This window comes from Cibotium barometz, chromosome 6, assembly GCF_041138505.1.
Source record: "Cibotium barometz isolate CiBa-2024 chromosome 6, ASM4113850v1, whole genome shotgun sequence".
Lineage (NCBI taxonomy): Eukaryota > Viridiplantae > Streptophyta > Polypodiopsida > Cyatheales > Cibotiaceae > Cibotium > Cibotium barometz.
In genome coordinates this window covers 5,042,680-5,114,768 of record NC_141051.1, presented here as the reverse complement: position 1 = coordinate 5,114,768, position 72,089 = coordinate 5,042,680, and the positions used below count along the sequence as shown (strand labels likewise).

General features: G+C 42.0%; 1 protein-coding gene across 1 annotated transcript; it reads left to right on the top strand.

Moving 5' to 3' along the window:
* The first annotated feature begins 33,008 nt into the window (after nt 1-33,008).
* LOC147637370 (BTB/POZ domain-containing protein POB1-like) lies at nt 33,009-60,546 on the top strand. The gene is made up of 6 exons (XM_086799157.1): nt 33,009-33,534; nt 33,673-33,837; nt 58,683-58,804; nt 58,894-58,957; nt 59,043-59,322; nt 59,468-60,546. The coding sequence occupies exons 1-6, from the start codon at nt 33,327-33,329 to the stop codon at nt 60,279-60,281; spliced, it is 1,653 nt and encodes a 550-aa protein (XP_086655283.1). The 5' UTR covers nt 33,009-33,326; the 3' UTR covers nt 60,282-60,546.
* The last annotated feature ends 11,543 nt before the right edge of the window (nt 60,547-72,089 follow it).

Here is a 72,089-nt window from a genome sequence, read left to right as displayed (position 1 = left end):
GGAAAAATGAAAGTAAAAATAGAAACTGTATTGTAAACTGTTTGTAAATGCTGTTTGTAAATGACTGTTTTATGTCAAGATTGCTGGGGGAGCATTGTGACTATCTTGTGATTAAGGTCATGAGACCTAACTGATAATGTTGCAACTGCTAACGGAGAGTCAATGAAGGACGTCTCGCGTAGCAAGGTCGGCCGAGGTCTTGACCAGCCTCGGTGCGATTCAAATGGTGAGCTTCCGGTACGGTGGATGAGGGGCCAAGGAAGCGGCCTATGAGTGAAGCGCTAGGTCACCTGCGAAGGATCCTAGAGGGTGCTGACCATACGGTGCTCGGGCTCTGGGTCGCCTAGGATACCCACGCGTGCGTCGAGGAAGATATTGGAACAGAGTTGGAGTTGTTTTCTGAAATCGGGCATGGATCTGGTTGATTGACCTTGCTGGTCTTCAATGGATGAGTCCATGGCCCTTTATATGGATCTGTTGGTTGATCTTGCTGATCTTCAACGAGAGTCCATCTTGATAAGTGATTATATTGCCGAGTATTATGGGCTAGGGATTAGGAAACGGCCCCTGAGTGGACAGGTGGTGAGCGTCCTAGTTACCAATGATGCCATAGATACTCTGATGAAGGAATGATGGAAAAATTGAGAATCAACTTGATAAATTGGAAGATGGTGATCAGTGATACCATGGTTTTATTAAAGGATTGTTTTAAACTGGTTGAATCTGTGAAAAGGCAATTTCATATTGGGTGTGTGAGTGGTGTGACTAGTTTTATTTTGCATGAACATCCGGCTCTAGGGAGCCTTGGAACTCTTTTCCTTGGTACCCGGGACAAAACCTAACCAAATTCTTAATTGGATCCCATCACTACAGTGGTTGGGCGGTTGGCTAACCCATGGGATTGGATGGGGTTAGGCTAGACTGATGGATCCGTAAATCGAGACTCAAACTTTTGTTTTTACGATAGAAAAAATAAATCCCGGACAGTAACTATTCTATGGATAGGAATCAACGGCTGTGCCTCTTGAATGGGGAAAAAAGTGTTGATCCCAATGATCCAAGTGCAAGTTTCTTCCTTGAATTGACTAAGTATCTCATAGATGTAATTGGATCATCTCGATCAGAAATGATCTTGACTACGTTAGAGTAAAAAGTTATCCTGGTGGAATCGCCCGTGCTTTCCGGTTAAGGAAGTTTTTCCGGGTTCGGTTTTGGAACAACCGACGGATTAGTCTCTTATCCGGATATCCGTGGGCGAGGCCCCGAGTGTGGGACCCCTGTCCCGCGCGAGAAGCGCTACTTCCGCTACCAGTACCCCGAATCCGTTGCTCGGTGGGAACAGGGATCTTACAGTTGGTATCAGAGCATTTGGTTAATAAAGATCAACTGAGAAGACAAATATGTCAAAAATTTATCAAAAACCACAAAAAGGTTATAATTGTGTGATATAATTCATACAATTTGATATTCAAACTGAAAGTCGTAATTTAGTAATTGGGTCTTCAAATGGAAGTTTCGCTACTATATAGAACCCTAACTTACTTGAGGCCTAAACATGATGGTATTTACCTTATAATTCTAAGGGCCGTGACTACCCGTATATACCGAGAGTATACTGCAGCTCTTTACTGACAGTAGATACGAGTAAATCTAAGACTTGAAATTATAAGCGTTAATGCTATCTAGATGATGATTTCGAATGTGATTGATATGATTTTAATTTTGTTTGAGAATTGATGAATTGATTTGGATTCTGATTGAAAATGCTGATTGGAAAATGTTGATTTCTAAAAATTAGTTGAAATATAATGAAACCTCAATGAGGGGGAATGGGACGAGTCCCTGTGATGATATTCATAACTAGAATGATGATAATGAATTCAGCCAATCACTATGAGATTAGTGGGTTGTGCTGTTAGATTGCTACTGTTAATACTTGACAGGTAGATCAAGTTAAGGGATGTCAAATTGAGGACTAGCTTAACTGAAATTCTCGTGAAGGAATGTTCAGAAGGAAATTTTTCGGTCTAATGGACCATTATCATGTTAAAGATATGAATGATAAGATCTGAATGAATTGTTATTTAATTATGAGTTCTATGTAAGGGATATTTATCCCAGTATTCTGTTGGGTTGACCAGAATATAAGGAACCCCAGAATAAAATTGGATCTTAAGAAAAAGAGTTGTCCTCTACCTTGCGAGATGAGGACATCTCGCACTTTTTAAGTGGGGTAGAATGTAAGATTCCTCCCCAACCTTCGAGGTATACAGGAGTAAGAATCTCCCTTTCTGATCTTATAATTATTCCCTCTCTAAAATAAAAGAAAGTTTCTGTTTAAAAAAGGAAGACCCTTTTCCTAGAATACTTCTCAGGAGTCACGCCTGTTTTAAGGATTCAGAACAATGAGTTCAGAAGTGAAAATCGGTGTTTTGGATACCAAGGTTTTGGTTTTCATTCGAGTACGGCCCAAAAGAAGTTCTTTATCTTTTGGGGAGTATAAGAAGTTATCCCCCAGATATTGTGATCCTTATATCTGAATTCAATGAAACTAGGTGACTTAGCCTACAAGTTTCTTTTATCTCCTCATCTCAAAATTCTTAATGCCTTCTATAGAAAAATGTGTCAAACTCAAATCATGGAAAGACGGTAAAACTTCAGTGGCAAGTTACCGATGGCTTCTAGGTTACGCTAGCTCCTTCCTCTATATAAGTCGTAACTTTTACTTGTCACTCACAGTAATCTTACTCCCATCAATCTTCTTTCTTTCTTAATCTCCTTCATGGCTTGGCAACAAGAACTAGTTTTATCCATGATGATTTCTCACCTTCAAGACGCAAGAGAGTCTGTGAAGAAAGACTTTATAGAACAGTATGAGCGCTCACTTTTTCCTCACCTAGGAACTTCTGTAGCGCAGACCAAATGGCGGACCTATCAAAACATAACTAGGGTAACATCCTGGGGTCAGCAGCACTTTCGTAACAATGTCCGCTTGGCCATGGTTATCGAAGCCTTGGGTTTGGGTCCCCGATACTACTGCGTCATGAGATCAAGGCATCTTGGCTTTTCTGAGCGGGTCTTCTTACTGGCGTGTTTTCTTCCTCATGAGAAGATATGCCTTTACCCCGTTTTTGGCTTGCCTCTCAGAGGTCCTTTTGTTGGATCACCTCATACCACTGAGATAGGTGCGGCAATAACCAGCAAAATCATTCCCATAGATGAGTTACCCTATACTTGTGCAGCTTGTGAGGACTGCTTTTGTGACCATATGATGGACGGGCTTATGGAAGTGTAAAGAGTTCTTCTATCTTTACTGTATAAGTTTGGAGAATGAATAAAGTTTAAATCTTGTTCTTATCTTGCCCTCTTTAAGACTTTTCTTGGTGGTTAATCTTGATTAAAATTTTTCTCTAAGTCTCATATTCGTGCATCTTGCGAAATTATCCCAAGTTGCGAGATGAGGACATCTCGCATTTTTTAAGTGGGATAGAATGTAAGATTCCTCCCCCAACCCCTTTTTGATGTCTAGTATCTTCCCCTGTAATCAATCCCTCTTCAGAAATATAAAGACCTTGTTTCTAACTGTTTTAACCTAGAGAGAGAAAATATTCTAGAGAGAGAATATTCAGATTTTGAATATTTTTGGATAGAAAAATATCTCTTATAATTCAGATGAGTTCCCCTGAAACAGAAATTTAAAAAGAATTTTCCAATGTGCAATTGGAATTAATTGGAAATAGGTATAAAGAACCTTAGCCTAAGGGTCTAGATTTTCAGAAATCTTTAGACTATGGTCCAATTAAGGTTTCTATGGGCCAATAGCATCAATCCATGTGTAGGGAGGAGATAAATCCAAATTGTAAAAAGAAAATACCCAAAAATGAGTAAATGCTCACATGAGGTGAAGAGTTGAAAATGTACAAGGTTTATTAGTAAAAAACTATGAGCAATATTAAAAATATGAGATATTTTGGGAATAATGATTTTATTATGAAACATATGTAAGGAAGGGGAGTCCCTTAAATGCTCACATAAGATGAAGAGTTGAAAATGTACAAGGTTTATTAGTAAAAAACTATGAGCAATATTAAAAATATGAGATATTTTGGGAATAATGATTTTATTATGACACATATGTAAGGAAAGGGAGTCCCTTAAATGCTCACATAAGATGAAGAGTTGAAAATGTACAAGGTTTATTAGTTAAAAAAAAACTATGAGCAATATTAAAATGATTCCATTATGACACATATGTAAGGAAGGGGAGTTCTTTAAAGGAGGTGCATATTTCACATAAGATGAAGAGTTGAAAATGTACAAGGTTTATTAATAAAAAACTATGAGCAATATTAAAATGATTCCATTATGACACATATGTAAGGAAGGGGAGTTTTTTTAAAGGAGGTGCATATTTCACATGCTTGAATGAGTTTTAAACTCATAAAAATGGAGATATTTCATCTCTCCTCTCTCCTCATTCAAGTCTAGTTCCAAAAAGTTAGCTTAACTGACCAAAAAATGGTCAAATATTGACCAAACTGATTTAGAAAACTCTAGAATCAGTTTGTTTGGTTAGGAGCTCAATTTTTCCTATAAATAGAAGCCTCCCCCTTGTTCCAAAACATATAGTGTCTTATGCCTTGTTACTCTACTCCACCTAAGCCAAAACATATAGTGTCTTATGCCTTGTTACTCTACTCCACCTAAGCCAAAATATATAGTGTCTATGCTTTGTTACTCTACTCCACCTAAGCTAAAATATATAGTGTCTTATGCTTGTTACTCTACTCCACCTAAGCCAAAACATATAGTGTCTTATGCCTTGTTACTCTACTCCACCTAAGCCAAAACATATAGTGTCTTTTGCCTTGTTACTCTACTCCACCTAAGCAAAAACATATAGTGTCTTATGCCTTGTTACTCTACTCCACCTAAGCCAAAACATATAGTGTCTATGCTTTGTTACTCTACTCCACCTAAGCCAAAATATATAGTGTCTTATGCTTGTTACTCTACTCCACCTAAGCCAAAACATATAGTGTCTTATGCCTTGTTACTCTACTCCACCTAAGCCAAAATATATAGTGTCTATGCTTTGTTACTCTACTCCACCTAAGCCAAAATATATAGTGTCTTATGCTTGTTACTCTACTCCACCTAAGCCAAAATATAGAGTGTCTTATGCATTGTTACTCTACTCTACCTAAGCCAAGAGCTGTGAATTCTTTAATAATTCACTAGTTTTTGATACTTCTCTCTTTCTTCAATCCCCATTGGTGGCTCCATCAACATACTAAACCGATTGATTGGTTGGGGGCCTCTACCGTGGATAAAGAATCAAGCAAATTATAAGGTAAGTATATTGAATTTTGATCTTTTCTATAATTTCTCAATGATTCTCTCTTCCCAACCCTCTCAAGCTTGAGAAGTTTAATTGGTATGGTTTTTTAAATGCTATTGAAGTTAATTGGTGAATAGTAGTGAAGAGTTACATACTTTAATAAATGCTATTGAAGTTAATTTCTATTTATGTTTAAATTCTAATGGTTTTTATGTAATTTCTCTCTCTCACTCAAGAAATGGTCATACTCATGACCCATTCTCAATCCAAATGAAGCTTTTCATAAAGCTTTTCCTTAATCCAAGATTAAGCTATGCTTGAGGCCAAATTAATGGTTTTTTTTCTATACTTTTAGTTTATGCACATTGATGATTCAATCCCTTATGGATTGATGACCCAATTAGAGACCATTCTAATTATATCCTTAATGATAAGCTTTATCCCTTAGAAAAAAAAATTGAGATTTATCAGTCATAGTAGCGGAGCTATGGCAAAATTTTTATAGAAATTACGCATAAAATAAATTCATTCAAAGCATAAAAAGAGGACTTCCTACCATATTCTAGGAACTATCATCCTAGATTAATTAAAAGAATTTTATTATGCATGGAGATGTGGATGTTGCATGTAGATGTAGATGTATGGATGTGAGTGTGAATGTGGAGGTGGATGTATGCATGGAGATGTGGATGTATGCATGTAGAAGTAGATGTATAGATGAGGATGTAAATAGAGATGTGGATGGATGCATGTAGATGTAGATGTATAGATGTGGATGTGAATGGAGATGTAGATGTATGCATGTAGATGTAGATGTATAGATGTGGATGTGAATGTGGAGGTGGATGTATGCATGTAGATGTAGATGTATGAGGAGAATGTGAATGTGGATGTGGATGTGGATGTATGCATAGAGATGTGGATGTATGCATGTAGATGAGAATGTACGCATATAGATGTGGATGTATGGATGTGAATGTGCATGTAGATGTGGATGTATGGATGTGGATGCATGAATGTGCATGTAGATGTGGATGTGAAATTAGATGTATGGATGTAGATGTGGATGTGTGGATGTGAATGTGGATGTGGATATATGTATGGATGTGAATATACGATATGTGATGTGAAGGAATATGAAGTGTTGAGATGGAAAATGATGTGATGGGATGAGTATACATATAAATGGAATATGCAATAAGTAATGTGGATTGATGAGGGATAATGTGGAAAAATGAAAGTAAAAATAGAAACTGTATTGTAAACTGTTTGTAAATGCTGTTTGTAAATGACTGTTTTATGTCAACATTGCTGGGGGAGCATTGTGACTATCTTGTAATTAAGGTCGTGAGACGTAACTGATAATGTTGCAATTGCTGACGGAGAGTCAATGAAGGACGTCTCGCGTAGCAAGGTCGGCCGAGGTCTTGACCAGCCTCGGTGCGATTAAAATGGTGAGCTTCCGGTACGGTGGATGAGGGGCCAAGGAAGCGGCCTATGAGTGAAGCGCTAGGTCACCTGCGAAGGATCCTAGAGGGTGCTGACCATACGGTGCTCGGGCTCTGGGTCGCCTAGGATACCCACGCGTGCGTCGAGGAAGATATTGGAACAGAGTTGGAGTTGTTTTCTGAAATCGGGCATGGATCTGGTTGATTGACCTTGCTGGTCTTCAATGGATGAGTCCATGGCCCTTTATATGGATCTGTTGGTTGATCTTGCTGATCTTCAACGAGAGTCCATCTTGATAAGTGATTATATTGCCGAGTATTATGGGCTAGGGATTAGGAAACGGCCCCTGAGTGGACAGGTGGTGAGCGTCCTAGTTACCAATGATGCCATAGATACTCTGATGAAGGAATGATGGGAAAATTGAGAATCAACTGGATAAATTGGAAGATGGTGATCAGTGATACCATGGTTTTATTAAAGAATTGTTTTAAACTGGTTGAATCTGTGAAAAGGCAATTTCATATTGGGTGTGTGAGTGGTGTGACTAGTTTTATTTTGCATGAACATCCGGCTAGGGGGCCTTGGAACTCTTTTCCTTGGTACCCGGGACAAAACCTAACCAAATTCTTAATTGGATCCCATCACTACAGTGGTTGGGCGGTTGGCTAACCCATGGGATTGGATGGGATTAGGCTGGACTGATGGATCCGTAAATCGAGACTCAAACTTTTGTTTTTATGATAGAAAAAATAAATCCCGGACAGTAACTGTTCTATGGATAGGAATCAACGGCTGTGCCTCTTGAATGGGGAAAAAAGCGTTGATCCCAATGATCCAAGTGCAAGTTTCTTCCTTGAATTGACTAAGTATCTTATAGATGTAATTGGATCATCTCGATCAGAAATGATCTTGACTACGTTAGAGTAAAAAGTTATCCTGGTGGAATCGCCCGTGCTTTTTGGTTAAGGAAGTTTTTCCGGGTTCGGTTTTGGAACAACCGACGGATTAGTCTCTTATCCGAATATCCGTGGGCGAGGCCCCGAGTGTGGGACCCCTGTCCCGCGCAAGAAGCGCTACTTCCGCTACCAGTACCCCAAATCCGTTGCTCGGTGGGAACAGGGATCTTACAACAAGGGTGTGGTTGATCATCCTACATCTCATATGGGAGAAGCTCACCATGAAAGCTTGGGCAAGCATGAGCACCAAGAAGACATAGATGTCTATAAAGTGAATTTGATTAAAAAGGTACAATGCCTATGAGCCCAATGCCTAAAATAGCCCATGGCTCCCCAAAATTACACATGTAAATGACCCTAAGCCCAAGTGATGAGGCCCCATTCCCCATGTGCATGTGCAACCAAATCTACTTCGTTACATGACCTTTGCTATTGTCATCATGGATGCCTTAGGATTGTTTTCAGGAGGGGTTGTTAATGAACGAAGTTTTTGTGATGGAAACCGTTGACTCCTTTGGAAAGGCTGGTCAAAGAGGGGCTCTCATAGTAGAGGCATTTCATCATAGGGTAATATCAATATAGAGGGTAGGTCTTTATTATCAATGGCAGCAGTCTTGGTGGAGATGCCATTTACTCGAGCAAAGGGTTTATTAATATTGAAGGTTGTGGAGGGTTACCCTTTCTAGAGTAAGGTTCAATTTGGTCCTCACATTGTGAGCCCAAGGTTTTCATGTGTAAGATGGAGTCTCATATAGTTTTCTCAAGTCTCTACTCTATCCTATAGAGTTCTATTATAGGGCCTTTGTCTCGAGAATACATAGAGAAAGGCAATCTTTAGAGTTGTGAAATTTATGATGAACCATCTACTGCTAGCCTTGCCCACTAAGCATAGATTCAATGCACATACCTTGGAAGGGCAATCCCGATTTCCAAATACTTCACATCGCTGCTCAAACATTTGCATGAATTAAATAGGATCAATAGATCCATCGTATTTACCCATGAGCTTGGAACATGGACAACGAATCTAGATGATTCCTTTGGGTCATGTGCCATTAGTGGTTAAAGCATCATGTAATTCCTGTAAAAAGCCCCTTCCTAAATTGTTCAACATAGCTAGAGTTTGGTCATCTAGGGGTTACGAGGCTGGTGGGTTACCAACTTTGAGCATTTGCAATAAAGTAGGACCAGTTGTTGTATCGTATAAGACCAATCAATCACCGTGGGAATTGCCATCACTAAGGGTTTAAAACCTAGTGGTACAAGATTAGTCCAATACATGATAGATGTGATCAGGGGTGTTCTTAAGACATGGGCCTCAAGGGCGTACAAGAAAGGGGCTACTCTAGGCGCATGGAGTAGGCATGGATGTAGGTCACCATCCTAAGGTAATACGTTAAGGCATGGAGTAGGCATAGGTGTAGGTAATCTTTAGAGTTGTGAAATTTACCTTAATTGTAGATTCAAAAATTTACCTTGTAAAGTGGATTAGGGTTCTAAAAATAGTGATTAATACAAATTCAAAAATGATTAACATAAGTTTCATTACTAATCTTGTCAAAACAAGAAATTATCAAATCTTAAAATTGTGTAAAAATCAATTCTGAAAATTATTAGCACTAATCTTGATCAAGATAATACATTTCAGAAAATCGAGTTAACAATAATCCGAAAATGATTAATCTCCTAATCAAAGCATTAAGATCTAAGCCTAGAGCTCTAATACCAATGTAAGAAAGAGGCCCACTCATTACATGGAGTAGACAACAAGGGTGTGGTTCATCATCCTACATCTCATATGGGAGAAGCTCACCATGAAAGCTTGGGCATGAGCACCAAGAAGACATAGATGTCTATAAAGTGAATTTGATTAAAAAGGTTAAATGCCTATGAGACCAATGCCTAATATAGCCCATGGCTCCCCAAAATTACACATGTAAATGACCCTAAGCCCAAGTGCTTAGGGCCCATTCCCCATGTGCATGTGCAACCAAATCTACTTCGCTACATGACCTTTGCTGTTGTCATCATGGATGCCTTAGGATTGTTTTTAGGAGGGGTTGTTAATGAACGAAGTTTTTGTGATGGAAACCGTTGACTCCTTTGGAAAGGCTAGTCAAAGAGGGGCTCTCATAGTAGAGGCATTTCATCATAGGGTAATGTCAATATAGAGGGTAGGTCTTTATTATCAATGGCAGCAGTCTTGGTGGAGATGCCATTTACTCGAGCAAAGGGTTTATTAATATTGAAGGTTGTGGAGGGTTACCCTTTCTAGAGTAAGGTTCAATTTGGTCCTCACATTGTGAGCCCAAGGTTTTCATGTGTAAGATGGAGTCTCATATAGTTTTCTCAAGTCTCTACTCTATCCTATAGAGTTCTATTATAGCACTCCACTTTAGGGCGTTTGTCTCGAGAAAACATAGAGAAGGCAATCTTTAGAGTTGTGAAATTTATGATGAACCATCTACTGCTAGCCTTGCCCACTAAGCATAGATTCAATGCACATACCTTGGAAGGGCAATCCCGATTTCCAAATACTTCACATCGCTGCTCAAACATTTGCATGAATTAAATAGGATCAATAGATCCATCGTATTTACCCATGAGCTTGGAACATGGACACGAATCTAGATGATTCCTTTGGGTCATGTGCCATTAGTGGTTAAAGCATCATGTAATTCGTTTGAAAATCCCCTTCCTAAATTGTTTAACATAGCTAGAGTTTGGGCATCTAGGGGTTACGAGGCTGGTGGGTTACCAACTTTGAGCATTTGCAATAAAGTAGGACCAGTTGTTGTATTGTATAAGACCAGTCAATCACCATGGGAATTGCCATCACTAAGGGTTTAAAACCTAGTGGTACAAGATTAGTCCAATACGTGGTACATGTGATCAGGGGTTGTTCTTAAGACATGAGCCTCAAGGGCATGCAAGAAAGGGGCTACTCAAGGCATGGAGTAGGCATGGATGTAGGTCACCATCCTAAGGTAATACTTTAAGGCATGGAGTAGGCATAGGTGTAGGTAATCTTTAGAGTTGTGAAATTTACCTTAATTGTAGATTCAGAAATTTACCTTGTAAAGTGAATAGGGTTCTAAAAATAGTGATTAATACAAATTCGAAAATGATTAACATAAGTTTCATTACTAATCTTGTCAAAACAAGAAATTATCAAATCTTAAAATTGTGTAAAAATCAATTCTGAAAACTATTAGCACTAATCCTGATCAAGATAATACATTTCAAAAAATTGAGTTTACAATAATTTGAAAATGATTAATCTCTTAATCAAAGCATTAAGATCTAAGCCTAGAGCTCTAATACCAATGTAAGAAAGAGGCCCACTCATTACATGGAGTAGACAACAAGGGTGTGGTTCATCATCCTACATCTCATATGGGAGAAGCTCACCATGAAAGCTTGGGCATGAGCACCAAGAAGACATAGATGTCTATAAAGTGAATTTGATGAAAAAGGTACAATGCCTATGAGCCCAATGTCTAATATAGGCCATGGCTCCCCAAAATTACACATGTAAATGACCCTAAGCCCAAGTGCTTAGGCCCCATTCCCCATGTGCATGTGCAACCAAATCTACTTCGTTACATGACCTTTGGTGTTGTCATCATGGATGCCTTAGGATTGTTTTCAGGAGGGGCTGTTAATGAACGAAGTTTTTGTGATGGAAACCGTTGACTCCTTTGGAAAGGCTGGTCAAAGATGGGCTCTCATAGTAGAGGCATTTCATCATAGGGTAATGTCAATATAGAGGGTAGGTCTTTATTATCAATGGCAGCAGTCTTGGTGGAGATGCCATTTACTCGAGCAAAGGGTTTATTAATATTGAAGGTTGTGGAGGGTTACCCTTTCTAGAGTAAGGTTCAATTTGGGCCTTACATTGTGAGCCCAAGGTTTTCATGTGTAAGATGAAGTCTCATATAGTTTTCTCAAGTCTCTACTCTATCCTATAGAGTTCTATTAGCACTCCATTTTAGGGCCTTTGTCTCGAGAATACATAGAGAAGGCAATCTTTAGAGTTGTGAAATTTATGATGAACCATCTACTGCTAGCCTTGCCCACTAAGCATAGATTCAATGCACATACCTTGGAAGGGCGATCCCGATTTCCAAATACTTCACATCGCTGCTCAAACATTTGCATGAATTAAATAGGATCAATAGATCCATCGTATTTACCCATGAGCTTGGAACATGGACACGAATCTAGATGATTCCTTTGGGTCATGTACCGTTAGTGGTTAAAGCATCATGTAATTCGTTTGAAAATCCCCTTCCTAAATTGTTTAACATAGCTAGAGTTTGGGCATCTAGGGGTTACGAGGCTGGTGGGTTACCAACTTTGAGCATTTGCAATAAAGTAGGACCAGTTGTTATATTGTATAAGACCAGTCAATCACCATGGGAATTGCCATCACTAAGGGTTTAAAACCTAGTGGTACAAGATTAGTCCAATACGTGATACATGTGATCAGGGGTTGTTCTTAAGACATGGGCCTCAAGGGCATGCAAGAAAGGGGCTACTCAAGGCATGGAGTAGGCATGGATGTAGGTCACCATCCTAAGGTAATACTTTAAGGCATGGAGTAGGCATAGGTGTAGGTAATCTTTAGAGTTGTAAAATTTACCTTAATTGTAGATTCAAAAATTTACCTTGTAAAGTGGATTAGGGTTCTAAAAATAGTGATTAATACAAATTCAAAATGATTAACATAAGTTTCATTACTAATCTTGTCAAAACAAGAAATTATCAAATCTTAAATTTGTGTAAAAATCAATTCTGAAAATTATTAGCACTAATCCTGATCAAGATAATACATTTCAGAAAATCGAGCTAACAATAATCTGAAAATGATTAATCTCCTAATCAAAGCATTAAGATCTAAGCCTAGAGCTCTAATACCAATGTAAGAAAGAGGCCCACTCATTACATGGAGTAGACAACAAGGGTGTGGTTGATCATCCTACATCTCATATGGGAGAAGCTCACCGTGAAAGCTTGGGCATAAGCACCAAGAAGGCATAGATGTCTATAAAGTGAATTTGATGAAAAAGGTACAATGCCTATGAGCCCAATGTCTAATATAGCCCATGGCTTCCCAAACTTACACATGTAAATGACCCTAAGCCCAAGTGCTTAGGCCCCATTCCCCATGTGCATGTGCAACCAAATCTACTTCGTTACATGACCTTTGGTGTTGTCGTCAAATGGATGCGTTAGGATTGTTTTCAGGAGGGGCTGTTAATGAACGAAGTTTTTGTGATGGAAACCGTTGACTCCTTTGGAAAGGCTGGTCAAAGAGGGGCTCTCATAGTAGAGGCATTTCATCATAGGGTAATGTCAATATACTTGGTGGAGATGCCATTTGCTCGAGCAAAGGGTTTATTAATATTGAAGGTTGTGGAGGGTTACCCTTTCTAGAGTAAGGTTCAATTTGGTCCTCACATTGTGAGCCCAAGGTTTTCATGTGTAAGATGGAGTCTCATTTAGTTTTCTCAAGTCTCTACTCTATCCTATAGAGTTGAATTATAGCAGTCCACTTTAGGGCCTTTGTCTCGAGAATACATAGAGAAAGGCAATCTTTAGAGTTGTGAAATTTATGATGAACCATCTACTGCTAGCCTTGCCCACTAAGCATGGATTCAATGCACATACCTTGGAAGGGCGATCCCGATTTCCAAATACTTCACATCGCTGCTCAAACATTTGCATGAATTAAATAGGATCAATAGATCCATCGTATTTACCCATGAGCTTGGAACATGGACACGAATCTAGATGATTCCTTTGGGTCATGTACCATTAGTGGTTAAAGCATCATGTAATTCGTTTGAAAATCCCCTTCCTAACTTGTTTAACATAGCTAGAGTTTGGGCATCTAGGGGTTACGAGGCTGGTGGGTTACCAACTTTGAGCATTTGCAATAAAGTAGGACCAGTTGTTGTATTGTATAAGACCAGTCAATCACCATGGGAATTGCCATCACTAAGGGTTTAAAACCTAGTGGTACAAGATTAGTCCAATACGTGATACATGTGATCAGGGGTTGTTCTTAAGACATGGGCCTCAAGGGCATGCAAGAAAGGGGCTACTCAAGGCATGGAGTAGGCATGGATGTAGGTCACCATCCTAAGGTAATACGTTAAGGCATGGAGTAGGCATAGGTGTAGGTAATCTTTAGAGTTGTGAAATTTACCTTAATTGTAGATTCAAAAATTTACCTTGTAAAGTGGATTAGGGTTCTAAAAATAGTGATTAATACAAATTCAAAAATGATTAACATAAGTTTCATTACTAATCTTGTCAAAACAAGAAATTATCAAATCTTAAAATTGTGTAAAAATTAATTTTAAAAATTATTAACATCCTGATCAAGATAATACATTTCAGAAAATTGAGTTAACAATAATCTGAAAATGATTAATCTCCTAATCAAAGCATTAAGATCTAAGCCTAGAGCTCTAATACCAATGTAAGAAAGAGGCCCACTCATTACATGGAGTAGACAACAAGGGTGTGGTTGATCATCCTACATCTCATATGGGAGAAGCTCACCATGAAAGCTTGGGCAAGCATGAGCACCAAGAAGACATAGATGTCTATAAAGTGAATTTGATTAAAAAGGTACAATGCCTATGAGCCCAATGCCTAAAATAGCCCATGGCTCCCCAAAATTACACATGTAAATGACCCTAAGCCCAAGTGATGAGGCCCCATTCCCCATGTGCATGTGCAACCAAATCTACTTCGTTACATGACCTTTGCTGTTGTCATCATGGATGCCTTAGGATTGTTTTCAGGAGGGGTTGTTAATGAACGAAGTTTTTGTGATGGAAATCGTTGACTCCTTTGGAAAGGCTGGTCAAAGAGGGGCTCTCATAGTAGAGGCATTTCATCATAGGGTAATATCAATATAGAGGGTAGGTCTTTATTATCAATGGCAGCAGTCTTGTTGGTGGAGATGCCATTTACTCGAGCAAAGGGTTTATTAATATTTAAGGTTGTGGAGGGTTACCCTTTCTAGAGTACAGTTCAATTTGGTCCTCACATTGTGAGCCCAAGGTTTTCATGTGTAAGATGGAGTCTCATATAGTTTTCTCAAGTCTCTACTCTATCCTATAGAGTTCTATTATAGGGCCTTTGTCTCGAGAATACATAGAGAAAGGCAATCTTTAGAGTTGTGAAATTTATGATGAACCATCTACTGCTAGCCTTGCCCACTAAGCATAGATTCAATGCACATACCTTGGAAGGGCAATCCCGATTTCCAAATACTTCACATCACTGCTCAAACATTTGCATGAATTAAATAGGATCAATAGATCCATCGTATTTACCCATGAGCTTGGAACATGGACAACGAATCTAGATGATTCCTTTGGGTCATGTGCCATTAGTGGTTAAAGCATCATGTAATTCCTGTAAAAAGCCCCTTCCTAAATTGTTCAACATAGCTAGAGTTTGGGCATCTAGGGGTTACGAGGCTTGTGGGTTACCAACTTTGAGCATTTGCAATAAAGTAGGACCAGTTGTTGTATTGTATAAGACCAATCAATCACCGTGGGAATTGCCATCACTAAGGGTTTAAAACCTAGTGGTACAAGATTAGTCCAATACGTGATAGATGTGATCAGGGGTGTTCTTAAGACATGGGCCTCAAGGGCATACAAGAAAGGGGCTACTCTAGGCGCATGGAGTAGGCATGGATGTAGGTCACCATCCTAAGGTAATACGTTAAGGCATGGAGTAGGCATAGGTGTAGGTAATCTTTAGAGTTGTGAAATTTACCTTAATTGTAGATTCAAAAATTTACCTTGTAAAGTGGATTAGGGTTCTAAAAATAGTGATTAATACAAATTCAAAAATGATTAACATAAGTTTCATTACTAATCTTGTCAAAACAAGAAATTATCAAATCTTAAATTTGTGTAAAAATCAATTCTGAAAATTATTAGCACTAATCTTGATCAAGATAATACATTTCAGAAAATCGAGTTAACAATAATCCGAAAATGATTAATCTCCTAATCAAAGCATTAAGATCTAAGCCTAGAGCTCTAATACCAATGTAAGAAAGAGGCCCACTCATTACATGGAGTAGACAACAAGGGTGTGGTTCATCATCCTACATCTCATATGGGAGAAGCTCACCATGAAAGCTTGGGCATGAGCACCAAGAAGACATAGATGTCTATAAAGTGAATTTGATTAAAAAGGTTCAATGCCTATGAGACCAATGCCTAATATAGCCCATGGCTCCCCAAAATTACACATGTAAATGACCCTAAGCCCAAGTGCTTAGGGCCCATTCCCCATGTGCATGTGCAACCAAATCTACTTCGTTACATGACCTTTGCTGTTGTCATCATGGATGCCTTAGGATTGTTTTTAGGAGGGGCTGTTAATGAACGAAGTTTTTGTGATGGAAACCGTTGACTCCTTTGGAAAGGCTGGTCAAAGAGGGGCTCTCATAGTAGAGGCATTTCATCATAGGGTAATGTCAATATAGAGGGTAGGTCTTTATTATCAATGGCAGCAGTCTTGGTGGAGATGCCATTTACTCGAGAAAAGGGTTTATTAATATTGAAGGTTGTGGAGGGTTACCCTTTCTAGAGTAAGGTTCAATTTGGTCCTCACATTGTGAGCCCAAGGTTTTCATGTGTAAGATGGAGTCTCATATAGTTTTCTCAAGTCTCTACTCTATCCTATAGAGTTCTATTAGGGCGTTTGTCTCGAGAATACATAGAGAACGCAATCTTTAGAGTTGTGAAATTTATGATGAACCATCTACTGCTAGCCTTGCCCACTAAGCATAGATTCAATGCACATACCTTGGAAGGGAAATCCCGATTTCCAAATACTTCACATCGCTGCTCAAACATTTGCATGAATTAAATAGGATCAATAGATCCATCGTATTTACCCATGAGCTTGGAACATGGACACGAATCTAGATGATTCCTTTGGGTCATGTGCCGTTAGTGGTTAAAGCATCATGTAATTCGTTTGAAAATCCCCTTCCTAAATTGTTTAACATAGCTAGAGTTTGGGCATCTAGGGGTTACGAGGCTGGTGGGTTACCAACTTTGAGCATTTGCAATAAAGTAGGACCAGTTGTTGTATTGTATAAGACCAGTCAATCACCATGGGAATTGCCATCACTAAGGGTTTAAAACCTAGTGGTACAAGATTAGTCCAATACGTGATACATGTGATCAGGGGTTGTTCTTAAGACATGGGCCTCAAGGGCATGCAAGAAAGGGGCTACTCAAGGCATGGAGTAGGCATGGATGTAGGTCACCATCCTAAGGTAATACGTTAAGGCATGGAGTAGGCATAGGTGTAGGTAATCTTTAGAGTTGTGAAATTTACCTTAATTGTAGATTCAAAAATTTACCTTGTAAAGTGGATTAGGGTTCTAAAAATAGTGATTAATACAAATTCAAAAATGATTAACATAAGTTTCATTACTAATCTTGTCAAAACAAGAAATTATCAAATCTTAAAATTGTGTAAAAATCAATTCTAAAAATTATTAGCACTAATCCTGATCAAGATAATACATTTTAGAAAATTGAGTTTACAATAATCTGAAAATGATTAATCTTCTAATCAAAGCATTAAGATCTAAGCCTAGAGCTCTAATACCAATGTAAGAAAGAGGCCCACTCATTACATGCAGTAGACAACAAGGGTGTGGTTCATCATCCTACATCTCATATGGGAGAAGCTCACCATGAAAGCTTGGGCATAAGCACCAAGAAGACATAGATGTCTATAAAGTGAATTTGATGAAAAAGGTACAATGCCTATGAGCCCAATGTCTAATATAGCCCATGGCTCCCCAAAATTACACATGTAAATGACCCTAAGCCCAAGTGCTTAGGCCCCATTCCCCATGTGCATGTGCAACCAAATCTACTTCGTTACATGACCTTTGGTGTTGTCGTCATGGATGCGTTAGGATTGTTTTCAGGAGGGGCTGTTAATGAACGAAGTTTTTGTGATGGAAACCGTTGACTCCTTTGGAAAGGCTGGTCAAAGAGGGGCTCTCATAGTAGAGGCATTTCATCATAGGGTAATGTCAATATACTTGGTGGAGATGCCATTTGCTCGAGCAAAGGGTTTATTAATATTGAAGGTTGTGGAGGGTTACCCTTTCTAGAGTAAGGTTCAATTTGGTCCTCACATTGTGAGCCCAAGGTTTTCATGTGTAAGATGGAGTCTCATATAGTTTTCTCAAGTCTCTACTCTATCCTATAGAGTTCTATTATAGCACTCCACTTTAGGGCCTTTGTCTCGAGAATACATAGAGAAAGGCAATCTTTAGAGTTGTGAAATTAATGATGAACCATCTACTGCTAGCCTTGCCCACTATAAGCATAGATTCAATGCACATACCTTGGAAGAGCGATCCCGATTTCCAAATACTTCACATCGCTGCTCAAACATTTGCATGAATTAAATAGGATCAATAGATCCATCGTATTTACCCATGAGCTTGGAAATTTACATGGACACGAATCTAGATGATTCCTTTGGGTCATGTGCCGTTAGTGGTTAAAGCATCATGTAATTCGTTTGAAAATCCCCTTCCTAAATTGTTTAACATAGCTAGAGTTTGGGCATCTAGGGGTTACGAGGCTGGTGGGTTACCAACTTTGAGCATTTGCAATAAAGTAGGACCAGTTGTTGTATTGTATAAGACCAGTCAATCACCATGGGAATTGCCATCACTAAGGGTTTAAAACCTAGTGGTACAAGATTAGTCCAATACGTGATACATGTGATCAGGGGTTGTTCTTAAGACATGGGCCTCAAGGGCATGCAAGAAAGGGGCTACTCAAGGCATGGAGTAGGCATGGATGTAGGTCACCATCCTAAGGTAATACGTTAAGGCATGGAGTAGGCATAGGTGTAGGTAATCTTTAGAGTTGTGAAATTTACCTTAATTATTGTAGATTCAAAAATTTACCTTGTAAAGTGGATTAGGGTTCTAAAAATAGTGATTAATACAAATTCAAAAATGATTAACATAAGTTTCATTACTAATCTTGTCAAAACAAGAAATTATCAAATCTTAAATTTGTGTAAAAATCAATTCTGAAAATTATTAGCACTAATCCTGATCAAGATAATACATTTCAAAAAATCGAGTTAACAATAATCCGAAAATGATTAATCTCCTAATCAAAGCATTAAGATCTAAGCCTAGAGCTCTAATACCAATGTAAGAAAGAGGCCCACTCATTACATGGAGTAGACAACAAGGGTGTGGTTGATCATCCTACATCTCATATGGGAGAAGCTCACCATGAAAGTTTGGGCATGAGCACCAAGAAGACATAGATGTCTCTAAAGGGAATTTGATTAAAAAGGTACAATGCCTATGAGCCCAATGCCTAATATAGCCCATGGCTCCCCAAAATTACACATGTAAATGACCCTAAGCCCAAGTGCTTAGGCCCCATTCCCCATGTGCATGTGCAACCAAATCTACTTCGTTATATGACCTTTCGTGTTGTCATCATGGATGCCTTAGGATTGTTTTCAGGAGGGGTTGTTAATGAACGAAGTTTTTGTGATGGAAACCGTTGACTCCTTTGGAAAGGCTGGTCAAAGAGGGGCTCTCATAGTAGAGGCATTTCATCATAGGGTAATGTCAATATAGAGGGTAGGTCTTTATTATCAATGGCAGCAGTCTTGGTGGAGATGCTATTTACTCGAGCAAAGGGTTTATTAATATTGAAGGTTGTGGAGGGTTACCCCTTCTAGAGTAAGGTACAATTTGGTCCTCACATTGTGAGCCCAAGGTTTTCATGTGTAAGATGGAGTCTTATATAGTTTTCTCAAGTCTCTACTCTATCCTATAGAGTTCTATTATAGCACTCCACTTTAGGGCCTTTGTCTCTTAAGAATACATAGAGAAAGGCAATCTTTAAAGTTGTGAAATTTATGATGAACCATCTACTATTGGCCTTGCCCACTAAGCATAGATTCAATGCACATACCTTGGAAGGGCAATCCCGATTTCCAAATACTTCACATCGTTGCTCAAACATTTGCATGAATTAAATAGGATCAATAGATCCATCGTATTTACCCATGAGCTTGGAAATTTACATGGACACGAATCTAGATGATTCCTTTGGGTCATGTGCCGTTAGTGGTTAAAGCATCATGTAATTCGTTTGAAAATCCCCTTCCTAAATTGTTTAACATAGCTAGAGTTTGGGCATCTAGGGGTTACGAGGCTGGTGGGTTACCAACTTTGAGCATTTGGGATTATCACCGGGCCCAATCGCAACAAGTAGGTTGATGGGAGAAATAGTAAGAGGAACTCTTATGTTCCATGTTCCCAATGTCATTGGGCAACAATAAGACAGTGCACTATAAGCGGTGTCCACAAACTATAATAAATGAGGATGGAAATAGCTCCCATAGACTAGAATATGTTTTAGAGAATCAACCCCAGAATGCTTAAGGAAAAAAATTTGATTTTTTCCCAAAACAGTCAAACAAACAGAGGTGTGCAAAGAGAGGAGGTGGCGAGAATGCGAAGAGTGTGGGAAATAGTGTTAGAATTAGGGTTGCAGGAAAGCACACAAAGCTTGGAGAAGAAGAAGCAAGAATGCACACAACACCAAGTGTATTAGATTGTGTCAATGTACAAAGATAAGTTAGCCCTAGAATGATGGGCGTATATACAAGCCGGGGGAAAAAAACCTCCTAAAGAGGGAAAAAGTGCCCCGACGGTCCTAAGTGTGTTCACACACATCACTACCTATATATATGGCAACAAATCCCCCTTGGGAGTGATGGTGTGAACGAGAGCTGGCACTCATGTATAGGGGAGTGCCATGCCCGAAGTAGATCAATCCACAAAGGGGAGCAAGCCCAAAGCTTTGCGGAAAGCTTCGAACTTCTCACGAGGAAGCGCCTTTGTGAAAAGATCGGCGAGGTTGTCCTGTGTTGGCACATAGGCCAAGCTGATCTCTCCTGCTGAGAGTCTCTCCCTGACATAGTGATAATGCACCTCAATGTGCTTTGTGCGAGCATGAAAAACTGGGTTTCTTGCAACTACCAATGCGCTCTGACTATCAGTGAAGATAGAGGTGGCAGACTCCTGTCTAACACCCAAGTCAGCCACCATAAGCCGTCTGAGCCACACACACTCAACCGTAGCTGTGAAAGCTGCCCTGTACTCAGCTTCACAACTCGAAGTGGCCACAGTAGGTTGCTTCTTGCTCAACCAAGATATGCATGAGCTACCGAGCATGAAACAAAAACCACTTGTGGACACTCTTGTGTCATAGCAACCAGCCCAATTTGAGTCCGAAAAAGCATGCAAATCTGGTGGCAACGATCCCCCCTTGGGGTAAAACAACCCAAGATGTATGGTGCCACTCAAGTAGCGAAAGATGCATTTAACTGCCTTCCAATGCTGAGACCCTGGGCTATGCATAAACCTACTCACCTGTGAGACTGCAAACTGAATGTCCGGCCTTGTAATGCATACATAAATGAGGCAACCAACAGCTGTCTGATAGAGTGTGACATCAAAGTAATCTCCAGCATCATGAAGACTCAACTTCAAACCTGTCTCCATTGGAGTAGCAATAGGCTTGCAGTCTTCAAGGCCAAATCTCCGCAACAATGTCTCAATATACTTTGTCTGACACAAAGCGATACCTCCATCACATTGCTTAAATTGTATCCCTAAATAATGATGCAAAAGCCCCAAATCTGACATCTCAAAAGAGGCATTCAAATCAGCCTTAAAATCAGCAATATGACTCTCATTTGGTCCTGTGAGCAGCATGTCATCGACATAGAGAGCAATGATTAGATGTACATCATCCACACGTTTAACATACAAAGTGCTTTCTGTTGGACTATTCTGAAAACCATGTGCAGTCAAATATGCATGTATATTTTCATACCAAGCCCGTGGAGCTTGCTTTAAACTATATAAAGCCTTTTTTAACCTGCACACTTTGTTTTCCTGCCCTCTTTGAACAAAACCACGAGGCTGCGATACATATACCTCCTCATGCAAATCTCCATTCAAGAACGCAGTCTTTATGTCCAACTGATATACATTTCAACCATTATGAGCTGCCAATGCACAAATGCTACGAATGGTAGTCATACGACAAGTGGGAGCAAAGGTCTCATCAAAATCAATGCCCTTTTCTTGAGCATAACCCTTTGCAACAAGTCTAGCCTTATAGCGATCAACACTACCATCTGGCTTTCGTTTCAATTTAAAAACCCACTTACATCCAATGGCCTTTTTACCAATAGGCAAATCACACAAAGACCATGTACCGTTCTTCATTATAGCATCATATTCACTTTGCATTGCAGCCAACCAATTTTCTGAATTTTGTGCCTCATCAAATGAAAGAGGTTCTTCCTCTTCACACATACTAGACACAGCCAAAGCATAACAATCTGATACATAAGAGGCATGCTGAAAACCTGAACGAGTACGACTAGTCATAGGTGCATCAATCTTACTGTCACGCAAGGTTTGCACCAGCCATTTAGGCATACCTCTAGCCTGCTCATTTTCAGCCCTATCCTCATGAATTACATCCTGTAAATCTGCATCAGAAATAGGCTGATCTATGATGTCGTTTGAAATCTGCATAGGCTGAATATTTACCTCATTAGGACTTACATTTGAATTCCCACCTATAAAGAGAGGCAACAACGTATCAAATACATCCCGTGAGCTCACACCTGTCTCTTTGGTACATGATAACAAGGGCTGCACAGCATCTTCCATAAAAACAACATCTCGACTAATCAAGATACGCTTTGACTGCGGATGATACAATCTGTAACCCTTGCTTTCAGCACTGTAACCAACAAAGATGCATTTGACAGCCTTATCATCCAATTTTCTGCGTTGTTACACAGGCACTAAAGCATAGGCCAAGCAACCAAAGACACACAAGTGACCAATTGAAGGCTTCCTGCCATGCCAAGCTTCATATGGAGTAATAGACTGCAAGGCCTTAGTGGGACACCTGTTGAGTACATATGAAGCACACATGACAGCCTCAAGCCAAAACGCATGTGGCAAAGCTTGGCTCTTGACCATACATCGTGCCATCTCCATAAGTGACCTGTTCTTCCTCTCAGCAACGCCATTTTGCTGAGGGGTATACGGCACTGTACATTGGTGTTTTATCCCACGACTAGCCAGAAATGCATCAAACTCTTTAGACAAGTACTCCCCCCCTCGATCAGAACAGAGGGTGCCCACAGTACAATTGGATACATTTTCAACCATAAGAAAAAATTGTTTGAAGCACAAAAACACTTCGGACTTTGCCTTCAGTGGATATACCCATGCATGCCTTGAGTAATCATCAATGAAAGTCACGAAGTACAAGTGTTTACCAAATGACGGAGTTTGCATAGGCCCACATACATCACTATGTACAAGCTGCAATTTGCGAGTGGCCCGCACAGAACCATCCTTTGGAAACGCAGAACGCTGCATTTTGCCCAAAATACAGCCTTCACAAACATGTTTCAATGGTGCCTCAAGAGGGGGCAATGAAGCAACCATATCAAATTTCTGCAAACGCAGCAAACTAGCAAAGTTCAGATGACCAAAACGAGCATGCCATAGTTTTGCATCTGAAACTGCCTTTTCATCAGAAACTGCATTTGCTGAATCTTAATTGAGCCTATACAGCCCACGAAACAAGGTGCGAGATACAATAATCATATCACCAAAAGTCAAATCATGAATAGTACATCTGTCATCCACAAATTTGACTACAAGTCCAAGTCTAGCAAGCGCAGAAACAGACAATAGATTTTTCTTTATCCCTGGCACATACAAAGCATCTGAAAGTGTGAAAGCACTGCCATTTGCAGCAGTAAGCATAATTTTACCAATGCCCTTCATTGGGTAAGAAGCATTGTTGGCACATGTGACAGTATTCCCATTAGGGACAGCCTCAAGAGAAGTGAACATATCACGATGCGAGGTAATGTGCTTTGTAGCACCACTGTCAAAATACCAAACATGAGAGTCAACCGAAACTGCCAAACATGCATCATGTACAGATGGGTCATACTGGCAATACACGCTAAACGCCCATTCTGTATCCTGCACAACATTTGCAGAATCTGCATTTGTAGAAGCATCCGCTATTGTGGCTGCATTTGACTCTTTCTTCTTTGCCTCTTTAGCCTTTAGCTTAGGGAAATTCTTAATGACATGATCATTTGCCTTACAATAGTTGCACCTGGTCTTTTTCTTGCCTTTATCAAGAGCCTTCTCAGACTTATTGTTGTTACTTGTGGAAGGAGAAGAAGTTGCAGACCTACTAATAGGAGAAGAAACAATGGAAGGGGCTGCCTTACCACTTCTTCTCTGCTCTGCTGGGCAGCAATAAATGCTTGATCAACTGCACGCTGCCTGGCCCTGTTTTGCCTGGACTGCGCTTCTTGCAAGAGCTTGTTGACTAAAGTATCATACTTGACAGCATCAGGTCTGTCCTCATTAAGAAGTCTCCACGTGGAAGCAAAAGTCTGATATGTCTCAGGTAAAGCATCAAGAAGAGTCTGCACAAGAGAATGATCAGGAATAATCTCACCTGCAGAAATCAACTGTTCTTTGAGATCTTTAATCTCAGCAAGAAAAACATTCATGTCATCATCTTCTTGCATAATCTTCAATTCTAGCTCTTTACGCAGGTAAGCAATTTTTACCTCGTTACGACCTGCATACAAACCAGCTAGAATATCCCAAGCCTGTTTTGCTGTTTTAGCTGAACGAATATGTGGGGTGATGTTACGTTTGACAGAAAGTGCAATCAAGGCATGAGCCTGTGCATCTTTACCATCCCAACGAGCTTGTTCAGCAGTGGGTAAAACAGCAGCAACAGTAGAGCTGCTAGAACCTGCAACATCCTCAACAGATCCTACATCCACAGAACCTGGACGTACATCCATACCCTGCACAATGTTCCACACTCCTTTTGCAACCAAAACATGCTGCATCATGTATGCCCAAAGTGGGTAGTTACTGTCTCCATCCAATTTGTCATCAAAAGATAACATGTGAAATACATCATTACTGTTATCAGCCATGGCCACTGACTGAAACTGATGCAAAAGCTACCTGTAATGAAGCAAAGACTGAACAGAAAACAACTCGTGCTATGTACCACGGTCCACAATAGAGTACGTATGCCTGTTTTGCAGAAAACTGCATGGTCGAAATTTCTGCAGAAAATGACGAAAACACCTGTGCAGAACTTGAAATGCAAAAACGGAGCCCGAAACGACCTCAGATGCGATTTCTGAGAACGCAAAGCCCTACGGGCAAATTTGCAAAGTATAGGGACCTAGAAGCTCTCGTGAAAACTCACCTCAATTGGAGAACGTGAGTCGGAGGGTGCTGGCGGCGTAGCCCTGGGAGCCGATGCCTGCTCTGATACCAATTGTTGGAATTAGGGTTGCAGGAAAGCACACAAAGCTTGGAGAAGAAGAAGCAAGAATGCACACAACACAAAGTGTATTAGATTGTGTCAATGTACAAAGATAAGTTAGCCCTAGAATGATGGGCGTATATACAAGCCGGGGGAAAAAAACCTCCTAAAGAGGGAAAAAGTGCCCCGGCGGTCCTAAGTGTGTTCACACACATCACTGCCTATATATATGGCAACAAATAGATATTCATGATACAATATGGGAAATTCATCACACAAAAATAAATAGCAAAGTCATTTGTCAAGCGTGACTAGTTGGCCAAGCAAGGAAATGTAGAAAACAAATCAAATAGTCACGAAAAGGGGTCCCGACATCGAGCTTTTAGGGAATGCACGAGTGGACAGGTCGGCAATGCAGATAGTTCATGTGGTTCTACAATACAAGCGTGGACCACACATAGTCCATATGCTCAACAATCATAAACGCACATGTGCGGCCTCCAAGTGTTTGGCCAATTTAGAAGGGATCAAACCTTACGAGTGACGAGGTGCAAGCTTTAGAAGGAGCTAGATTTATTATGCAGAATGAGAGTTTACAAGAAGAGAACACAATAAGAAGCACAACCTAGAGGTACACAGGACATGAGTATCATAGATAGCAACCAAGAGGATGGATAATGAGTATCATAGATAGCAACCAAGAGGATAGATAATGCTCTCACTTTGTCAGCTTCAATCATTGCACAAAGGGTCATGAAGAAAATGGAATATGAGGTGTTTGTAGTAGAGACTGATTCTTCAAGGATGCAAGGTGTGCTATAGGACCATGGTACATGAAGATTAAATTATTCCACAAATTCAATAATAAAAGAAATTAAACCATAACATCATAGCATAAATCAAGAGTATGAATCAAAAGCATGAAAGATCAAGAACACGAGACTGGGTGCAATCTCCCCCCCGACATGTGTGTGGCTTCACTCCCACACGTGGTATTTTAATCATATTAATAAATTTAGCCCTTGGAGCCATTAATAGCATAGCTTTTCCAAAATTGGACTTTTTACAAAATTGAGCCTTAGTCCAACGCTTTTAAAGCATCTCATCAAAAATAATCCTTGCCCAATATATGTACACTGGACCAAACCATACAAAATTAAATATTTAGCACACATGTGCTTGGCTAGATAATCTCGTCCAATGTCCACCTTGGTCGTCTCGAACTCATGATCTATACTCAACATAATCCACAATGTTAGATCATAATTACTTTGGAATCACTCACAAAAATAATTATAACAAATGAAAATCATTCATTACCATGCTTCACACATGAACCATGTATCACACATAATTAATTGGATTCACCCCCATGATAAAATATTCTGAAAAATCTCACTCCCGTTGACAGTCCTCCCGTTTGGGGAAGCAATTGTCCTCAGTTGCGTCAAATGATCAACAACCTAACAAGGTTAACTCAAATAATTAAACATAGTTTAATCACCATTTCCTAGCAATACTATATACATCAATAACACTAGATGATTAGTATTTATTGTGGAGTCACCCACGATACGCAATCACTAGTATGGTATGACTCATGAAGACCCATACGACACCTCATTCAATACCCTCATATGTTGTGACACCTTCGTCGGTGGCCCTCGCATAGTGTGATACCTCTCATTCGATGACCTTCACACTAATCCTCACCTGTGCGACACCTCATTTGGTACCCTCGCACATATCTCTCTCGTGTGACACCTCGTTTGGTACCCTCACACAATCTTTCACTGGTGCGACACCTCATTCGGTATCCTTGTACGCATCTCTCTTGTGTGTGACACCTCATTCAGTACCCTCACATAATCTTTCACTGGTGTGACACCTCATTTGGTACCCTCGCATGCATCTCTCTCGTGTGACACCTCGTTCGGTACCCTTGCATGCATCTCTCTCGTGTGACACCTCGTTTGGTACCCTCACACAATCTTTCATTGGTTTAGCAATCCGATTATAGGTTCAATTGCTCCTCCTCTTGTTGATTTCATCTGTACAGTTGGATTAGGGAAAGGATTTGAGTTGAGAAAGTTGGTTTTGGGAAAAGAAGAGTGGTTTTTCTCAAAAAGGTGGCTTTCTTCTTAGCCCTTGATCAAATTTTGATCTAATGGCTCACAAAATTCACATAAACATAGCTTCTTTTGCCCAAAGGTTTTCCATACCTTCTCTTCTTTACCTCTTGGATTTTTGGATGAATTGTGTCCTTGTCCAAAGCCTTGTACTCTTGTTGAGCAGATTCTACTCTTCCCGTGCAAGTATATTTGAATTTGTTGAAAAGCCTTCAAATTGCTCCAAGCCAATAACCTTTGAGAAAAAATCAATTTCTTGATTTTTCTTCAACTCTCCTCGTGACCCAAATTTAAATCTTGAATTTTCCGTGCTCTGATACCACTGTTATAGGACCATGGTACGTGGAGATTAAATTATTCTACAAATTCAATAATAAAAGAAATTAAACCATAACATCATAGCATAAATCAAGAGTATGAATCAAAAGCATGAAAGATCAAGAACACAAGACTGGGTGCAATCTCTCCCCCGACGTGTGTGGCTCCACTCCCACACGTGGTATTTTAATCGTATTAATAAATTTAGCCCTTGGAGCCATTAATAGCATAGCTTTTCCAAAATTGGGCTTTTTACAAAATTGAGCCTTAGTCCAATGCTTTTAAAGCATCTCATAAAAAATAATCCTTCCCCAATATATGTACAATGGGCCAAACCATACAAAATTAAATATTTAGCACACATGTGCTTGGCTTGATAATCTCGCCTAATGTCCATCTTGGTCGTCTCGAACTCATGATCTATACTCAACATAATCCACAATGTTAGATCATAATTACTTTGAAATCACTCACAAAAATAATTATAACAAATGAAAATCATTTATTACCATGCTTCACACATGAACCATGCATCACACATAATTAATTGGATTCACTTCCATGATAAAATATTCTGAAAAATCTCAGTCCCGTGACAAGGTGAGAGTTATGATGTCACGATTACAAAGCTACCATGCCGTGTATGTCTAGATTTTCATATGAGAGTAAGTGGCAGACGTTTGCTTGTTGCATGTAAGCACATGTATTTTGTCTATCTACGTGTACTTGGGCTCGATGCAAACAATAATATGTTTATACACCAGCCACATCTCGAAAAGGAAGATCTGGCTAGGATTTTGAGTGCAAAAAGGTCAATGCCAATGTAAGCATGGTGTGCCTAGGGAAGTGTTGTGTCTATCTCTTTTTGAAAATGTTATAGAGTGGCATGATGAGAGGACTCGTAGTGTCATGATCAAAAGCCATCAGATGGTTTTGTTGTATTTATGTTTTTTAAGGTTTTGAATTTCTTGACCTATGTGTGTTCGCACATTATCCAAAAGTTATGACGTGTTCTTTGATTTTTTTTAAATAAAACGAATAGTTTTGAAAGATTTTACCCTCTTGCAGCTAACAATTGGGGAATAAAATGAATAGTTTTGAAAGATTTTACCCTCCTGCAGAGTAGCTAACAATTGGGGAATGTGTGTCTTTCAAATGACCTTATGACCTATGTACCGATAATTGTTGTTAAAAAACGACCTTGTGAACTGTGTACTAATAATTGACTTTCATTAGATTAATCATAAAAATAGAATTCACATTTTCTTTTTCAACAAATAACAAGTGTTTAGGTCATAAATAGGGCGAGATCATGTGCTCTCTCTCTCTCTCTCTCTCTCTCTCTCTCTCTCTCCTACACCAAAAAAAGGAGTGGTTCCTTTAATCACTCTTTTTTTACATGGAGCAAAAAAATGAGAGGTGTTCCTTTAATCACTCCTTTTGCGTGCAACAAAAAAAGGAGAGGTCCCTATTGAAAGTGACACCTGAAGGATATAAGTAGACCAACTTAAAACTATATAAAGGTACGGCTTGGAGCTCATTACCATAATCCCTCTCTTTGAATGCATAGTCCCTTAACAAGCTATTCATGTCTCCCTCAGTCTCTCTCTCACATCAACCCCATACCCTCTATCTCTCACCCTCTCATCCATCCAACATGTCTAGCTCAAGCACCACTATGCCAAACATCAAACAAGCCATCTCCACAGTCTTGTCTAAGCAAAGGGTGTAGATGAAAGATAAGAGCTAGAATAGACATGAAGTGTTGGAGCGCATTGCAGCAAAGCATATAAGCATAAAAGCTATGGAACAAACTCAATGAAGATGGTCCATTTGAAGATGGAGACATATATCAATGGAATATGGAATTGAGTACTACAATAGGGAGTTGGCATGTATATGGCTACATAAGCGACAATGAAGAATCCATTCTTCGAGAGGAGCTTGGGAAGAAAGTGCAAGAAAAAGACACCTAGTTTAGATGTGGTAATAGACCATATAGTGTTTCCATGAATTGAATAAAAGAGAATAATCATAGTAATTAAAATATGTAATGTGTGGACTTGATCGTTTTGGTTAGAGATCTCAAGCTTGTATGGACTTTTTCATTCCTAATAAATGTGTTTTTTTTTGGTAAACTTAGACTGCCTGCTGCCATAGGATACTTAATTGTGTACATGAAGTTATTTCAACAAGTATGGTATTGTTTATTTTTTTCTTCCCCTAAAGTTAAGATTTTGAGTATTTACACGTAAATAAATCTATGTTTGAGAGAGAGAGAGAGAGAGAGAGAGAGAGAGAGAGAGAGAGAGAGAGAGAGAGAGAGAGAGAGAGAGAGAGAGAGAGAGAGAGAGAGAGAGAAGGGGGGAGAGACAGATATTTATATACATATAGAGCAAGGGAGAGGGAAGGGATAGATTTTGACAAACTAGAGGAGGCACGAGAGAGAGAGAGAGAGAGAGAGAGAGAGAGAGAGAGAGAGAGAGAGAGAGAGAGAGAGAGAGAAAGAGTTAAAGGGGGCATGAAAGAGGGGGGAGGAGGTGGCCAAGCTGGGCTAGGGTGGGAGTAGAGAGAGAGAGAGAGAGAGAGAGAGAGTTAAAGGGGGCATGAGAGAGGGGGGAGGAGGTGGCCAAGCTGGGCTAGGGTGGGAGTAGAGAGGAGGAGTAGGGAGAAGAGAGGTAAGACATGGGTATAGAGAGAGATTGGCTGTGAAAAAAAAGCCCACTCCATGCTAATCCCTCCCTTAGGCTATATTACACAAAGGGCTCGTGCTCATTAAATCACTTTTACCTATTTATCATATGATACACCTTTCTTGGAGCTTGCACCATGACCTTCTTGGCTATCGCCTTAGGATGATGACCTACACCTATGCCTACTCCATGCCTTAACGTATTACCTAAGGATGGTGACCTACATCCATGCCTACTCCATGCCTTGAGTAGCCCCTTTCTTGCATGCCCTTGAGGCCCATGTCTTAAGAACAACCCCTGATCACATCTATCACGTATTGGACTAATCTTGTACCACTAGGTTTTAAACCCTTAGTGATGGCAATTCCCACGGTGATTGACTGGTCTTATACAATACAACAACTGGCCCTACTTTATTGCAAATGCTCAAAGTTGGTAACCCACCAGCCTCGTAACCCCTAGATGCCCAAACTCTAGCTATGTTGAACAATTTAGGAAGGGGATTTTCAAACGAATTACATGATGCTTTAACCACTAGGAGCACATGACCCAAAGGAATCATCTAGATTCATGTCCATGTAAATTTCCAAGCTCATGGGTAAATACGATGGATCTATTGATCCTATTTAATTCATGCAAATGTTTGAGCAGCGATGTGAAGTATTGGAAATCGGGATTGCCCTTCCAAGGTATGTGCATTGAATCTATGCCTTAGTGGATGGTTCATCATAAATTTCACAACTCTAAAGATTGCCTTTCTCTATGTATTCTTGAGACAAAGGCCCTAAAGTGGAGTGCTATAATAGAACTCTATAGGATAGAGTAGAGACTTGAGAAAACCATATGAGACTCCATCTTACACATGAAAACCTTGGGCTCACAATGTGAGGACCAAATTGAACCTTACTCTAGAAAGGGTAACCCTCCACAACCTTCAATATTAATAAACCCTTTGCTCGAGTAAATAGCATCTCCAGCAAGACTACTGCCATTGATAATAAAGACCTACCCTCTATATTGACATTACCCTATGATGAAATGCCTCTACTATGAGAGCCCCTCTTTGACCAGCCTTTCCAAAGGAGTCAACGGTTTCCATCACAAAAACTTCGTTCATTATAACAGCCCCTCCTGAAAACAATCCTAAGGGATCCATGAGAAAACACCAAAGGTCATGTAACGAAGTAGATCTGGTTGCACATGCACATGGGGAATGGGGCCTAAGCACTTGGGCTTAGGGTCATTTACATGTGTACTTTTGGGGAGCCATGGGCTATATTAGGCATTGGGCTCATAGGCATTGTATCTTTTTGGGGAGCCATGCCTAATATAGCCATGGGCTATATTAGGCATTGGGCTCATAGGCATTGTATCTTTTTAATCAAATTCATTCTATAGACATTTATGTCTTCTTGGTGCATATGCCCAAGCTCTTATGGTGAGCTTCTTCCATATGAGATCTAGGATCATGAACTACACCCTTGTTGTCTACTCCATGTAATGAGTGGGCCTCTTTCTCTTACATTGGTATTAGAGCTCTAGGCTTAGATCTTAATGCTTTGATGAGATTAATCATTTTTGGATTATTGTTAACTCAACTTTCTGAAATGTATTATCTTGATCAGGATAAGTGTTAATAATTTCAGAATTGATTTTTACACAATTTTAAGATTTGATAATTTCTTATTTTGACAAGATTAGTAATGAAACTTATGTTAATCATTTTTGAATTTGTATTAATCACTATTTTTAGAACCCTAATCCACTTTATAAGGTAAATTTTTGAATCTACAATTAAGGTAAATTTCACAACTCTAAAGATTACCTACACCTATGCCTACTCCATGCCTTAACGTATTACCTTAGGATGGTGACCTACATCCATGCCTACTCCATGCCTTGAGTAGCCCCTTTCTTGCATGCCCTTGAGGCCCATGTCTTAAGAACAACCCCTGATCACATCTATCACGTATTGGACTAATCTTGTACCACTAGGTTTTAAACCCTTAGTGATGGCAATTCCCACAGTGTTGACTGGTCTTATACAATACAACAACTGGCCCTACTTTATTGCAAATGCTCAAAGTTGGTAACCCATGAGCCTCGTAACCCCTAGATGCCCAAACTCTAGCTATGTTGAACAATTTAGGAAGGGGCTTTTCACATGAATTACATGATGCTTTAACCACTAACGGCACATGACCCAAACCCGAACCTCTAAATTCTTGCCATGTAGCAGCTTCGTGAAACTCTTCGTTTATATAATAACATATATATAGAGATATAGAGATATAGATGAGCTGGCAAGACCTTGGTCGAACCTTTCAAAATTTCCATGGTGACATGCGATGTAATTTAGGGGATTTTGTTTTAACGTTCGATGGTTCGAATCTACCATTGGCACGTCTCCTTTAGTTGTCATACTAGTGGGTTCCTTTCAAAAGGAAAAAACAACATTGGATGGTTGATGTTCCTAGGGAGAGCAAATTTTTAGGCAATCAATAATATATGAACAATCAATATTCGACCAATTTTTTTAGATAAGACAAGGTCACGAATCTCAATTAATTATTATTATCAACCAATGAATTAACCTTGGAATTTGTAAATTCACATGTCCGGCCGGTGCGATATTATACATTATAGATGTACACGAAGAAGAACGACAAAGACGACAGAATTGAAACAGACGACGCCATAGCCAGAATCCGGCAATGTGAAAACGAAGTTCTATTTCAACAGAGAAACGCCATAGCAGAAACAGAAGGAGTATCCCTCATCTCTTCAACATTTTCTGTTATCCGTCAGACTTTTACATAGGGAGAACCTCCTCTTCTGTTCTCTTGTGTGATACTTCTAGGGTTTTAACAAAACAAGCAGGTTTCTTCTAGGATTTCCTCTATCGGAAGCCATCGCCAAGGGATTTTCTGATTCCTGCGTCTAGGGTTTCGGCGTTCTGGATGGAGCATGATGGCCTGTATGGGGGCCATGCGTCGGACCCTCCGAACTTTGCCTTCGCCTTCAACGACAGCAATTTCTCCGATCGCATTCTGCGCATTGAAATCATTGCCTGCCCTCCCACCATGAAACCTGAAGATGGAACCTCCAGCATTGCAGATTGGGCCAAAAACAGAAAGCGCAGGCGGGATGATGCGAAGCAAGATCCAGGTACGGCACACTCTTCTTTCACACTTCTGAAATGAATTTTCTAGCACACTTGCTAGTTGGAAAATTAGTGCATTTGGCTTTGGTGAGTTTTTGGCGCAAAAGAATTGTCTTCTTCACCGTGATTGCTTTGTCTTGTAGCCGTGGAGGCTGCCATTGATTTTACAGAGGATCAAGGAGAACAAATCATGGTGGGTTCTCAACAGGAGGCGGACGAAGTTGGTCCTTTTGATAGCATTGATGATGAGCCGGTGGCAATGCTTGAGGAGTCATCTCCCCAGAATGCGATGCTCTCAAGTCCTGCCGGTGTGTACATATGCCGACTGTTTTTTTGTGGTGCTTGCCATGGAGTTTTCTTTTCTGTGTTCTTTTGAGCTGCATTCGCCCTATGTTTTATGCAGTACAACACTGTAGTGCTGGTTCAATTTATTTCTCTAATGAAACATGTGTGAATGTGTTTGAGATTTGACCTTGCATGCAATGGCTACTTGTGCCTCCCACTATTTCTTACCATAGTTGACTCTACCTGCTCCTCTCTTCACTTTTAAAAGATCTTACAGGTCAGTTACAAGGAGAAAAAAGACGAGTCCCACTACTGATGAATTTCAGTGAAAAGAGGAAGTGTGCTGTTTCTTCGATAGCTTTAAGAGAGAATATTTTTCATCATCAGAAGAAGAAGCAAAAAAGAGGGAATGTAGGTTCGGAACAAAGATCCAAGCTTTATTATGGAAAATGTAACGAGCTGCCTTGGCCTTTTTATAGACTACACTACTTTCTGAGCTAGAGAGATATAGGGGCGTGCTGGCTTTACCTACACTGGACGTCCTCCACAAGGTCAGCTGTCTTTTGAGAGAGCTACATTAAGGAACACAAGGTCAGCTCTCTTTTGGGAGAGCTACATTAAGGAACACAAGGTTGTAGACCTGAGTTCGGAGTATCACAAGGGATACCACACTTCCAAAGTTGAGGCGCAGGGGGATGAGCCCCAGAAGTGAGCCCTTGGTTGGAGTTAACACCCTGCACGTTTGTGTTAGAGAAAAGTCACGAACTTTGATGTCCACGGCTGCCAACGAGTTGATGAAGCTTTGAGGAGTGGGTACGCTGTTGCTGCAATGAAGGTGGACAGTGTGGGGCAAGTTGTGGATGACGTCTAATGTGTAGGTGTGGCCTTTACCATACCCACTTGCATGGACACACGTAGGCCATGTGAACCTCTCTTGTGAGGGTGTGTCCTTCTCTTAATCCAGCTATTAAACAAGGATTAAGACAAAATGACAAATTTATAAACCATTTATACATTCACATAGCAACAAGAGAAATAACATAATGAGATAGACACCACAGTGGATCGTAAATGCCCCCCCCCCCCCCCCCCCCCCCCCCCCCCCCCCCCTCCTCCTCTTAGGTAATGATATATTACTTGGGAGTTTCGAGTACATGCTCTGGGGTTTCCCATAGGACCACCAAATTTCCAAACGAAAAATAAAAACAAGCATAAAAACAGTGGCCCTGGAAGATTACTCTTCCCCTGTCAAAACCCTCATCTTGTCATGGAGTAGACGACACAGTGTTCATGCCAAGGCTCTAGATTATGACCAGCACGGTGGAAAACCCTCATCACACCCAACCATGTGTATATCACACCCAACCATGTGTATATCACACCCAACCTTTGAGGCCTTACAGAACACTACATGTACTTACCCAACCTATCAAAGACAAGATTCCTTGGGATGTGTGAAATACCTGGAAGTTGTGCTTCATGCTCTCGATGGTAGATGCACTCCTCAAATCTTCGGGTGAAGGCCAAGAAAGATCTCCAAATCCAAGTGTCACCGGAGTCCACTCTAACAAGTATGGTGGAAGTATGATGTCAAGAGCGATGTAGAAGGGCCTCCAACAGACAAGTCTGCACCCCAGCAAGGATGTGGCCTCAATGCAAAGTAGAAGTTGGTCCAGCAGAGAAGTCAACCCTCGCAGCAGAAAAGGTGGAAGATAACCAACTTTACAGGAGCACTTTGATGTACTGTACAGATACTCTAGGTGTAGAAGTCGGCTAGAGGACGCTCTCCAGCAGCAGGTGCGAGGCTCGCCTTTACCAGCAGCAAGCACATGGCAAAGGCGACCTCCAATCAGCAAATCAGGGAAAACGGCCACTGTATGGTCTGTGGAAAGCAGTGCCGTGTACGGACAGTGGGCCGACAAGAAAGAGGCACATACAGTATGACTGCAGCTCTCAGGTGCAGCAGCCCTCAATCACAGGGCAAGGCTTTATAGGTGTACGGGCAGCCCTGTATGGAACAGCAGCAGGATGATGCCAGCCAAAAGGTATTCCATAGTGTACGGCCAGTAACGATGATGCACCCTTCTGATGACTTTGATGGTGTTGATCAAGCCAGTTAAGGTGATGATGCGCTTGTAGAAGAACTCCATGGCTTTTACAAGAGGGCTTAGCCCATATAAATATACAAAGTGCTTTTTATGGGGATAAAAGCTTAAGTGAGCTTTTCTTTTATTAATAAAAGCTTTATCCCCATGTGTTCAATGAATAAAGGTTTTTAACTTACAAAATAATAACAAAATGGGCTACCTTTACCGGCTCCTGAGGACGACACGTAAACAATCCAAGCAAGCAGCAACAAAGCATACACATGCTCAATATAAATCCAGTGTCACACAAAACACTCTTGCAATAAATCTCCCTTCACAATGCATGTATCATCACGAGCTCATCTAACACTGGATCCAAGAGTTGTACCACTTGATCCTGAAGACCCGGGGATCATACCACTTGGTCCTTCTATTGGCATAGATCCGGGAATCATATCACTTGATCTATCTTGCCACCAGGCTCCGGGAATAGTACCACTTTATCCACTAGCTCACACTTAACGCACCTACACTTTGGGGATCGTACCACTTGAGTCCAGTGGTGTAAACATATCCATGGATAAACTGGCCAACAAATAATTATTACAAAGGTAATTAGGGACTAATATAAAATGGTGACACATGAGGAATCTTTTACGTGTTAATTATGCAGAAGCATTATTCTGATTTCTGAGCAAGAGAGAGAGAGAGATAGAGAAGGAGAGAGGGAACGCAGTATTGGATCCCAAATAACCTTCTGAAGGGCCCCCACCTATAGTTGTATTTTCTCATATTCCTGAAGACGAATGAAGGGCTGACTAGGGCTGATGTGGCCCTGAATACACTGATCATAGGTTTGTAGAAGAGCGGAAGAGGGCTAAATTCAGGCCATCCTGGACTGGCCTCTGCCAGACAGCTTCTGAGACTTGCGATACACTTCACAAGCTGGAATCTCCTGTGTTTTTGCTTCAACGCTGCTGTGGACTGGAGGGCACGTGTGACTCTGACACTAACCAGGATCTGGACACCTGACCAAATAGTCTACTTGTGCCTGGGATGCTTCGACATCTTTACATCCTACAAGAGGGTTACAATCTTTTGTGGGGCGGGCATGGCCCTGACCACCCCTTGGCTATGCATTGACGTCTCATCCTTGGACAATGCTCACAATGAAAAATGCCTCATGTCCGGCTGTCACAAGCGGGCTCATGAATATAGCAAACAGTGGCCCAAATCACAGCATACAGTCAACATCCATCACAACATGAGCATGAATCAATAAATCTGTCACAGGCATCATGAACATATACATCCTGAAACCACATAAGATAATCTTGCACAAGACACAGCACTAGGGGCTGAAGTTGGGTCAGCGCTATTACCAACAGAGTAATCTCTTGTAAAGATGCGGGTGCCCGGGAGTTCCACTCCTTCGCTAGCACCAGATTTATCCAAATCTGTGACAAACAAAGTAATACAAGCTCTTGGTCACCAGCTAGAGAAAAGCAGTCACCAACTACTCAAAAGAAAACAAACCCTCGGTCGCCAACCAGGCCAAAGCAGTCACCAACTGGTCCTCAAAGAAAGCAAACCCTCGGTCACCAACCAAGGACAAAGCAGTCACCAACTGCTTTCCAGTGAAAGCAAGCCCTTGGTCACCAACTAGGGCCAAATAGTCACCAACTGTTTCGTTGATTTCTCGGCCGTCCACATGATCGTGCAAACCAACAGCTTCAAACAGGCCCAAAACAGCACTTATGCCAAATTGTATTGCAACTAGTGAGTAGGGTTGATGAAACCGGCCTCTGATAGAAAACCAGAGTGCGGTAGGAGCAATCACCCGTCCACTTGTAGTCTAGATGAAAAACCAAACACAGATTGGGGCTAGAGTGCCCAAATCTGAATACACAGCGACACCTGTTGGCCCCAAAGCTTGGCGCCCCTTGCGGTATTTCTTTATTCAATTAAAATAATATGTATGGCTGAGTACAACACGAAAACCAGCCAAGAGTTTACACCTGTAGTCCAATCTGACTGCCCACAAATCCTTCTCAGCACAGAGGATCTATGCACACAGATCTGTGTCCTCAAGCAACACACTGTGCCTCCCTCTGATCAGCCAAGTTCACAAAGCAGGCCAGCCATGGGCATACATCTGGCATAACTCAAGAGCCTGATACATTTTCTCAGCTCAACATACATGTGCTGTTCAATCCCTGTCTTAATCCCTTGTCAATCTGCCATACTCCTCCTCTCACAAGGAGCCAGATAACACATACCTGTAGCAGACATCAAGCAAAAGAAAGAGAGATAGATGAACAGAGTCAAGGCTTACCAAGTTCAGCTCGTGAAACAACTCTGGAGGAAGCAACAGCACCAATCTGTGCCTGCAGGCACTTGAATCCACAATCCTGCTTCACACGTGTGCTTGCACTTGCCTGTATCTTCCTCCTGATGCTCACTCCTATGCTGTCCTTGTAAAGTACAGATCTGAAAATCAGCACTGTACTTGATTGTACCGCCTCGGGATGCGTGCCAAGCGTTGTACTTGCAAAAACAGCCTGCTGTCCACTTCTGTACCTGCCTGAATCAGCATGCACAGGTCTGTCCAGCACCTGTAGACACTTCTGCAGCAACTGTACCTTCTGTACCTTGCTGCCCGTACACTGTACGGCAGCCGTACCAGATGTACTTGCTGAAAAACAAACTGTGCAGCCTGCACAGGTCTTCTGCGCAGCCCAACCAGTAGCTGTCCTGTGCGCCGACAGCAGCAGAAGAGACAGAGAGAAAGAGAGAGTGTCTGGCTCTGGCCGTACAGTGCTGTACGGCTGGTTCCACTCAGAAAAACAGCAGCCAAAACTGTTCTACAGCAGTCGCCTCCTCCTCCTTGCTTTTCCACGCTTGTTCATCATGCGCATGAGGGAAAGCTCCCCTTTTACTACACGATTCCCAAAAAGGGAAGAGAGAGAGAGAAGAGAGAGAAAACCTCCTTCCCAAGTTAATCCCTAGGGCCCCAACTTAATAAGTTCCCTAGGGCCACTAAGGCCTAGGGGCAACTTTAATAAACATTAAAAGTTAATGTTTTAATGTTCCCCCTTCACACCTAGGGTTGTCCACACATCTTTAAACACTGTCCGGGCACCCCCCATGTGAATCATAAAATATTCTGACTCTGCAACCACCATGCCCACACTTGTCCTGCTCCATTTTCACAGGGCCATGACATACCCCCCTCTTGAAAGATGGCAAGCGTCCTCGATTGCATTCTGGTGATGCATCAAAATATCCAAAGTGAAATATACAATATGGCAAGATCAGCGTCCCAATCTCTCTGAGCCATACACATGTATCAACATTCACTGCAAACCAATGGCATAGTAATAGTCCAAGTTGTATACCACTGTGAACCATACATATCCACAAAAATACCATGTGACGAGTACACATATATCATAGAAGTCCCATAAACAGATGTACTGTCAGCCTCAGTACCTTCGGATGAGATAAAATCTGCACCAAGCGACCTCTAGATGTCATCTGAGCCTGTCTGTATCAAGGGAGTGGAGGTGCTACCCCCCTCTTGAGCATCAGGTAATGCTCCAGACTCATGCTCTGCTGAACCTGAATGAGCCACAATAAGAGTCGGCTCTAACTCAAAGGCATCAAGATAAAGCTGCAAAACCTGAGGTGAATCTGTTAAGTCACCTTCCTCCATCCACTTCGCATCCATCGGTGAATAGTTCTTGAACTTCACAAGATAGCGACGGGAAACTTTACCTCGTACCTTCCTTTCTTTATGTGCCAGTATCTGCTCTGGAATCAGAACCTCATCAAGTTCCTCAACTTCCGGCTGAGCCTCATCTGATACATCCTCAGGCACATCCCCACAGAAAGGTCTAAGAAGACTCACGTGAAAAGCATTGTGAATCCTCCAGTGATCTGGTAACTTCAAACGATAGGTTACCTCACCAATCTTTTCCAAAACCTGAAAAGGCCCATAATATCGCATGCTCAACTTAGGGAATAAGCGCTCTTTACCCTTCATCTTCTTGAGTCTAGCCTTTTCAAAACGCAAAAGAACCCAATCACCCAATGCAAACTGTAAATCACGTCTGTGACGGTCTGCGGCTTTCTTTTGCTTCTGCTGAGTTTTCTGGAGGGCCAACTTAACTCTCCGATAAGCTTCATCCAAGCTCTCCACATACTGATCAGCCTCAAAGATCTTATCCTTTGTATGCAAAATGGGTGGAACCTTCTTCCCTCCTTCTACAATCTCAAAAGGCGCCTTGCCTGTCGAGCCATGTACAGTGTTGTTATATGCAAACTCCACCAAAGGAAGATACTTTTCCCATTGTTGCTTGTGCTCTGACACATAACACTTGAGAAGATCTAACACTGTAGAGTTAGCCTCTTCTGACTGACCATCTGTCTGTGGATGAAATGACGATGAAAACTTGAGAGTTGTACCCATGTTGTCAAACAACCCTCTCCAAAACAAACTCGTCATCCGTGGATCACGGTCACTAATGATAGACGTAGGCAAGCCATGATACTTGAAGATGTTCGCCATGAACAACTTCACCATATGATCCACTTTAATTGTCTTCCTCACGGGAATGAAATGTGCCTGCTTACTGAACCTGCATATGATAGTCCAGATGCCATCATTTCCCGTTTGTGTCCGTGGAAGATCAAATACAAAATCCATGGCAATGCTCTCCCAAGGTCTATCCGGAATAGGTAAAGGCTGTAATAACCCTGGTGTCTTCTGACGGTCAAACTTTACCTTCTGACATACGATGCATTGCCTCACAAAGGCATCAACATCTTTTCTCAAGGTTGGCCAATAAAAGAAAGTCTCCACTGCTTTGACCGTGGCGTCAATACCTCTATGACCTGCATACGGTGGAGCATGACTTTCAATCATAACCTTGAGTCGCAATGGCCTGGTAACACACAGTCTGCCATGCATCAATAAAAACCCATCTCTGAGAGTATAGTGCTCTTGCCGCTGACCCTCAGACATCTGATCATACAACCTTTCAAAATCCTCATCATGGGCATACTGCTCTTTCATTTCATCAAGCTCATGATGATAAGCATGTTGGGGTAAAGGCGTTATGCCCACCCTTATAGTGTGTACAAGCCCATAAGTTATAGTACATAGTACACTTAGTACTTTTAATGTACTAAGTGCACTATGTGTACTAGTGCAATATACATGTGTGATAGGGGAGTCACACACTCATGCTTTTCATGAGTTGACTTATCCCCACAACTCTCTCTCTCTCTCCCTTGCTTCTCTGTGTATGTCTCCCATGAATGAACTCTAAACCCTAATTCTAGTTTCTCTCCATCAACTGGTATCAGAGCCTTAAGCCTAACTCAGCAGTGGAAGTAGTGCTGAATTCTGAACGTGCTGGTCGTACCCTGATTTGGTTGCCTTTCTCTGCCCAGCCAACAGGTGTGGGCTGCTCAACTGCTGCCCAGCAGCTGGGCGTAGGCAGCCCAGCCAGCCCCAGCCAGATAGCGCTGCCCCATCACCCAAGTCAAGGAGTGGAAACATTCGCAGCAACCAAGGCAGACGGGCGTCAACAGCAGCGCTAATCGTGTAGCGCTGCTAGGTGTAGATTGGCGCTAGGCGAAGCAGGCGAAGGTGTAAAATCGCTCAGCAGCGAGCGAACACGTCTACAGGGCGAAGCGCTCCCTCCAGGCCGCCTTCTCCAAGGCGTGTGCGTCTGTCCTCGCTGAGGAGTTTTGTTGGTGCGGTGAGCAACGCGACTGGCCTTCCTTTGCTCGCCAGTCCCATTCTGGTCAGGGTCTGCTCACACTGGGCCAGTGCTTGCGGGTGGCTAATCACCCGACGGAGCTAGGCAGCGTAAAGGTTATGTGGGCAGATTCGCTACAAGCTGTGCATCGTTTTTTTTTTTCCCCTTAAAGCAATCCTCCTTTGTGTAGCGTAACAAGGAGACTGTAGCGCTGACAGAAGGCCATATAGTACAGGATAGTGTGAGCTGCAAAATTGTGCTTGTATGAAGCACATGTACACAGGCAGCAGGCACATCAGCAAGAAGCACCCCCCCTTTCTGCATCAGCATCAAGCATCAGCACCAACTTCGCCTGCAAATTGAAGAATAATCAGAAATTATAAGGTATTTTCCTCAATTTTTTTTTGGGACTTGCAATTGAGCAAGTACAATCAACAATTGAGCAGGTACAGGTGCCCAATTGCTCAATTTTTGAGCAAAATTGGCAAAATTGGGTGACATTGGTCACAATCAGGATAAATTTGCAGGAAATTGGTCAAATCAGGATCAATTTGCAGGAAATTGGATGTCGAAATTTGGGGCTTTTGATGTAATTGTGCAATTAAGCACTCATACATGCTGTATGATGTGAAAAATCGCACATTTGGGCAAAATTGCAGCAAATTGCAGTGCAAATCAAGGGGCTTTTGTGCCGATTTGGTTGATTTGCATGCAGGCAATCGCATTTGATGCTGTGGTTAATGTGCTGATGCCTTACAAGCACTCAATGTGCCTGTAAATCAAGGGGCTTTCATGTATTTGATGTATATGTGGCCAGGGGGAAGCATCGTGAACACTCTGGATGCCTTCATGTGCGCCAATGTACCATGCATGATCAGAAATTGATCTCAAATCAAGGGGTTTTTCAAGTTTGTATGCTTGTTGAGCTTGGCAAAGCAGCAGGCAAGACATTTATGTCTTGAATCCTCAGAAATCAGCTTGCAGTCAAGGGGCTTTTGCCCAATTTCTGTTCGGGACTGTTTTATGCAGTGTTCGTGACTGTAAAAATCTGATTTTCACTCATTTGGACAGCCAGGAGAGCATTTATTGCTATTGTACCTGCTGGTACAGATTTGGCACAGCTTTGTGCATGTTTGGGCATGGCTGTACACTGTTTTGAGTGATCAAAAGGTTCAAATTCAGCTGCTGAAATTGCCGGTACAGGTTTGGTACATCATTGGTGAGCACTTGGTACTGCTGTACAGTACTTTGGAAGGGCAAAAGAGCACATTTAAGGTGCTGTCCAAAATCTGCAGCAACCAGATTTTGGTGTTTTCATCACAAAAAGTGGGAGAAAAGTTGCATTCTTGCTTCCGCAGTGGGAGATAAAGCTTGGGAGAACATTTGTGAGCACTTTGTGTGCTTTGGGTGCAGTGTTTGCACATCTTGGGTGCAGTGTTTGCACATTTGCAGGGAGTCAGGCATTAAAGGTTGCATATTGCTATGGCAACCACAGGTGAGAGCTCTTCATTGCTTCACATCAAGAAGCTTGAAGGCTCGCAGAATTATGATATTTGGCAAACCCAGTGCTACAATGTGTTGCTCCAGAAAAAGCAGCACAAGCCTATCAAAGAAAGGGGTGTAATGCCCGCTTCTCTTACAGCTGAAGAGTGGGAAGATATGGATGAGCTGGCAAGATCTACTATCATGTTGTCTGTGTCAGACTCATTACTTTTCAGCATTCGTGAAGAGAAGACAGCTTGGGGAATGTGGCAGAGATTGCAGGACTTGTATGCCCAACAAAGTGCCTCAAGCAAAGTGTATTGGTTGAAGAAACTCATAGGTCTTCAGATGAAGGAAGGGGCTTCTATGACAGCCCATCTCAATGAGTTTAATGGTATTGTCAGCCAGGTTATAAATCAAAAGTTGGCAATGGACGATGAGTTCAAAGCCACTTTTTTGTTATGCACTTTGCCAGAGAGTTGGGACACATTCAGGACAGCCACTAGCAATTCGAATGCTATGCTGTCATATGCAGATGTTGAGGGTGCTCTTCTTCAAGAAGAGATGAACAGGAAAAACAACTCTGTTGGCAAGTCCAATGCAATGAATGCACGTGGGAGATCCCAGCAAAGGGGGAAAAGCCAAGAAAGGGGAAGGAGCAAGTCTCGCTCCAAAAAGGATTTGGAATGCCATTATTGTGGCAAAAAGGGACACATTAAAAAACAATGCTACAAATGGAAAAATGATCAAAAGGAAAAGGGAAAAGGCAAAAACAAAGAGAAGGATGAAGCCAAAGATGTAAAGCCAAAGGGCAAAAGTGGAGTCAAGATCGAAGAAATCAATGTGTCACATGCAGGTGGCAGTGAGGATGAGGTCCTCTTTACGTCTTCACTTGATGCCCATTCACTTCTTACAGGTGGTCATGGTATGCACTCATGGATCATTGATTCAGGTGCCTCCTTTCATGTCACAGGTTGCAGAGACTTGTTTGTCAGGTACACTGCTGGCAATGAAGGAGTGGTTTATTTGGGTGATAACCATGCATGCAAAATTCTTGGCAGAGGTGATGTGAGGCTTGTATTTTCAGATGGCTCACAGCTTATGCTCCATGATGTCAGGCATGTGCCTGAGATCAAGAAGAATCTGCTTTCTACTGGACAGCTTGATGATGCTGATTATGTTACCACATTTGGTAGTGGAAAGTGGAAGATTAGTAAGGGCTCACTGGTTGTTGCCAGAGGCTCTAAGGTGGACACTCTTTACTTTATGCATGCAGGTGTTTGTCACCATGCTAATGTAAATGCAACCGAGCTGCCGGAAATTTCTATGTGGCATAGCCGGTTGGGACACATGAGTGTCAAAGGAATGGAGCAATTGTCTCGTTTGGGTTACTTGCCTTCTCTAAAGTTTTCAAGTTTTCAGTTTTGTGAGCATTGTATATATGGTAGGCAACTACAGTGCCCCCACAAGAAAGCTCTTGGACAGAAAGATGCTCAGTTAGAGCTTGTGCATACAGATGTATGTGAGATGCCTCAGCTTTCTTTGGGAGGGGCAAAATATTTTGTGTCTTTTATTGATGATGCCACACGCAAGGTGTGGGTTTATCCTCTTCGTTTGAAGAGTGATACATTCTCAGTGTTCCAGAAGTTTGTTGCTCATGTTGAGAATCAAACTGGTAAAACACTGAAAGCTTTGCGTTCCGACAATGGTGGAGAGTATACGTCCAAACAGTTTCAGGACTTTTGTGATGCTAAAGGCATCAAGAGGGAGCTCTCTACTCCTTATGATCCTCCACAAAACGGGACAGCACAGAGGATGAACAGGACCATACAGGAGAAGGTCCGTTCTATGTTGTCACATGCTGCATTACCTCATGGTTTTTGGGCTGAAGCTGTTATGACAGCCGTTCACCTTATAAACAGGTCACCTAACACGAGGCTTGGTGGGAAAGTGCCAGAAGAAGTATGGACAGGGAAGCCTCCGTCATACAAGCACTTGAGAGTATTTGGTTGCGTTGCGTACGTGCACATACGTAGGGAAATGCGCACCAAACTTGATCCTAAGTCTCACAAATGCATATTCCTAGGATATGGTGACAGAGGTGAAATGGGGTATAGACTTTGGGATCCCATGAATAGAAAGATCATACGCAGCAATGATGTCATTTTTGATGAAACATGCATGTATAAGGAGCCTGCAAGGCAACAGGAGCCTAGCAGAGTCATCTTTGATGATGATGGACATCATGGACAACAACAAAGGGCTGTAAATCAGCCATTACAGCAGGAAAACCAGCCCTTAAATGGTGCTGAAAATGGTCCAAATGGACAGCCAGATATGGCAGAAGATATCCCTATGGATATACCACAGTTAGAGGAGATACCGGGCATGATTTTTCAGCCTTATGGCATGGAACAGGAGCCACCAATGGGTGATATGCAGGCTGGACAGCAACCTGCAAATGATGGTCATTGGGTACGGAGGTCCACTAGACCCTCCAGAGCCCCTGACAGGTTTGTTCCAGGGGTTGACTATTTGATGCTTACTGACTGTGGGGAGCCCTCATGTTATAAAGAGGCTTTACAGAGGGCAGACAAGGCTCTATGGGAGCGTGCCATGAAGTCAGAGATGGATTCTCTGCATAAAAATGGAACTTGGAAGTTGGTGCCTTTGCCTGCAGGCAAGAAGGTTTTGCCATGCAAGTGGGTATACAGGCTCAAAGTTGCATCAGATGCTAAGCCAAGATACAAAGCCAGGTTAGTGGCTAAGGGCTTTAAACAGGAATATGGTGTGGACTTTGAGGAGATCTTCTCTCCAGTGGTCAAAATGACCACACTTAGAGCTGTGTTGGCTTTGGTTGCGCATGATGATCTGGACTTGATTCAGATGGATGTGAAGACTGCTTTTCTGCACGGTGATCTCCATGAGGAGATATATATGCAGCAGCCAGAGGGTTATGCAGTGAGTGGAAAGGAGAAGCTTGTATGCAAGCTGAAAAAGAGTCTTTATGGGCTCAAACAGGCACCAAGAGAATGGTATCATAAATTTGATACATTCATGAAAACTCAGAAATTCAGGAGAAGTGACATAGATCACTGCTTGTACACCAAGAAAGCTTTGGATGGCAGTCTCTTGATTCTCATTTTGTATGTTGATGATATGTTGATTGCCGGGAAATCTCGTAAAGAGATAGATGCCTTGAAGCAGAGGCTGCATCAAACCTTTGATATGAAGGATTTGGGTGATGCAAATCACATCTTGGGTATGCGGATACTTCGGGACAGAAATCAGCATGTGTTGTATTTGTCTCAGAAGGAATACATTGGCAAAGTCTTGCAGAGGTTCAATATGGACGGGGGGAAGAAAGCTAATACTCCTTTGCCTCCATATGTGAAACTCAGTGCTATGGACAGCCCACAGTCAGATAGAGACAGGGCTGATATGGCCAAGATTCCGTATGCTTCAGCTTGTGGCAGTCTCATGTATGCCATGGTTGCTACTAGGCCGGACATTGCATTTGCAGTGGGAGTGGTTTCTAGATACATGGCCAACCCTGGCAAGAAGCATTGGGAAGCAGTGAAAGGTGTCATGAGATACCTGAAGGGCACACAGGATTTGTGCATTTGCTTTGGCAAACAGGATGCATTAGTGCATGGTTATACGGACTCGGATTATGCCGGTCATCCAGATAACCGGAAGTCTACTACCGGTTATGTATTTACATTCACAGGAGGTGCTGTGTCATGGATATCCAGGATGCAGAAGTGCACTGCCTTATCTACTACAGAGGCCGAGTATATTGCAGCCACAGAGGCTTGCAAGGAGGCATTATGGCTATCTCGGTTAGTGGTTGATTTGGGCTATACAGGGGATATTCCATTGTTGCATTGTGACAGTCAGAGTGCCATTCAGTTGGCAAAGAACCCTGTCTTTCATGCAAAGACAAAGCATGTGGATGTGAAGTATCACTTCATCAGAGAGGTGATAGAGAACAAGCAAATTCAGCTTGTTAAGATTCACACGGATGACAACCCGGCTGATCTGTTGACGAAGAGTTTGCCTCCGGAGCGGTTTGCTCATTGCAGACACTTGATGGGCATTGGATGAGGCCATTTTCAGCCTTGATATGGCCTTGTATATTATCATGTACATGCTGATTTTTTCTTTTCCTTTACTTAAGGGCACTTTGCCTTTAAGTGGGAGGTTGTTGGGGTAAAGGCGTTATGCCCACCCTTATAGTGTGTACAAGCCCATAAGTTATAGTACATAGTACACTTAGTACTTTTAATGTACTAAGTGCACTATGTGTACTAGTGCAATATACATGTGTGATAGGGGAGTCACACACTCATGCTTTTCATGAGTTGACTTATCCCCACAACTCTCTCTCTCTCTCCCTTGCTTCTCTGTGTATGTCTCCCATGAATGAACTCTAAACCCTAATTCTAGTTTCTCTCCATCAAAGCAAGTGAAACTGCAGAGACCTGTGGCTTGCGTGACAAAGCATCTGCCACTACATTCTTTTTGCCTTCCAAATGCACAATCTGGAAGTGAAACATTGACAAAAAGTTTGCCCAACGCATATGCTTCTCTGAAAGCTTAGTCTGCGTGAGGAAATAACGCAAGGTCTGATGATCTGTCTGTACAGTGAAATCAGCCCCAAGCAAATAGTGTTTCCATGTAGAAAGAGCGTGAATTACAGCCAACATCTCTTTCTCATACACCTGCAAATGCTTCTCAGCATCTTGCAAAACTCTACTCTCATAGGCTATAACATGTCCCTCTTGCATGAGAACTGCACCAATGCTACTTCCACATGCATCACACTGGACAACAAAAGCCTTTCGGAGGTCCGGTAACACCAATACTGGGTCCGAAGTAAGCTTTTCTTTGAGCTTTTTGAATGCTGTAATTTCCCGATCAGCCCATCTAAACGGAGTTGCTTTCTTCGTCAAAGCATGAAGAGGCGAAGCAATTTCAGCAAAGTGCCGTATGTAACGCCTGTAATAGGAACACAATCCTAGAAAACTGCGTACATCATGCACAGTCCTCAAAGCTGGCCAATTAAGTATTGCTTCTTCCTTTGCTGGATCCATACGGACTCCATGCGCAGACACAATATGCCCCAAGAAATGTATCTCCTGCAAGAAAAACTCACTCTTCTTGCCATTAACCACCAACCTATGGTTCCTGAGTTCTGCAAACACAATGGCCAAATGCCTTCTATGCTCTTCCTCAGTTTGTGAATGCACAATCATATCATCAAAGAATGTGCCCACAAACTCTCTATGAGGCCTGAAAATCCTGTCCATCATTCTGTTAAATGTGGCAGGCGCATTCGTCAAACCAAAGGACATAACCAAGAACTCATACAACCCAAACGTGGTTCGGAATGCTGTCTTATGCACATCCTCGGGTCTAATGCGTATCTGATGATACCCGCTTTTCAAGTCAATACGACTGAAAACTGTGGAGCCCTGTAAGCGGTCCAAGATGTCATCGATCCTCGGTATGGGGAATCGATTCTTGATGGTATTCTTGTTCAGCGCCCTGTAATCAATACACATGCGCCAAGAACCATCCTTCTTCTGCACTAAGAGCACAGGTGAGCAAAAGGGTGATGAGCTAGGCTGAATCAACCCCTTATTCAATAGCTCCTGCACCTGACTCATAATCTCTTCTTGTTGGGCTGCACTAACACGATACGGCGGTCTATTTGGTGAAGTACTACCAGGAATCAGATCTATGGCATGATCTTCTGGCCTCTCAGGAGGTAATTCTCCTGGCAATGACTCGGAAAAACAGTCTTGAAACCCACTTAAGAAATCAGCCCTGTCCTTATCTAACATTGACAAATTAGACTTAGACTCATCATCCTGTGCATCCTTTACATAAATCAAGTACGCGGAAAGATGCTTTTTCATTACTGATGAAATCGCCGAAGCGGATACAATAGGAACAGATTCCCCTTTGAGTTTTACATCCAATACCTGCTCTTTCCCTCTATGAGTCAGAGTAATTTTCCTATTGAAAGTATCCACCACCGCATGTACCCTGTGGCACCATGGCATCCCCAACAAAACATCACAGCCATCCAAAGGCATGATGAAGAACTCCTCACTGTCCACATAACCCTGCAAATGAAGCCGAAGCTTCCCAATAATAGGAGTAACGGGTTCTGCATACCCTGGACAAGCCATATTAGCCTCATGTAACGGCCCCATCTCCTCTGTGCGAATCCCCAATCGGCCAGCCAAATCTGGTGAAATGAAGTTGGCTCTAGCACCTGTGTCAAAGAAGATCAAAGCATTCTGATCTCTCACTTTGCCCCATGCCCTGCACAACTCTGTAGCTTCACCACCTAGCTGCTCCCCCACAAGATCAGGAACTAAGCCTGCAGAAGGCTTTGGTTTCTTTGGCTTGGGCTCTCCTTTATTGTCAGGGTCCTTCTTGGACGTTCTCTTGGGACAATTGAATGACATATGCCCCTCTTCAGTACAGTAAAAACACTTTTGAGCATCTCTCAAAGCCTGTCTTTCCTCAGAAGTCCTTTTGGGCATTGGCAACTTCTTATACTTCGTCTCTGTAGACCCTTTAGCATCACGAGAAGCATGCCCAAATTTTTCAGCTTTCTTGCCCAACTTCTTACTGCCTTTAAACCCAGATGAACCACCTGTGAGTAACGCATTGGCTGTCATAGCATTCTCAATCATCTGTGACATGTTCGTTACTCTTGTCTTTATACAGTAATCTCGTACCTCCTTGGGCAGCCCACAACAATACTTCTCAACCTGCTCAGATAATGGCACGGCACGATAAGAAGTCACTGGGAGTAAAGCTTCCCAAAACTTCTTATTATAATCCTCCAAACTATCACACTTTGAAGCATCCAGCTTGTGCCATGCTGTCATAACATCCACCTCAAATGTAGATGTGAGCCATACGGAAGAGAAAACCTGTTTGAATTGAACCCATGTGGTGGGTGCTATGCCCTGCAAAAGAAGAGTAGACCACCACTGCAAAGCATTGCCCTTGAGAAAAGTGGCAGCTTTCCTCACCTTCGAGGACTCTGTGTAATTCCCACCAGAAAAAGCAGCATCAAACTGCTGTAAAAAGGTAAGTGCCTTCAATTTATCCTTGGCCCCACTGAAAGTGTCAAACTTCACTGCAGCTCCCCCTTCCTTGTAATCCTTCGCCTTGCCCATAGGCGGTTAGATTATCATATGGAAGTGGTTTCGTAAGATTGCTGCCCCCAACATTCATACCCATCATTGGGTCAACATTTCCTATTCCAACACCAGGCATACCATACATCCCAGCCATGTTTCCAAACATTCCATGCTGCATACCTGGCTGCATGCCACCAAACATATTGCCTTGCATCCCAGGTTGCATGCTTCCAAACACATTTCCTTGCATATCGGACTGCATACCACCATACATATTCCCTTGCATGCCAGGCTGAAAATTGGCTCCAAATGGCCCATACATACCCATGCCTCCCTGAGGATAACCCCCAGTCATGGATTGAAACACCGAGCCACCACCAAAGTACCCTGGATGCATGTTCTGCTGAGGAATAGGTGGCTGTCCATAGAAGGAACTCTGTGGGTTAGCACCAAAAGCATGCTGCATGTTCAGAAACTGGGCAGGAGATGGATCTTGTGGAGTGGTACCACTATGACCCTGAGGAAGATTCTTCGAACGAACCTTCTTCTTTTTCTGGGACTCTGTGCGGGGCTCTGTGCGAGATCTCATAAATTCAGCAAATCTCTCACTCTGTGTGAGCTGCATAAAAGTATCCATAACACTAGCCAAGCGATCTTTGAACCGAGCATCATCCTCTTTACCATGCACATCTTCTGGCTGTGTTACATCCTCATAAGGCTCAACATCTGCAGCCTGTTCTCCTGCAAAAATATCCTCAGATACATCTCTCTCAGGAGAAGTCTCTTGCTCTTCTTCTTCATGATAGAAGTACTCTTCCTCTGTATCAGACATGTTTGATGAATTTTCAGCGATGGCTTTCTTCAAAGCAACCATGAGCTCACCCCCTTCAAAAAGTTGATGATTGGTCCCGGCAACGGAACCTTGAAACCGGCCTCTGATAGAAAACCAGAGTGCGGTAGGAGCAATCACCCGTCCACTTGTAGTCTAGATGAAAAACCAAACACAGATTGGGGCTAGAGTGCCCAAATCTGAATACACAGCGACACCTGTTGGCCCCAAAGCTTGGCGCCCCTTGCGGTATTTCTTTATTCAATTAAAATAATATGTATGGCTGAGTACAACACGAAAACCAGCCAAGAGTTTACACCTGTAGTCCAATCTGACTGCCCACAAATCCTTCTCAGCACAGAGGATCTATGCACACAGATCTGTGTCCTCAAGCAACACACTGTGCCTCCCTCTGATCAGCCAAGTTCACAAAGCAGGCCAGCCATGGGCATACATCTGGCATAACTCAAGAGCCTGATACATTTTCTCAGCTCAACATACATGTGCTGTTCAATCCCTGTCTTAATCCCTTGTCAATCTGCCATACTCCTCCTCTCACAAGGAGCCAGATAACACATACCTGTAGCAGACATCAAGCAAAAGAAAGAGAGATAGATGAACAGAGTCAAGGCTTACCAAGTTCAGCTCGTGAAACAACTCTGGAGGAAGCAACAGCACCAATCTGTGCCTGCAGGCACTTGAATCCACAATCCTGCTTCACACGTGTGCTTGCACTTGCCTGTATCTTCCTCCTGATGCTCACTCCTATGCTGTCCTTGTAAAGTACAGATCTGAAAATCAGCACTGTACTTGATTGTACTGCCTCGGGATGCGTGCCAGGCGTTGTACTTGCAAAAACAGCCTGCTGTCCACTTCTGTACCTGCCTGAATCAGCATGCACAGGTCTGTCCAGCACCTGTAGACACTTCTGCAGCAACTGTACCTTCTGTACCTTGCTGCCCGTACACTGTACGGCAGCCGTACCACATGTACTTGCTGAAAAACAAACTGTGCAGCCTGCACAGGTCTTCTGCGCAGCCCAACCAGTAGCTGTCCTGTGCGCCGACAGCAGCAGAAGAGACAGAGAGAAAGAGAGAGTGTCTGGCTCTGGCCGTACAGTGCTGTACGGCTGGTTCCACTCAGAAAAACAGCAGCCAAAACTGTTCTACAGCAGTCGCCTCCTCCTCCTTGCTTTTCCACGCTTGTTCATCATGCGCATGAGGGAAAGCTCCCCTTTTACTACACGATTCCCAAAAAGGGAAGAGAGAGAGAAGAGAGAGAAAACCTCCTTCCCAAGTTAATCCCTAGGGCCCCAACTTAATAAGTTCCCTAGGGCCACTAAGGCCTAGGGGCAACTTTAATAAACATTAAAAGTTAATGTTTTAATGTTCCCCCTTCACACCTAGGGTTGTCCACACATCTTTAAACACTGTCCGGGCACCCCCCATGTGAATCATAAAATATTCTGACTCTGCAACCACCATGCCCACACTGGTCCTGCTCCATTTTCACAGGGCCATGACAGTTGAAGCCAACCACAAATTGTATCGGCTCCGTACCAATTGCATTCCAGTGAAACCAAGCCCTTGGTCACCAACTAGGGCCAAATAGTCACCAATTGTTTCCTTGATTTATCGGCTGTCCACACGATCGTGCAAACCAATAGCTCCAAACAGGCCCAAAACAACACTTATGCCAAATCGTATTGCAACCAGTGAGTAGGGTTGAAGCTAGGCACAAACTGTATCCGGTCACTGCAGTACGGAAGGCTGCAGTGTACGGGTAGGGCAAGGGTAGGCCAACGATGCTCTGATACCAAATGAAGGCCTTGGATTGTTAGGGTTAGGGTTTGGAGGTGCTACAAACACAGGCGTGGAGAAGCACAGAGAGAACACGACTCTTTGTGTGTATTCAGATAATGATGTGAAGTACAATAGCCACATAATAAAGTGACCTAAAAAGATGTGTTCACATGTCCGGCCATAAAATGTGCCGGGTGGACCAAAACACTTATAAACTGCTGCAGCGTTGGTATGGACAATCCCCGTTCATGTGACTATACCAAAATAGACGTGCTCCAGGCAAGTACACGAAGTACCAGACCCAATGGAACACCAATCCACCAGGCATCCGGGCATGTACACGGAGGCACAAGTCCCAACAGAAAGCCAAGTCCACAGTATCACTTGAGTGGCATCAATCCTCGGCATATACAACTGCCATGGACACCAGTCCAATGTACATACATGATGAGAAAGCATGGGTGGACCAATTGGGTGGCCAAATGGTGACACTATCTCTAGGGGTATAATGTCGGTATCTGGAATTGGTGTGTCGATTGAAGCCGTTGAACTTGCAAGTTGGAAGTGTTGTGAGTGCATTTGTTGGTACTTGTGAAGTAATAGTCTCCAAAGTCTTTTGGAATTGAGTTTGCATCTCTTGTTGTCATCGGGAGAGAACTAGTTCGTCTTCAGAAATTGCTTCATCCACCATGGTAGGAGATGGAACCTTGTTGCGTTGCTGTAGATCCTAGAAACGTTGCGCCCTAGTGAGAATCATCACTGGAAGGGAGAGTCAAGGTCATCGTGGAATTAAGGCGGGGTGAGGCTATCAAGGGAGGAGCAGCAATAGACAACTTGGTGTATCGTGGGGGATTGGCAAGGACTGTGGTTGGGTTGGGACTCTAGGGTATTGGAGAGGGTGTGGATGTCCAAGGAGAATATTCTAGTGTCGGATCACGTATTGTAAAAGCTGTAGGTTGCACCTTTGGATAAAGACCGATCTCGTGGATAGGATGCGACCAACTGGAATGGAGAGGCCCACATACGGGTATCATCACGGAAGGAAAGTGTAATGATGCAAGTACTTCTTGGCAATAGTCACTTCAGAGATCCACATGTCGAATTGGCAAGGCTAGGAGGTAGGTGTGGCTACCGGAACTCGAATAGTTGAGGGATCAAGTACGAGAGAAGGCACGCGAGTAAACGCTGGAGAGGGTTCCCGAGGAGGAGAATCTTGGAGACAACTAAGTTGGTAAATTTCCTCGGCCATAAGCCACGTCAACAAAAGGGTTTACTAGAAGATGGTGAGGTGTGTCCAGCGAATGTAGATAGGTGTCTTCAGCCCGTAAAAGGTAATATTTGTTCCGAAGGTGTGTTGTGTCCAGAAGAAAATGAAATGACTCGTTTCTTGTTGGTAAACATGCTACATGTTGTGTGTTATTTGCTTCTTCAGTAAGCATGTCGGGCACAAGAAAGGATGTAATTAACACACCTGTTAATGGAGTCAGGGGCAGCTTGATATGTGAAGTAGGACCATCACCATTGTTACCCGCAGAAGGGCTCTAGAGGGGAGTACCGTGCTGAAATGCGACAGGAAGCAGAGAGGGTGGAGGGGGGCTAGCTGATGATCGCGCAAGCCGTTTGCTCCTCCTTTTCCCCCCCCTACGTGTGATGGCCGTTGGTGGGTGGTAGTTGATCGTCCCACACTTTTTTTTTTTGGTTTGTGTTGGCTGCTCATGAGCTGCTGTTACGTGGCCTTTTGAAAGGCTTAATGTAAAAGCCTTTTGGTTTGTGTTGGCTTCTTATTAGCCTTTTGAAAGGCTTAATGTAAAAGCCTTTTGTTATAATGAAAGAAAGAAAAAACACAAGTTGTAGCCAAAAGCACAAGCTCTAGAAGGCTGTGGACAATTGATTATTGCTGAAAATGAGCACGAGGGAAGCCCATAGGTGCTTACAAGCATAAGAGACTGTTGCAACAGCCAATGACCTTCAACAAATATGCAAGGATGAGATAAAAAATGAGGGGAAGGGTGTGCTTCCTTATAGATCCCTCATATGAGCTGGTCGGCCAGTTGTAGCAGGCCGATAGTTGTCATGTAGCATAAATATGCTATAAAAAGCCTAAAAAATGGTAGAAAAAACCTAAATAATATTTGCTAAATATGCCAATGAAGGGCCTCATAAAAATGACCAGTACAAGCATGAAAAGGTACATGTAGACCCATATGGAGATGATATATATTCCAACACCTCCTCTTTAGCACCAAAGGGGCGGTCCAACACGAGCACGCTGAAGTAACACCTCCAAAAGTAGCTCTCAGAAGTGGTTTGGTGAAGAGATCAGCCACATTGTCCTTGGTAGAACAATAGGCCAGCTGAAGGAGTCCCAACTCGATCCAGTCGCGTACAAAATGATAATGCACCTCGGTCCTCAATATTCTTGGATCGTCCCCATATCACAGGATTCTGAGCTAGAGCTAGAGTAATAGCACTCTGAGAATTCGAGAAGATGGTAACCAGGGAAGTGTCGGCACAACACAAATGCTCTAGAATCTGATGAATCCAAAGTGCCTTAGTGGAGGAGAGAAGGTAGGATTTGTACTCGGCCTCAGTGGAAGAAGTAGAAACAGTCCTCTGCTTTTGAGACTTCCAAGAAACCAATCGAGTACCAAGCATGAAGCAATATCCAGATGTAGACCTCCGAGTATCAATGCAGCCTGACCAATGAGAATCTGTGGAACCAACCAAATCAACACCACTGGGGTGCGTGTTTGAGACCATAAAGAGCCATAAAGGATTTGTGTCTTGTCCCTGAATCACAAAACCAAGAGGCTTCTCAACATAAACTTCCTCCTCTAAATCTTCATTGAGAAAAGCGGATTTGACATCCATCTGGAATACGGGCCATCTGAAGTGTGCAATCAGAGCCAAAACAATCCTGATTGTGGTATACCTAGCTGTAGGAGCAAATGTCTCATCAAAGTCTTCACCTACCTTTTGAGCAAATCCTCGAACAACAAGGCAGGCTTTGTACTTGTCCAAAGTACCATCTGCATGAAACTTGACTTTGAAAATCCATTTCACACCAATCACACGATGATGTAAAGGCCGTGGCACCAAAGACCAAGTGTGATTCCTCTCAATAGAGGACATCTCTGCTTCCATGGCTTGCTGCCACTGCGGCTGTGAAAGAGCCTCTTTTGGACTCTCAGGCTCATCGATCTCTGGGAGAGAACTCATGAGAGCATAAGTCACTGTGTGATGAGATGTGGAAGCCCGAGATGAACGGTGAGGTCTAGGGATGGTGGTAGAGATCTAGTTTTGTAGCTCTGCATCAGTGAGACCAAAATCTCGAAAGAGTTGCTGAACCCACTGAGGTAGGCCAACCTTTCTCTCAAAGCGCGAAGAAGATGATCCAGCTATAGTAGAGAATTCATCCAATGCTACTGGGAGAGGTGATGAAGTAAGCACCAGTGGGGGAATCCTGGAGTCAAAGCAAGACTCGTAGAGGGACTGGGAGTTGCAGAAGTTGGTGCAACAGGAACTGGTGGCTGGAAAGCAGCAGCTGGTAGCGGAGTTGCAGGATGAGGAGGAGGAGGAGCTGGACGTGGAAGAGGTATAAGATCACTAACATCTGTCATTAGGAATGGATCATCTAGAAAATCTATAGATGCATGAGGTGGAGAGGAGTCGATGCCAAACAAGCTCTCATCAAACCGAGCATCACGAGAAATGATGATGTCATTAATCTTCGGATCCTAGAAGCGATACCCTTTGGATCTCAGATTGTAGCTTGTGAAGATCCAAAGGGTACCTTTTGGGATCCGGAGATTGTGAAGATCCAAAGCGGTCCCTTCTGAGAAGCTTTGTGTATTGAAAACAGATTTTGGAAATCCGTGGTACATATAAAACATCATGTAAGGTGGGAGAGGAACCCAAACAAACATTACCAACACCGGTGATAGGAAGCAAAGAGTTGTCGCCGATGCGAACTGAAGAAGAGAGTCTGGTAGTCCTCCAAGATATGGGCTTGATTGGTCATGTGGGCAGAAGCACCACTATCACCAACCTATTCCACCGCTTCAGGTGTGTCACTGACCTCTTTTGGAGAAGTTTTTGCTGTTGGAGGCGGAAGCTCTCTTCTAGGTGCTAAGGACAAGGTTCCTGAGAGATTTTCTTTCTCTAGCAGTCCCAAGGTACAGATGCAGAAAACGCAGCAAGTTGATGAAGCCACTGCTCCAATCAGAAAAACACAGCACCTTCTGCTTGTGGATCAGCGTTTGGCTGTGATACCATGAAAGAAAGAAAAAACACAGGTTGTAGGCAAAAGACAGTTGATTATTGCTGAAAATGAGCACGAGGGAAGCCCGTAGGTGCTTACAAGCATAAGAGAGTTGCAAAAGCCAATGACCTCTAGCAAATATGCAAGAATGAGATGAAAAATGAGGGGAAGGGTGTGCTCCCTTATATATCCCTCATATGAGCTGGTCGGCCAGCTGTCATGTAGCATAAATATTCTATAAAAAGCCTAAAAAGTGGTAGAAAAAACCTAAATAATATTTGCTAAATATGCCAATGAAGGGCCTCATAAAAATGACCAGTACAAGCATGAAAAGGTACATGTAGACCCCTCTGGAGATGATATATATTCCAACATATAAGGCTAAGGCTAATGGCCATAATGTTAAAAAAAAAAAAACATTGCTTTGTCAAAAGCCAAAAGTCGTGGCTTTTGCAGATGAAAGGTGGTGACCATTCTAAGATGCCGATTAAGGCTGAAGGGCCATGAATGGATTGACTAGAGCGCGGAGGGGATATAGAGGAAGCATGCCAGCACGATGATGACGGCCATGCGCATCCGAGTATCTGCTCAGTTTCCCATCGTTTTTTTTTTTGGTCAAGAAAAGCTTACTTCATATTTGGGGGAAATGAAGAAATCAGGCAAAATTGGGGTGAAGGGGGTAAAATTGGGTTGGGCTTTCTCTCTTGCTTTTCCATACAAAGCCTGCTAGACCTGATTCTAGGGTTAGGGTTTTCTGATTTTAGGGTTAGGGTTTGTTGTGGGCATACTATAGGTGGGAGCTTGTTTGCTATGGTACCATTGTGAGGACTTCTTAGCCTAAGGATATTTTGTAAGACATGATTAGAGACTTAATACTAAAAGTAAAGTAGAGTGGAAAGCTGTGTATTGTTGCATTGAGACATAAGGCCTTATTAAATAGGGCCTGAAGAAGTACAAGTGAAGACATCCTGAATGCAAGGGTGTGGCTCTTGGTCAAAGAGTTACGTCGTTAGACGAACAATTGTCTTTAGGGCGATGGGTCATATCCTTTGGATAGGACATGCCTCTTTATAATAACCCTTGCCGATGGGACACAACCCTTGAACGTTGTCTCTTCACTGATAATGAAGATTAGGCTGTAATTAGAGCATTAAAAGTAAGTCACAAATCGTGATGTACAGACCCAAAAGTCCATTGAATGGCTCCGATCATTTTGGAGCAAAAAGGACAGGTGCAGCAAAATCCCACAGCCACTTCCATCTCCTTCCCATGGCTTCCCTGCCTCATTTATGTTCAAGATTTTAAGTGGAGGTTTGATGTAAGTTGCTTGTTTAGGCCCACTCCTACAGGGCTAAGAGATGTATGAGTCCGTGGTTGCATGTTCTTTATGTCTCCCTTTCTACAGCTCCTACAATGTACTTTTCATCACAAGCTTTTTGCTAACTTTGCATGGGAATACGTTGCTGTCAGCCGATGATCATTTAGCACCTGAAACATGTTCGTGGAGTATGGACTCGGGGATAGTTTTGAAGATCAAAACCCTGCACATCAGCTCTGCCATACTTGCTGCCGAAAGTCCCTTCTTTTACAAAGTAAGTTGCCCTTATCTTGGAAGATGAGGTCTAACTGATATAGTCTCATGCATATTTTTGTGACATGACCCTTATATTGGCACATGCAGCTCTTCTCCAATGGCATGAGGGAATCAGAGCAAAGAGATATCACTCTGCGTATAAGTGTTTCAGGTGTGTTGTATTTTGTTTTTGTACTGATCTGACTCTTGTTATCTGATTGTTTTGGTATAACAATCCCTTGCTGTGCTTGTTGCAGAGGAGGCTGCATTATTGGATTTATTGCAGTTCATGTACACTGGAAGAATACAAGCCAGCTCCGCTCTCTCTTTGCTCGATGTTCTTATGGCTGCTGACAAGTTTGAGGTAGCAGCTTGCATGCATCAATGCAGCAAGCTCTTACGAAACCTTCCGATGACACCTGATTCAGCTCTGCTGTATTTGGAATTGCCTTCGAGTGTGCTTCTTGCTGATGCGATGCAACCACTGACTGATGCAGCAAAAAACTATCTTGTAGCACGATACCAGGATATCATGAGGTAGTAAGCAATGCTCCCAGCTAATGGGTAGGAGGTAGCACAAAGTAGTATGCTGGAGCTTGGGGTTCATCTCTTTGATTACAATTTAAACAAAATAATTTTGTACAGCTAAGAGTCTTGATAGTTGCTGCTCTACTGTTTGCAGGTACCAAGAAGATCTCATGAATCTACCATTAGCAGGCATTGAAGCTGTGCTTTCGAGCGATGACGTGCAGGTGGCATCAGAAGATGCTTTATATGACTTTGTCATTAAGTGGGCAAAAGCCCACTATCCCAAGTCAGAAGAGAGGAGGGAGATTTTAGCAAGCAGGTTGGTTCGTCTTATCAGGTTTCCCATGATGGCAAGCAGGAAATTAAAAAAAGTGTTAGCATCTCCTGAATTAGATCATGGTATTGCATCCAAGCTAGTTTTGGAGGCTTTGTTCTATAAAACAGAAGTACCCCACAGGCAACAACAGCTAGCTGCAGAGGACACATTGTACAGGAAATACAGTGAGAGGGCTTACAAGTACCGCCCAGTAAAGGTTATAGAGTTTGATAGCCCTTTTCAGCAGTCCTTAGTCTTCTTGGACTTGAAGAAAGACGAATGTACGTCCCTCTTTCCTCAAGGGAAGGTGTATTCCCAAGCGTTTCATTTGGGGGGACAGGGGTTCTTCTTATCTGCCCACTGTAACATGGACCAGCAAAGCTCTTTCCACTGCTTTGGTTTGTTTTTGGGCATGCAAGAAAAGGGGTCTGTGAGTTCCTCTGTTGATTATGAGTTTAGTGCTCGCCATAAACCAAGCAGAGAATTTGCAGTGAAATACAAAGGCACATACAAGTTCACTGGAGGAAAAGCAGTTGGATATCGCAACCTTTTTAGCTTGCCATGGTCCTCCTTTGTAGCTGACGATAGCCTCTATTTCATTGAGGATGTGCTTCATTTACGTGCAGAGTTAACCATCAAGCCAGAGACATAATACCATGAAGAAGTCTATTGGACCAAATTCAGTGTGAACGTTTCTTGAACATTTGGGCCACTTTCTCCACAAACCATGTTCAAGACTAGAACTTAACTTGTTAGCTCTCCACAAACCATGTTAAAGACTAGAATTTAACTGTTAGCAGTTCTAAGCTCACCTTGACAGCCTTTAAAGGTTCCCGATTTGTGATCCTTGAATTTTGTATGATTGTATCATTCTGATAAGTCTAATGGCTCGCACAGTGATGGTTGCAGAGTTCTTTGCCTAATAACCTCAATGTTTTTCTTAATTAGTTGATTCAAATTTCCGTTATGCAACTGTGTGAACATTTCTCAAACATTTGTGTGACCGTTGGATAGGAATGATCCATAGTAGCTGAGATGGCACATGCTGCCGATGGTAGCAGAGGTGTGGAAGGTTGCACCTTCATCTCGTCCTGGTTTTAGCCAGTGGGCGATTCGAACCCCAGTTTTTTGTGTGACCATTGGATAGGAACGATTCATAGTAGCCGAGATGGCACAATTTCTAGAACATTTAAGCCACTGTTTTCACAAATCAGGTGGCTTAAAAAATAAAAAAAACTAGAACTGAACCGTTAACAGATGGTATTAAGAACAAGCACAAACTTGTTCTTAAACTCACCTTGACAACCTCCAAAGGTTTCAGGCTCAAGTTTGAATGATTGTATCTGGCAAGAAAATTGATGGTTACCGGGATCCAAGTTTCTTGCCTAATACCTAGAAAATATCACTGTTTTTCTTATTTGGTTGAGTCAATATCTGGTATATGCATATATTGTGGACATTTCTCAAACATTTGCGCCATTTTTCTACAAACCATGTGGCTGTTTTAAAAGACTAGAACTGAACTGTTAGCAGATGGTATTGAGAACAGGCACAAACTGGAGCACCTTGCAGCCTCTTGAATTTCCTTGATCCTTAAAAGTTTGTAGGATTGTATCATTCCGTTAGGATCGCCCATTAACCTTTTTGATTGGTTGATTCAATTGTCGATTCTTAGGTTTGAACACACCAGACCCTGAATATTGGCTATCAAAAAAGCTATCAAAAAAGTGCAGCCAATGCATCTTGATGGATCTACAGTTTGTAGGCTGTCCCATGCAACACAGGCTGTCCTTGAAGCATCACTTAATGATCATTTAATGAAGGTACAGAGTTCCAGTAGAAAGCAGACTGTTTTGATCCATGCTTCTCTATTAGAGTAGAAAAATATTCAAAAGATTTCCTTGTGTGTGTTCCATCCATAGTAGTGACACAAAAGATGGATTCTAATTTGAGTGGCGGTATGAATACAAAGCAGTAGTGCTCTAGTAGGAATAAGAAAGAAACACTACAAGTTAAGAGGTCGACGCCCACCCGCCTCCCCCTGCCCACACACGCACCCAACTTACAAAGATACTCTCTTTTGTACTTCATGAGCCATATACATCAACCACACAGCTTCATGTTTTGCGTGCACACGCATGCACTCACACCGAGCTTTTCTCTTAAGAAGATCCAAGATCAAAATTGATGGTTAGGTGTAGAGGACTAGATGTCTCATCTACCAGGCGTCCCCCTCTCTCTGTTCTTTTGTTCACAAACCCTAAACGCCAAGGTCTCCATCTGTGATTCGATGTCTCTCTCTTGTTTGCTCACAAATGCTAACGTCTCTCTCTCTCTCTCTCTCTCTCTCTCTCTCTCTGTCTCTATGATTTGGATTCCCCTCTCGATTTCTTTCTCTTCCTCACTAACCCCGGCTAGCAGTCTTTGCAGGTAGAAGACAGGAGAGTCTGAGGACGTAGGCAGTCTCTCTCTCTCTCTCTCTCTCTCTCTCTCTCTCTCTCTCGCGCATTTCGAACCCTCTTTCTCTGCTCTGAAACCCTAATTGGAGGAGGAGGGATGGGGAGGATAAAGGGCTCTGTGGCGGAAGGGCATACTAAATGTTGAATCGCTACAATTTCTAATAAGGATCGTTTTTTTCTCCTAGAATTGTTTCAGTTTCGAGTAAAATCATAAGAGGTAAATTACCCGAGTAAGATCGTCATGCTCCTTAGACAAAATTCCAAAATTCGAGAGTAAAAAAATGTAAAAAAAAAGCTAGTCCAAGGGATCAGGCTGAAAAATTTGTTAAAAAACAAACCTTGCAGACTATGGTCAGTCAACGTTGCTAGGCTTGCATGTACGTGAAGGGAAGGTAGAGTTGCATGATGGGGGGATGGAAGAGAGCGAGAGAGAGAGAGAGAGAGAGAGAGAGAAGATGAAATGGATCTAGACCAAATATCAAAGAAATCAACACAAAGTCCACATCTAGCATCTATTTGATGAGCATCAAACAAATATGAGAAATCTATGTGATTATGATGAAAAGAGAAGAAATCCACATGCGCATGTAGTAAAGAAAGTATGTGCATAAGGCCTAAGGGATTTAACTTTTCACCATGAGAATAGCTATCAAGCTTGCCATGAGCCCTAGACCTTGAAAGGTCATTTCCATGAAAGAAGCCATGAGTACATGTAAGTGTCTAAGATATAAATGATCAAAAAAGATCTCTACAATGAACCCAAGGCTCTATTTATAGTAGCCTTTCTCATGGCCCATTATTTACATATTTTAGACCTTAGTTTTGCTACATTACAAACCTTCCCTTCCCAAAGATTTTGTCCTCAAAATCATACAAGATATCTACAATTCATCATAGCCTCAAATGAAATCAATGGGAATTGGTGAAAGCCCCAATTATGCTCTCCAAATGTAAGGAAGTCCAAAAGTTTTCATCTCCAAATGCATATGTGTGGGATTGTTATGGCAATCCTTGTTGTAGATGAAATCCCTTGAAAGATTCTTCATGAAAACTCCATAGAATAGGCTGCAAATGATGCATACACTTAATCTCCCCTTCTTCGTCCATGAGTGGTAGCTCTTCAATCTCTTGTGGAAGAGTGCCCATAAACCTCTTAAGGTTGGACACATGAAACACATCATGAATTCTTGTAGAAGAAGGCAAATCAAGATTGTAAGCTACGTTACCCACCTTCTTGACTACCATGTATGGACCATAATATCTATGAGCCAATTTTGGATTGGAAGATCCCTTGAAGATGTTATGACGGCTCTTAGGAAGCTTTAATAGCATATAGTCACCTTCTTCAAACTCCATCTTATGCCTATGCACATCTGCATTTGCCTTCATGACATCTTGACCCTTCTTCATATTATCCTTGCAAAGTTGAAGAAGCTGTCTCATCCTTTCTAACTCTTCCTTGGCCAAAGAATTAACCATTTTGTTCTCATGAAAGGCAATAGATGGCACATGTACTTGATATCCATAGAGCGTCTTGAAAGGTGACATCCCTATACTCAAGTGCTTGCTTGAATTGTGACCAAATTTAGCAAGATAGAGCTACTTATCCCAAGATATTTGTATATCCTGACAATAACGTCTCATCGAATACACTTCAAGCCATTTGTTTGTGCACTTCATTTGCCCATCCGTTTGAGAGTGATAGGTTGTAGATGGAGTGATTTGGGTTCCCAAGCTCTCATATAATGTCCTCCAAAAAATACCCATGAACTTGGTATCCCTATCACAAACTATGTTGAGTGGCAAACCATGTATTTTGAATACATGTTCCATGAATTGCTTGGCAATGTGAGAGGCCCCATAAGTAATCTTTGAAGCAATGAAATGGGCTGATTTTGTCAGTCTATCCAACCACCACAAATATTTGATCGCATCCATGCTTTGTCCTTGGTAGATCCTAATGAAGTCCATAGAAATGTGAGTCCATTTTTCATCCGGAATTGGCAAGGATGAAGCAATCCACTTGGAAGTTGATGGCTATCCTTATTCTTTTGGCAAGACACACATTCCAACACAAACTTCTTGACATCTCTCCACATGCCTTTCCAATAGACGCTCTTTCTCACTTTGTCAAAAGTTTTAAGCACACCAAGATGGCCCGAAAGTGGTGAAGAATGCATCTCATAAATCACCTTGGGAATGTAGGATGAGGTAGGAACCAAGTACACCTTATCCTTGTGCCATTAGAGACCATTACGAAGCTTGTAATAATGAGGGAATTCTCCATCATCTCCTTGCTATAATTTCCTGTAAATATGGGCAGCACCTTCATTGATAAGATATTCCTCTTGAATCCCTTTGATCCATTTACTATATACTTCCATAATCGAAGCCATGGTGCAAGTCCACATTCTTGACAATGCATCAATCACATTGTCCTTTTTGGGTGTGTAGGATATCTCAAAATCATATCCTTGAAGAGTAGCCAACCATCTCTTTTGTTTGGGAGAAAGATTGGGTTGGGAGAGGAAAATTTTCAGCACCCAATGATCACCTCTCACCTTGAAATGTGCACCATAAAGATAGTGATGCCATTTCTTGATTGTATGAAGTATGGCCAACATTTCTTGCTCATAAACATGCAATCCCATCTTCTTCTCGAAAATCTTTCTACTCTCAAATGCAATGACACCATGCTCTTGATATAAAACTACCCCAAGCCCTCTTCCACTTGCATCCGCTCTCACATAAAATGTCTTTGAGAAATCAGGGCAAACAAGAATAGGAGCCGATGTGAGCAAAGTTTTGAGCTCATTAAAACTCTTATCGGCAATAGCATCCGAAAAGAAAGATTCCCTCTTAAGCAGATCGGTTAGAGGTGCCGTAGTAGTTGCATAATGCTCCATAAATCTTTAATAAAAAAGAAGACAATCCCAAAAATCCTCTCAATTGTGTTGTATTGCTAGGGGTTGGCCATTCTTTGATGCATACTACTTTCTTTGGATTAGCTCTAATGAACTTCTCTCCCACCAAGTGTCCAAGATATTCCACTTCATTAACTATAAATGTACATTTGCTCTCCTTCGCATAAAGCTTGTACTTCCTCATCACCTCAAACACTTGTTTCACATGAGATAAGTACTCTTCCTTGCTCTTGCTATAAATCAAGATGTCGTCAAAGAACACTAACACCAACTTGAATAGGAAGGGAGCCAATATCATATTCATCAAAGCTTGGAAAGTGGCCGGGGCATTTGTAAGGCCAAAGGGCATAACCATAAAGGGAACAATCCCCTTTCGGTCCTAAATGACGTCTTCTCCTCATCACCCTCCTTCATTCGTATTTGATGGTAACCCGATCCTAAATCAATCTTAGTAAAGAACTATGCACCTTTGAGCTCATTAAGAAGATAATCAATGCGAGGAATTGGGTACCTATTCTTGATGGTGACTTTGTTTAATTCATGGTAGTCAATGCACATACGAAAGGACCCATCCTTCTTCTTCACCAATAGAACGAGTGATGCAAATGGAGATTGTGAGGGTTGGATAAGACCCATGGTAAGCAATTCTTGTACTTGCTTTGACACTTCTTCTCTTTCCACCTTGGACAAACAATAAGGAGGCTTGTTCACAACCTTTGCATTTGGTTCAAGCATAATAGCATGGTCAATCTTCCTCTTGGGTAGCAAACTCTTTGGCACTTGAAAATGTCCTCATACTCTTTGAGAAGAGTCACCATATCTTTATCTGTGCTGTCCATCAATACTATCCATCCCCTCTTGAGCACTATGCAACACATAGATAGCGCCAAGAGTCTTGAGATCCTTCTTGAGCCGCTTTGGAGTGATTAAAGAGAGCCCTTTTGATGCATTTCCAACCCCAATACCACTTGTTGTCCACCATGTGAAAAGCTCATAATACCTTGTTGAAGGTTCATGTGGAAATCACCAAAAGAAGCTAACTAATCACACCCCATAATCACATCAATGGGACCCGTGTGGAAGAGAAGAGAAGGAGGAGATTCATCCTTCATGGATGCATAACCAAAAAGAAAGATTATCTTCATTCTAAACATGAGTATTAATCATAAATCATGACCATAAGCATGAAAGATTAGCATATAAACCAACACATGGTTTAAGAGAAGAACCATGGATTAGAGAGCTTTCAAAACACATGGAAGAGAAAAGAAGATCTCCTAATGCAAGACCACCAAATCACCTTTCCAAGTGTATAAAGAAGATAATGTCACTTGTGTAGAAGGGCAAACCAATGTAGCTTTCTCATTTTCTTCATTTTTCACTTGCACTTGGAAGGTTATGGGTAGCTCCGTTTGGAGATAACTTGAGAGAGTTGATGGATTTAGAGTTAATGAAGCTATGTGTACTCTCGGAATTCACTAAAATGTGTGCAACTCTCCTATTAATGGTTCCCACTAATCTCAAAGTATATGGGCTCTTGCATCCCGCCAAAAGCTCTTGAGAAATAGAGCATACGCAAACTGCATTTTCTGTACTTTTGGATGTATCATCCCTCAAAATACTTGCATGACTTTCGCCACCGAGGTCAAATGGAAACTCATCCTCTTCTTGGTTGAAAGAGTGATCCTCCAAAGCATCAGCTGTGCCTCTTCAATGCAATCTTCATCTTCCTCCACCTCATGAGATTTCCTCTTCATCCATAAGAATCATAGTGGCCGTCATCTTCTTTGACTTGCAAACATGCCCGGGTGACCACTTTTCTTTGCATTTAAAGCACAAACCCTTATGCCTCAACTCTTCAATCTTAGGATCCTCCATCCTTTGTGTCCTCTTGGAGGGTTGAAAAGTATTCTTGACAAACCATTGCCTTTCTTAGCATCATTTTGAACTCCACTTTTGGGATGTCCACCTCCAAATGATGATGAAAACCTAGAGGTAAAAGTGGGTGTTGTGGGAGGAAAGCCTTTTCCAACATTTGAAGAAGTATTGGATGGTTTTTGAGAGGGTATAATGGGCTAAGATTTTATTTACTTTGGCTCATAGAGCTCCGCCAACCTCATAGCCTCTTTGATGGTGCTAGGTCTTTGTGCCGATACATCCACCTTCATCTAGGAATCTAGACCATTCACGAACTTCTTCATCTTTATGTCCTCATTGAGTCCATCCACAAACATAGAGAGCTTTATGAACCTCTTGATGTACTCTCTAACCAATGTGCCCTTTTGTGAGAGTTCATACCATTCTTCATGGTATTGGTCACGAACAAAAGGCAAACAAATGCCATATTCATCTCTCTCTTCAATTCCTCTCAAGTATGTGGTGTAGTCCCTTCTTTGACTAAATGTCTCCACCATTGATGGGCATAATCTTCCAAGTGTAAGGATGCAAACTGCACTTTATCCCTTTCATTCTTTGAATATAGCTGAAAATATGTCTCCATTTTGTTCATCCATTCCTCCAATTCATATATGGTTGATCCTTCACCCTTGAATTTGAGGATAGAGACCTTATCCTTAACATCCTTGGAAGTGGTAGATGATGTAGTCTCATGATGATTAGAGGGTTTGTACCTTTGCATTTGCACATATGATCCCAATAATTGTGCAAAATCCTTGTACTCCTCTTGAGAAAGTTAGGCATTTCCATCCATGCATCATGAGCTTCCCTTTGTCTTTCGGTGAATGACATACATTCCCAATCATGCTCAACCACATTACCATCAACATACAACTCCTCTTCAAGCATAGAAGATTGATTTCCCTTGGGAAGTGAAGATACTCTTTTAGGTTCTTCAAGGGTTAGTTCCAAATGTGTAGACCAAGATGTATGTTGCTTTCCATGTGAGAGGGACCGGCTTGGAAGGATGTAGACTTCATTTCCCTCATGAGAGGTGTTCTAGCCTCCGCCATGAATCCACTTGAGGCATTCTTTGTAGGATTCTCATAGGTAGCCCTTGTAAAATCCTCTTGCATAGTTTGCTTGCCTTCCTTGTGACCACCATGACAAGCCTCTTACATAGCTTGCTTGCCTTCAACCATGAGAAGCCTCGTGTATAGGCTGCTTGCTCCCATGCATACCACCAATAGCATCTTCATGGTGTTGCTCCAATTGGTCTTCAATAGCCCCAATCTTAGTAGTCATGAATTCAAACCTCACATTCAAGGTATGGTTGATGACATCCAACCTCTCCATAAGTGGCTTGAAATCGAGTATTTCCACAAGTAATTGTAAGAGGGCATCATTTGAATGGCTTGTGCACCTTGAGATGTATGCTTATGAGTGCCTCCCATATTTGCCTCCTCTTCAATTTGCTTTGAAGCTTGCGCCATTGATGGAGAAGTGCTTTTATGAGTGCTTGTCACAATCAATTGCTCTTCCAACTCCTCCATTGCATCAATGTTTCCATGCTCCACTAACTCCTTCCCTTCCATGTCTTCCATGACCAATGATAGCTTCCAGGGAGACGACCTTTTGACTTACCCAGCTATAATGGACTGTTTTGAGAAAATTGCCAAAAAGTGGAGCCAGGGTTATCCGATTTGAACAAACTAAGGCTTTATGTAAAGGTAATGAGATGAAGAATAAGTCTATGTGATTAGTCTAAGTTCAGTCCGAGCCCTAATACTCTCTGTTTTGGGTTTTTATGAAACATGCTTTTACCAAGAATGGGCCGTAACTCCCTACTCAAGAGTCCAATTTGGGCAATCTTTAGCTTGTTTTGGGATCCTTTTGAGGAGTACTACACACCAATCAAGTTCAGTCCATAAGATCACTTTTGGTTTACAAAGTACCAAAAAACAGGGCAGTCCCATGAAAAACGAGTATAAACGCTCACCAATAGCTCCAAATGGTATGCCATTTGGCTTGTTTGGAAGGTGTTAGGATGGGGAATAAAGTGTATGTGTCAACCCAAAACCCCTTGGACTGAATTGCACTTTTGCAAAATCTACAGATTATGCCCAAATGTCACAACCGCAAGCATCCCCTATGCATACCCTTGCCCCAATGTATTTCGGCATGCCCATAGCATCATGTGGCATCCAATTAGCATCCTTTCAATGCATCTTGACTCACTTTTGGAAAAAAATTTCCATAATTGTGTTTCAGTTCGAAGCGAATCTCAATCAATACAAACCTAATCCAATGCAATCAAAAAGATCAACTATGCATCCTTGCATAAACATATTGTGAACCATTGATTGCCAAGTGTCCTTGAAACCATTGCCACTTGATTGGATTGAGTGAAGTTGATGTAGAGCTTTTGCTTTGCCGATCTCCCAGCCAAGCCTTTTCACCCTCTTACCAAAGTTTAAAATCCAATGGCAAGAGTTAGGCCATATCTTCACTCCATGTACCTAATTTTTCGATGTACCTTTTTTCCAAGGCACTCATGGCACACCAGATTCAAGACATTCTCCCCTTGACCTCTCCAACAATTGCCAAGGTACCCTCACCACATAAGTAGCTTTCTAATAGTGCAAGAATTCATGAAAAGAATAGAAATGGATGAGAGCATAGGAGACATACCAATGACATTTATAAAACATGCTAATCATTACAACTCATATATCCAATAGCCTTCTTGCTTGTCCCAAATGATTCTGGTTCAAAGCCCCCCACCATGGGCTCAAGAGTACAAAGAAAGGCATCCACATTGAGCATAATCATGAACCAAATCCATTACAATGCATCCATTACTCAATGCAATCCCTTGTTCCAATATGCACTCAATCAAGCCAATTCCAATGATCATAATGTGGCTTCCATGACTTTCTTGGAAAGTTGATTAGCATGTAATCAAGGCTTAATCCATAACATTAAGGTTTCTTCAAAGAAATCCCTAATTCTTGATAATGGATTCAAGCACTCAAGAAATTCACCTATCACATTTGCAGCAGTCGGATTGATCTACGGTATCTCCGATACCTCTTTATGCTCACCTTCTATGTAGTCCCAGTAACCCTTTCCCATCAGGAAATTTATCAACCTGAGCCTCCAAGTAAAGAAGTTGTTCTTCTCAAGCTTCTCAGCAACAATCTGGTTTATGCCATCATTTGACATCTTGCCAGACACACAAATTTACCAAAAATAGCACTCTGGTTTGTCCTGCACAAACTGCTATATTTTCTGTATAGCAGCGGTACTATACTACACTCAAATGTCACACACCCAGTGGCCTCAATGTACATACATACACCCAATGGAAACTGTTTGACCTCCTTGTAGCATGCACAATGTAAAACAATATGTAGCAATTGATCAATGATTACCAAGAAGCCTCCAACTTGTGTGTTGATGTGAAGCCCAATCTCTGTTTTGGCCCTCTTCAAGAAAGCTCCAAGAACTCCAAAATCATCAAGAAAATCACCAAGAACATCTTCTTTTAACTCTAAATGTCATTGCTAAGCTATGGAAGCCTCGATTTCCTGCACATCTCCATTGATTGAAGCAAAGAAAACTCCATACAGGCTTAAAATTGTTGCCAGCTTCTAGGGACCCTTGGGAGATGTAAATCACACAAAGTAAGCTTTAAGAGTTCTAATGCTAACATATGAGGAGTATGTTGGATCTTGAACCCTACAAGAGCTTGAGATCACCATTTCTAGGGTTTCTTGACTCAAGGGAAGAGGGAAAAAAATAAAAAAATCCAAGCTTCAAAAATACCTTAAAATGATACTCTATGTATTGCTAAAGATACGCCTGACCAAAGCCCCAAGGTTGTGTGGAAACGGCTACTGTGTGAGGAACCGTAGCCATGGAAAGCTTGAAGAAAAGTGGAAGAGAAATTAAAAACATGATTATCAAAAAATTACCACTAATCACTCACTTAGTTCAAATTTGGTCCACAGCCTTTAAAATTCAAGAAAACTCAAAAATTTTCTGAATCCAAGAAAGTGAATCAAAATCAAAGCTTTGATACAAATTGAAATGGACCTAGACCAAATATCAAAGAAATCAACATAAAGTCCACATCTAGCATCCATTTGATGAGCATCAAACACATATGAGAAATCCATGTGATTATGATGAAAAGAGAAGAAATGCACATGCACATGTAGCAAAGAAGGTATGTGCATAAGGCCTAAGTTATTTAACCTCTCACCCATGAGGATGGCTATTAAGCTTTCCATGAGCCCTTGACCTGTAACGCCTCCGCTACGGCTGCGTCTTCCTCAAGCCGCCATAGCCTAGGCGTGGAGAAGAAGAGAGGGTGGAAGTCGGTTCACCTCCCAACCACATAATGACGAGTTAGGGTTTCTCGTTGGGTTTTATACCAAAACCCTGGCCTGTGTCCACACCTCCTAGCCCGGCCGCCCATCTTACTTAAGAGCCGTGCTAACTTAGATGTGTACACACATCGACCAAACCCTAACGCCCATTAACCCCTGAACCCCGCTAGCACTAATAATACTCTCGAGACTCCGAAAGCTATTAACTTATGCTAGGGTTTGACTTCCGTAGGACCATAGTCCTGACATTACTCCCCCCTTCGAAAAGAGTTTTCGTCCTCGAAAACAAAAGTGGGGAAACGTTTCCTCATCACACTAATGTTTTCCCAAGTGGAGCCTTCCTCTGGACGGTCCTTCCACTTGATAAGAGCTTGTTTCCGAACTTGGTGGCGAGTACGTAACATGTGATAATCCAATACTCTTTCTGGTTCATGAGGCAGTATTGGGGGTTCCACATATTCTACCAAGAAAGAATCATCCACTGGGCTTTCATGACCCATAAGGCGTTTCCTCAAACGGCTTATGTGAAAGATGGGATGAACCTTGGAATGTGCTGGTAACTCAAGTTTATAGGCTAATGGGCCCACCTTCTTGAGTATCTTAAATGGTCCACAAAATCGGGGCGACAATTTTGGTACGGGACCCGTTTTTAAACTGGTGGAGTTTTCTGGTACCTTCAGAAACACCCAATCACCTTCTTGAAAGTGAAGTGGTTTACGTTTCTGGTCCGCAAACTTCTTGTAACGATCTTGTGCTTGACGAACATTTAATCGTGCAAGGCGCAACA

Coding starts and splice junctions, on each gene's coding strand:
- LOC147637370 (XM_086799157.1), top strand. CDS start 33,327: ATGGAGCATGATGGCCTGTATGGGGGCCATGCGTCGGACCCTCCGAAC. Junction 33,838..58,682: donor GATGCTCTCAAGTCCTGCCG/GTGTGTACATAT, acceptor CGTTGCTGTCAG/CCGATGATCATTTAGCACCT. Junction 59,323..59,467: donor CGATACCAGGATATCATGAG/GTAGTAAGCAAT, acceptor TACTGTTTGCAG/GTACCAAGAAGATCTCATGA.